The sequence below is a fragment of the Bombus pascuorum genome, chromosome 7 (assembly GCF_905332965.1).
Source record: "Bombus pascuorum chromosome 7, iyBomPasc1.1, whole genome shotgun sequence".
In the NCBI taxonomy this organism is placed as follows: domain Eukaryota; kingdom Metazoa; phylum Arthropoda; class Insecta; order Hymenoptera; family Apidae; genus Bombus; species Bombus pascuorum.
This window is the reverse complement of record NC_083494.1, coordinates 4806159-4878247: the sequence shown is the minus strand read 5'-3', so window position 1 is coordinate 4878247 and position 72089 is coordinate 4806159. Positions and strand designations below refer to the sequence as shown.

Below are 72089 nucleotides of genomic sequence, written 5' to 3'. Positions count from 1 at the left end.
ATCTTATTCAAAACAACACACGTGAGGCGGTAGGAAATAAGGCTTCGAAAATTGTATTTCAGTACATATAGATTTAGCAGATTTGTCGGTTGTTGTCGTTGGTTGACGTGAGTTGCGAGTTGTGAGTCGTCATTGAAAAGTTGACTAATTGTACCGATTTAGTTGTTTTAGTTGTATTATATTAATATATTAAGAAATAGTTCTAGTTAAATAATCATGATTTTCTGTTCCATCGTTGTAAATAAATATATAAAATAAATAAGTCACTATATGTATATTACAAACAAAAGACAAGAGTTTGGTTTGAGTCAGGTCATGGTATCCGGCCACTGTGCCGTAAGATAACCTGCAATCAATACTAGTGCATACACTGCTACGGATGCACAATAATAGACAAATTTCACTGTAGTGGTACCAACAGTTTTTTGTGAATATCTCAGAAATGAGGTCAATCAACAGATACATGTACAATAGGAAGAGTTGTTTAGAATCATGCCTCCGACATCGTGAGAAACAACTAGTCAAAGATTATCAAAATCGGTGAAGGCTTGGTCTTTCAACAATTTCACTGGAAAAAATTGTTCAGAATAATGCACCCGACGACATACAATATTGCTGTTTTAAATATGTACATGTTTGCTTCTGTAAGTATAACAAATGCAAAAGCATATTTCAAATGAAAGTTATTTCATTTCATGCAGGAAACTTCATAAGATATTTCGATTTTTTGTACATTTTTATTTAACGAGATTTCAATGCCAATGTAATATTTTAAAATGGACCTATACATTCTTTTATATACCACAGAATGCACTCTTTAATTCTGTACAAAAAATATTAAAATACGTGGGTTGAAAAATCATTAAATTTAATAGATATTTTAGCTTTAATACTGCAAAACATATCACATAAAAGACAAAGAAAAACAACGCAATGCTTTTATGTTCATGTTTTTTTTCTTTGTCTTTCAAGTATGTAAGACAAGAAACATCTTTTTCAAATTAAATCATAAATCAAATCATTCAGAAAATCGAATCAAAATATTTTATATTTATTTTTTAATCGAAATTTTTTCTGTAAAATTATTATGTTCCTCTCTACATGCGAAAGTCCCGTTTCTTACGCATTTATGCTTTTCTTTAATAATGACATCCAACTTTTTGGCGAATATCAAACACGTCTCGAGATATTTTGTGCAAGAAAATTACCACTTACTATTTTGCCTGATTGTGGGTGTTTTAAGACTAATTCAATTGGATTTATGTTTTCGGTATCCGGGACATACGAAAGATCAAAAAGTCAAGCACTCTGGTCAGAAGAAACACAGACAGACAGAGAGAGAGAGAGAGAGAGAGAGAAACGGTCCAAAACTATCAAGGTATCCGAAAAGCGTCGGAGTACCCGTAAGGGGTGTAGAGGGGCCATATGAGGGTGTAGAAATACATTGTCATACGTGAGAGATCGCACATAAGCGGTGTTCTCCACAGTCAACGCTTCGTTGCAACCTGAGTTACTTTTATACCGATATATTTATGCTAGACAGTCATAGGCAAAACTGCTATTTCTCGTAGGAAATTAATGGCCGGTATAGACGTGCGAACTTCATTGCGATTATTCTGCGAGTATATGTCTATTTTCATATTTTTTAACTGGAAAAGCAAATTACATATGATATGATCGCAACGAAATCGTAACGAAAGAAGTCGCACGACATAAATAGCAACTTTAACGACGAGTGTTAAATTAATTTCTATTTTTTTTAACTGCCTTGTATCTCAATTCCTTTCTTTGTTCCTTATTTTTACATTCGACGTATTCACAGCAGAGCGATCCAAAATCGGAGGTAATAGCGGTAATATTAGTGGTAATAGTGGAGGTAATAGTTGCAGAAAGTTATGGTTAATAAATTTTAAAGTACGACATAGAAGAAAATGTTTAATGCGTTAAAAATGGAAATCACCTAACGATATAGAAAAAGGTCTTAATGTTTGTAAGAACGTGAGCAATTTCATTGTAATTCGCTAATAACTCACACGAAGAATGTACATTAGAAGAATATTGGTCTACTGATGAATGGTTACAAACGGGAAGTTTCCGAAAAATACTGGAAAGAGACAGATATTTATTGTTCTTACAAATTTTTTTTTAGTTTATTTTGGTTTTTACAATTTGTCCTGAAGGACATTTGATAAAGTGTTATATCTCATTGGTAATAAAAAAAAATAAAATAAAAATAAATATAGCATGTGGGTGGCTACCCCCAGCGGGGTGCCAACTTCGTGTTTGCTAAGTTATATCTTTTATGATGTCTATTGGGTGTTTCCTTTTTAGTCGTCTTGCGATGTTTGTTGTGTTGTTCGTTTTCGCTGCCAGCTGGTTCGGGTGTGTTTCTATTCTTGTTCTGTATCTTGTTGCGAATCTGGTAATCTCCTCCTTGACCGTTGGTATTCCGAGGTCTTTCCTTATGTCCTCGTTTCTAACGTACCACGGGGCGTTTACTATTGTTCTAAGGATTTTGGCTTGAATTGTTTCTATTTTGTTTATATGGCTCATTGCTGCTGTTCCCCATAGTGGAATTCCGTATGTCCAGATTGGTTTTATGATTATTTTGTATATTTTTAGTTTGTTTTCTCTGCTTAGTTTGGATTTTCGGCTTGTTAACCAGTGCATTTGTCTCCTTGCTGTCTGTATTTTGTCTATTATTGATTTGATATGCTGTTTCCATGTGAAGTGTGTATCTATGTGAAGTCCAAGGTATTTGACTTGCCTTGTTTGTGTTATTTGCGTGCCGTTCAGGAAGATGTTTGATGTTATCTGTTTTCTCAGTGTCAATGTGATGTGGTTGCATTTGTTAGGGTTAGCTTTAATTTGTTTGTCTTGTAACCACTTTTCTATTTTTGTGATGTGTTTTTGTAGCATTGTGGCTGCTGTTACAGGGTTAGTGTGCTTGACTAGTACGGCTGTGTCGTCCGCGAATGTCAATATTTTGCTATTGGTAGTTGTTGGTGTGTTGGACGTGTATAGTGTGTATAATATGGGTCCTAGGACGTTTCCTTGCGGAACCCCTGCTTTGATGCCTTTGACTTTGGAGTGTGCGTCCTTGATTTTTATTGTGAAGGTTCTGTTGCTTAGATATTATTTGAGTAAGTGATGGATTTGTTCCAAGAAATCTTCCATGGTTCACTTTGTCAAATGCTTTCTCGATGTCCATGAAGAGGGCTGTACAGTATTGTTTCGTTTCTATTGCTAGTAAAATTTCGTTGACGAGCCTGTGCATTTGCTCTATCGTGGAGTGTTTGTTTCTGAATCCAAATTGGTGATCTGGTATTAATTTTTCTTTCTCTATTGTTGGTTTTAGCCGATCGTATATTATTTTCTCTAGTATTTTGAAAAACACAGGAAGTAGTGATATTGGCCTGTAAGATGCAGTTTGGTATGGGTCTTTGCCTAGCTTACGTAACATTATAATCTGTGTTAGTTTGCACTGACGTAACCGCGCGTGCCGCTCGAGTGTCCGATTAATGGTTCGCAGGTAATATAAAAATAAAGTATGTTAAGTTTAAGAAAAACAAAGAAAAGTATGCTAATTTCGCTTCGTTGAGTTGTCCTTGGTGACAAACAGTTGACGTTTCTATAAACTATTTCTAAAAACTCGATGGCTTTATGCTCGTATTGATGCGCTGCCACATATGAGTAGGCAACATACTGTATTACCATTACTGTTACGACCGATCGCGGAGAGATGCGGTCGCGAGAAAAACGCGTCAGCGAGAGGCGTAAATTCTCGCTACGATTCGTGTAATCGACGCCGCGAAGTAGTCGTTCCCCGTGTTTCGATTAGGATAACAGGGGTGGTTCAATGAATTTAACACTGTGTTAACAGGTTAAGATAACATGTATTTTTAACAACAAGGTAAATGATTGTAAAGACGTCACAACTTGTTTCGTGATAAATACAGTTAGTGATTCGACTCGACTTCTGACAATTCTCGATATGTGCAGTATGAATGTTCGTTTGAGACTGATTTAGATGCGACCGTACAAATAGAGTTTTCGAATGTGACTGACTAGTTAGAATGTTCGATTGAGAATGACTATCTTAGACCGATTCTTTGTCTTTCGGGGAGACAGCCCCCACTACCCTAGGATCACGCCGCCGCACGTGCCGATAATCACGTAGGCCGACTTCTTTGTGGAATTAAACAGACCTCAATCGAAGTTTCTGAAACTTGCGGCCAGGCGGCAACCATACACTCGTCGGTACATTGTATATTTCGTCGGGAAGATGAGACTATTGGTATACGACGCCGGCGGACCGCTGGCGACGGTTAGAAACACGATCCATACTAAACCTCGCGGCGCAACAGCACCATACGTGACAGAACGAATATTTCCGTGGTAAACAATAAGGATGGGTCCTTGAGATTATTAAAGGCGCGCCTCGATAATGTGCGGACATCTGGTTGCCAGCCTGCCCGCGGTAGGTGGTCCGGTCGAGGAGAGTGTCACTCGATGTAACAATTACCATGACAACTAGAATCACTAGACATATAAATTCTATATTATATTTATGTAGACATATAAAATCTATCACATAAACTCCACTATGATCAATGACATAACAAGACGACGTAAAGTTCAAATAGATTAGACGTTGATACAACAAAAAGCACTAATATCTCCTCCAAATAGGTATGGATAATGCAGAACAATATATCACATGACGATATACCCAAAAGCGTAAAAGTAAAAGAAATAAAAAGACAATACAAAAAGACACCAATCCTCTAAAAATAAGTCCTTATCTCAAATGATCATGTACAAAATTCCAGCAGATTCTTGGCGTTAAACTAATACGTACCGATTGACTTCAATCGATACAATTACTTAATCGGAACAATTGAAAAAGAGAGAGGAATTCATGGGAACGACATAAGTATAATAATAGTTGTAATAACTCCAATATACAACTGGGCAATGAGGATCCAACTGTTTCCTATCTAGAAAATTGGACATCGCCAAAATTATCTTCATTCAACAACCAAACAAATTTCCTACTAATTGACTTTTCCATTGACGATCTTGTCAAAATTATTCGAGAAGCTATCCTTAAGATGCCTAAAACTATTAATAAGGAAAACTGCCTGATGCTACAAGTCCGTTCGGATTCCGGAAACATCATTTTACGATTAAGTACATCGAATAATCGATGAAATCGAATAAAGTTTCAAGGGACAAAAAGCATGCTCTGCAGCTTTCACAGATATAAGTCAAGCATTTAACAGAGTCTGCCTCAAAAGTTTGTTGTTCAAAATCAGCAAAACCTCCCACACAATTACTACTCTCTACTTAGGTTCTACCTGAGTCAAAAATATTTCCACGTCAACCAAAATAGCAGCTTCTACAAAATATACTCTATACTAACTATTGTCTCACAAGCAAGCGTTCTAGGTCTCGCTTTATATCAAATCTATACAGCGAACTTCCTATATGCTTAAGATGTGCTCAGAGCGGCGTACGCAGATGATGATCATTATCTTAGCATCGCATGAACCGTCTCGCTCCGGAAGTATCGAGATTCTTATACGAAACCCTGGATAAAACAGCTGAGGTGGTTTTAGGTGTAAGGTGCCCAAGAAATACTCGGCGGTGCTCAACAATATAATTTATTTAACAATCAACAATAAACAATCCTCGCCTTCAACTCGTTTCGTACAATCCTCAATTACCACTGACTTTCTCGCCAACACGCAGGGAGGGCGTGAGCCTATGGGGGCTGGCAAACCCACGTTCCCGCAGCCAGGGGGACCGTCGGAACAAGCGTTCCGCTTACGTGAGTCCCTATGTACTCCGCAAGGATGATCGCCGGGAGCATGCGTGCGCTTAAGTGCGGCCATGCACTCTCTACGCGGTCATGGGTAGTAGCGCACCCACGATCCTGATGCGAATGAGGGGACCGCCGGGATAAATCCCTGGGCACAAAAGTGTCGCAGGTCCCCGCTTGCGAGCGTCCCTTCTAGGTCTGTTGAGAGCCCTGTTAGCAGGTCGCAGGTGCCAGCAGTGACGTGGCCGTACATCCACACGGTGGTCCCACCAGTGACATAGACTGGTACCACGGGCAGGATGAGTATTAGCCCGGAGGGAGTAGCGACCCCTCTGCTCGTCCGAAACTGGGTATGGACTCGTGGTGGTGGTGGTTTAAAGCCGAGTTGCTGGCTAGGCGGCCCGGATGCGAGGTATCCCCACTCGTACTCTGGAAACGGTTACGCCGGCGGGTGAGCAGCGTACCAGCTGCTCCGGAACCGTCCTGGGAGACAGGAGGGCCTAAGGAAAGGTGGCCCCGTTTTACCTTAGACGAGCGAAGGTCCCTGCCAGGCCTAGCTACTAAAGGAAGCAAGTGCACTGGGTGCCTTGTGCGTCGGTCGAGCGTGAACCCGACCCCGATTGGTCCTAGGGGACCCGGGCCCTGTATGAGGTCTGCTCGAGGAAAGGGTACGCGTAAAAGAAAAAAGAGACTAGCTGACTTTCTCGCCCCTCCGCAGGGAGGGCTCACTTATGTGAGTCTATGGGGCTGGCAAACCCACATTCCCGCAGGCAGGCAGGACCGTCCGGACAAGCGTCCCGCTTACGTGAGTCCTCTATGTACACCGCAGAAAAGGTCGCCGGGAGTGTAATGCGCTTAACCGCGGTTATGCTCTCTCTACGTGGCCTTGGGTAGTAGCGCACCCACGACCCTGATGACAAGGATGGGACCGTCGGGATAAGTCCCTGGTACAAAAGTACTTTCAGACCCCCTCTTACGTGAATTCCATCCGGAACTGTCGAGCACTGTTAACAGGTCGCCGACCGGCAGTGACGTGGCCACACGATAGCCCCACCAATGACTAAGAATGGTAACACGGGGATCGAGTAAAAGCCCGGAGGGAGTAGCGCCTCTCTGCTCGACCAATTCGGATTTGTACTCGTGGTGGCAGTGGTTGATTCCAAGATGCTGGTAAGACGATCGATTAAAGGATGTTGGCTCCCCCGAATGGCCGTCAGCGGGTGAGCAGCGTTTCAACTGCTCCGGATCCGTCTTGGTGAGACTTTGTCGATAACCAGAAATGTTAGTTCTGCCGTATAGTCACTGATTCGTGATTGAACCTTCGCTCAAGTCATATGACTGATTTGAAATTTCACTTGATTTGCGCCACATAATCGTATGTTTACAATTTGTGAAATTAGCCCTAGAGGCTCATACGTTTTCTCGATCAAAAGATGTGCCTGAGAGCATGCTAGAACTCCTTTCGTGCATGCTTGCGTTTCATGCATGCATCCTCTGTGCAATCATAAACATATCCGAGTACGTTAGAAATGACGATAGTCGCAAAGCACTGCACATCCTCTATATCCTAGAAGAAATCAAATGATTTTCTAACAAATACAAAAGCAGAATAAAAAATCTCATGTAACTCCGGTAGTAATAAATTGTTACACCTGTACAATTACAAAAATGAGAGTACTTGTCGCTTAAGGTACCTGAAACACACGACACTCTATAACTATTTGTACTATATAACTATTTATAAATACTATATAAATAATAAATACATATAAATATGAAATTAGTAAAAAAATTAAATAGCATATTGGATATATCGCAACCTTTTTGAAGGCAAAGCAAAATTTAAAATTCGACACTGACATGAAAAATAACGTCGCTTATGATTTGATATTGTTAAGATTATTCAGTGGATGGAATTAAAGAAATGCGTGAGCAAACTGCAAGGTATTGAAAGTGTATATATTGTGAATAGTAAATTACAAAATATGTGGTACTATGTAAGCCGATCCAGATCCTCTCGCTAGCAACGTTACCCTGAGACTAAAGACAACCTCAACCAACGTCGGACGTGTACCGCTTATGGCCTTTCCTAAACGCATTCTTTTGTCTATGCGCCTTCGAAGACCTTAGGCGGTTGAGAAACCGAAGACCAGATGTTGAGTTTTCTCAGAAGTGACGATCACTTCAACACCCTCCCTAAAACTCTACATCGGTCTATACAATTATCTCTTTGTAAATATTCGAAGCTTAATTTCGTCAATACCTTTCTCTTTATTATTCACATTAATTTATTACTAAAAAATACTACAAGAAGACTTAACAGATCATGTAGAGTTTTTCCTTTTTTTTTTTTTTTTTTTACATGTAATAACCACTTCGATACCCTCCCTAAAAACTCTACATCTTTACAAAAATTACCTCTTAATATCTCTTTTATTTTTCAAACCTAATTTCTGTCTCAAATAGTCAAATCTTGGTTTTGGCAACGCCTTTGTACATATATCTGCCAGTTGTTCTTGGCTTATTACATACGTTACATCAATTTCGCCTCTATTGTATAAATCTCGCAAGAAATGATATCTTACATCAATATGCTTACTTCTTTGATGGAATTCCGGATTCTTAATTAATTTCGCGGCACTAGTATTGTCTACATATAGCGTATACTTGAGGATATCTATTTTATATTCAAGAAATATTTTCTTCAGCCACATAATTTCTTTCGCTCCTGAGGCTGCACTGACATACTCAGCTTCTGTCGTAGATAAAGCTATACATTGTTGTCGCTTACATTGCCATGTAATGGCCGCATTCGCATACTTACATACAACGCCTGATGTCGACTTTCTTGTGTCTTTGTCGCCTGCATAGTCAGCATCGCTGAAGGTTTCGAGACTACCTGCTTTTGTATATAAGAGTCCCATGTCCGCGGTCCCTTTTATGTAGCGTAAAATTCGTTTGACTAATTTCCACTGATGCTTATTTGGATTTTCTAAATGTCTCGACGCTATATTTATTGCAAAGCTAATGTCTGGCCTACTTACGGTTTGTAGAAACATTAAGGTTCCTACAGCTTCTCTGTATGGTGCGTTACAATCATTATTGCCTATGTTACTTTCATTCCAATTAGTCTCAATAGGTGTAGAAACACTGTTTGCCTCATTCATATTAAATTTCTCTAATATGCTTTCGATATACCTACTCTGATGAATAAATATTGAACCATCTTCTAGTCTATTAATTTCAAGTCCAAGAAAACTCTTTACTTCTTTCGAACTCGTAATTTTGAATTCTTTATTTAAATTGTTAAAAAATTTATCGATTAGAGATTCGTCTGAGGCTACTACCAGTCCATCGTCTACGTATATGGTCATCAACATTAATTTGTCATCTTCTCTATAAATATAAAAGCAAGGATCTGCGTTACTCTGATAAAATTTTAAATCTGAAATAAATTTTGTGAAACGTTCCGTCCAACATCTTGGAGACTGCTTTAAGCCATATAGGCTTTTTAGCAATTTACAAACGCGATTTGTACCATCATCAAAACCTTTAGGTTGTTTCATATAAATGTCTTCTTTCAGACTTCCATATAAAAATGCGGTTTTAATGTCAAACTGTCCAAGGTGTAAATTATTTTTGGCAGCCATACTAAGCATTAATCTAATTGTGTCAAACCGAGCAACAGGACTATAGGTTTCCCTATAGTCTATGCCTTCTTTCTGTGAACACCCTTTAATCACAAGTCGCGCTTTATATCGTTCCGAATTGTCCGGATTTTGCTTTATCGTTAAAACCCACCTATTGCTAAGTATCTTTTGATCTTTTGGTTTTTCTACAAGTATCCACGTCTTATTTTCATGGTGCGATTTCATTTCATCATTCATAGCCGCTTTCCATAATTCTTTCTTTTCGGATCTCATCGCTTCGTTAAAATCCACCGGTAATTTTTCCGCTACGTACGTTACTGGACTACCATAAAAATCGGTTCGTTTTATTTTGTCTCTATCTCTCAATTGTCTCACATTCTCGTTGGTTACATGAGGTTGTTTTTCATGTTCACTCACTGCGCTTTCATACGTACATGCTCTATCGTTCTGCGTACACACATCTTCGCGCTCGACAATTTTCGGTAAATTTATACTAACGAATTTTGCTGTTTCTAGTTCGGGCTTAAATATTACGTCACGGCTTAATATTACATTTCTTACGGTCGGCACGTATATTCGATACCCTCGTCCGTCATCTAAATAGCCTACCAAATATCCTTTGTTAGCCTTTTTGTCAAGTTTACTTCTCTTTTCCGCAGGTATGTGTGCAAAGCATTCAGTACCGAAAACTCTAAACTTTTCTACGTCTGGGGATTTCCCGTACCATAGTTCATATGGTGTTTTATTGTCTTGTCCTGTTGGCCCTGTCTTATTTATGACATGCACTGCTGTGTTCATGGCTTCGGCCCATAAAAACAACGGTAGAATTGGTTTCGAATGTAGCATTGACCGGCCTGCCTCTACTATTGTTCTATTTTCTCTTTCTGCAACGCCATTCTGTTCAGGAGTGTATGGGACGTTAACCGTGTGCCTAATTCCCTGACTTCTTAAAAATTCTTTAACCTCTTTATTTTTTAATTCTTTCCCTCCATCACTATGAATTTCTTTGATCTTACTATTGAATTGGTTTTCGACTTCTAAACAAAAAGTTTTTATCTTTTCGATTACTTCTGACTTATGTTGTAAGAAGTAAATCTTCGTGAATTTCGAAAAATCGTCCTTAAATATCAAAAAATACAGTTTCTTTCCTAATGACTCGACTTCCATAGGTCCACATACATCCGTATAGATAATTTCGCGAGGTTTAGTCGCACGCTTGATTTTCTCGTGAAAACTCGATCTATGATGTTTCCCGTATGCGCAACCTTCACAGAAAAAGCTACTATCCTCTACAACTTTTATATTTAAATTCTTTAAGAAATCCTTAACGTGTCTGATGTTTTGATGACATAGCCGTTCGTGCCATAATTGCAACGTATCCGCGTTTGATTCCGCTCTATTGCTAAGATTGCAAACTGACGGTACTATAACTCGCATATCGACCTTATATAAATTTCCGATAACCGAACCTCTTGCTATTACCTTCTTGTTTTGTAGAAATATACATTTTTCCCCATCCTTTAAAATACAGAAGTCTATACCCCTCCTTGCGACAGATCTAATGGAAAACAGATTTCTTTTCATACCTGGTACATATAATACATCGTTCATTGTACATGCTACCCCTTTGCCATCCACAAAAGTCTCTACTTTGATTTTTCCTCTGCCGCATGCTTCCATGAATATACCATCGCCGATCTCTATCTTCACCGTGTTATCGAATTTTTCGAAAACGCTGAACCATTCTTTTCGTCCTGTCATGTGATCCGTAGCTCCTGAGTCGATTATCCAAACATCGTGGTTTGCCGCATGTATCGTTGAGGTGCTTCCTAATAGGCTAATTCCGTTGTCATCACGATTTTGATTTCTGGGTTCCTGGTTGTCTCTACTGTTGTTTCCTTTATTATTCTTGAAGCAATTTTTGCTGATGTGGCCTTTCCTTTTACATATATAGCATCTAAAACAATCTCTTTTTAGATGTCCAACTTTTCCACAGTTGAAACAGCTTCGTCCTTGTTTCTCGTATTCAATTTTATTTGATCGCTTCTGCTGTTCCCTTTTACAATTATTACTTTTTGTTACCAGCGCCACCGATGTTTCCTGGTCGTCTTTCTTCCATCTGCTTTCTTCTGTCATCAGTCTGGTACTAAGCCTGTCTAGGGTCATCTTTTCTTCTTCCATTGAATCCCATGCACTGTGAAAGTGATCAAATTTACTCGGTAACGCCGATAAAATGCGTGTTATCAGCATTTTCTCGGCAATTTCACTTCCAAGGGCTTTCATCTTCGCTGCTATTAGTTCCAACTTCGACAAGTTGTGGGACACATTTTCAGATTCCTCCCATTTAAAATTGAAGAACTGCTTCTGGACCATATTTAGATTCTCATTCGACTTCATATCATATACTGCGTTTAATTTTTTCCACATTTCATGTGCTGTTGTGCAGCATAAAAGAAGATCCAACGGTTTTCTTCCTACCGAGGTCACAATTAATTTCCTCGCTAACCGATCTGCCTTCAAAAATCTTTCACGGGCGATTTCCTTTTCTGTACTGTTACCTGGATGACACAGATTCCCTTCACACACGTTGATCAGGTCGTCATCTTCCTCCAAAAGTGTACGCATAATAAAACGCCACTGGAGCCAATTTTCTTCGCCACGTAACATCTCGATCTTCGCACTTGCTGATTCCATTTTAGCACTATCACTTACTTTACTAAGCACAACTCTTTAACACTTTATTCACTTCGCGTTGCTACCTTACAATTTACAGCCCTGGGCCCATAACCTGTTAAGATTATTCAGTGGATGGAATTAAAGAAATGCGTGACAAACTGCAAGGTATTGAAAGTGTATATATTGTGAATAGTAAATTATAAAATATGTGGTACTATGTAAGCCGATCCAGATCCTCTCGCTAGCAACGTTACCCTGAGACTAAAGACAACTGCCTCAACCAACGTCGGACGTGTACCGCTTATGGCCTTTCCTAAACGCATTCTTTTGTCTATGCGTCTTCGAAGACCTTAGGCGGTTGAGAAACCGAAGACCAGATGTTGAGTTTTCTCAGAAGTGACGATCACTTCAACAGATATCAGTAAAGTAAACCTTTAAACTAGGAAAGATATGAAACTTTAAAGATATTACACTCTATTTTTACTTACAATTACATTACACCCGTAATTGTAACGACTGTATCAGGAGTTAGCCACAAAACTGACGTGTCACATACGTAACTGCAGGAATCTGTACATTATTAGTACGTAAGCACTAATAGAAGAATTAAAATAATTAGACCTTTTAACAGAAGAAAATTTTTATTTTTTCGTAGCCTCCGAAAAGATTGCAACATGTTTAATATGCTATTTAATAAACAAATATGTTTCCTTAGGCATTGATACGTATTTGTATAAATAAAATGCACAGTCTTTTACACACTGGGAATGTGGTAACTAAGAGCAATTTCAAAGTAATGCCGAATAGGATTTATGCCTACTCGTGAATTCTGCAAGGTTAACAGTTTGATCGAAAGAGAACTTAAATCTATCTTACTATACGAGTTTTTAACGAATGCGACCCGAGGTTACAAAGTTACACATTCGGTGTTCGGTTAAAATAAAATTCCCAAATTCTACGATAGGGATAGATTAAGAATTTATTTTATGCATATGGAAAAAGTCATTCTTGAAGATTTCCGAGGAGGAGATGTCTATCACGAACAATCGCAGACATGCCACTTTATTGCTTAGATAAATATTTAGAACAAAGATGTTTCTGTTTCTTATATGCATCTTATATGAAGGGTGCGGGTGAAGACCGGAGGTTCTCAGTTCACTTCCAAAATTTTTATATGCTTCACCGATACAATCTTCGTTTTCATCAATATTAATGCGTCTGACCCATCTTCTGATCTATTATCAGAAATTCTTCCTTTAAGTGCATCCTTATCCTGTGGAAAGTCCACAGTATAAAAGGGTTCTCATATGCCACCTAAAACACAATTAGTTCCTCATTTTTTGCGTATACACGAACTATTATGTAAAATCGACTTTGTAAACTCTCTAACACTGTTGAAATCCAGTATAATTTTAACTGACTATTTTAGTAAAATATTATAAAAGAAAAGTCAGTGTTATCTCAATGACAAGATAAATAAAACATGGCGCTTATTTTAAAGAACGAACCTTGATTTGCGATCTGCTTATCTAATTAATTCTTTTCAACAACGTGGAATCATTACCGTACAGCGACCTCCATAAAACTATTTAACTTTCATGGATCGTTTTTCTTTTTTAATTTTAGGTATGCAAAGATGTTGAAGTTAAATAAAACGATAATAAATAATTTAATCTCATTTGTGGTGATTATGGTGTAGCAACGTTTTAGGACTTGTTCGACTAATTCTTCAACATATGCTGTAAATAAAAATTTCCAAATATAATAGATTAACATTTTAGTCTTTTGGATAGATTTTTTCTCATTATAAATGTATTTCCAACACGATTTGCACATGATGATTTCAATGATCTGTATGAATACGATTGCAGTACCCTGAATCGTAATCTTTTTGGAAAATTCAATCATTTGTGGGTTCAATATACTAATATTTAAATGATGACACTAATTTATTTCAGTACAATGTATGTAGTTCATAATGTGTAAAGCAAATGCTCATTATTGCACATAAAATATTATATCGTGCACTTTTGAAAAGACTTTAAATACGTAATTGTACTAGGTGTTTTATATTTCATTTAATTTATAGTAAACCGACCAAACATATTTAGAAGAAAACAGAAAAAGTGATTCGTCATTACATAATATGTGACCCTATCATATTAACCATGACTCGAAAAATCAACAAATTTTATTTGTTGTATCGCTGTACTTACTTCTGATCGAGTACATATATCTCAATTTCGTCTGCAACAAGCTTTCTTTATGACAATATAAGAAAAGGCCGCCTCATATCTCTTCACGTAGTTAAACAACATCAGTGAGACCTGCCATACAGGAAATTTTGCTGCATTTATAAAAATTTTACGCATGTAAACTGACATGTTTTTCTTATGTAACTGAATAGGTAACTTAATATACATACGCAACATTGCAACATTCCTTTTCGAAGTTATTACGTCTATAATCTAGTCCTATGGCGGGTTCTAGTGACTATTGTAGATTCAACAGGACTAGGTAGCAGATAACAAAACGTTCACGTGTGGCTACCAATCGATTGTCACTCGTCGATATTCAGGAACGAACTGGTACCTTTATTCCATGGTTCTTTCTAGTAGGTAATTAACTCATATAAAAATATTTGCGAATAATTCTAATTCTGAACGGGAAAATATTATAAAATCATCAAGTAAAGCACATATGAAAAAAACATAAATAGCTTTAACAAAAGTACCTTCTTATTTTCTAATACACAAGGATCTGGAATCTGTGAACCGATACTATTCTACTCATGCGTCGACCACGTGCACTTATTTATATTTATTGCATCGTTTCGTTAGATCGACTATAGTCCTATTGCGTGATAACTTCCCTTTGCATCCGTCCAATACTATATGTCAGGCCAATATATAATGCAACCAATAATTACCATCTGCAAGTCAGTTAGCAACGCAATAATTACATCGAGCGAAGTTATTAACCGACACATTGGCACGAAGTACTACGCTGGCTAAGTATAATTTATTAAACTTCTCATGAATACAAAACAATTGTATGCAGCTAACGTCCGTGATTATATAGATGCTTTTAAAGCAGTGTAATTGACTTCCAAGAATCTACTCTATATCGTTCTATTCTATCAGTTAGATTCTATGTATTTCATTCAATTCATAAGGCAAAGGAATGACACCAGAGAAAGTCATCTACATTACTTGGCTTAGCGTAGCTTTGTGTTTCTCTTGGCCACTTCCTGTCGGTAGCAGCAGGAATAAAATCTTTGGTTTCAAAATTCTACAGATAGCTACCGTTATTAGTGTCATTATGATGCTTCTACCTTTGATGTATTCGATTTATTTACATTTGGACGATATGGTCATTGTATCTAAATCTTTCTCCGCGGTAACGAGTGTGAGTCAAATTGCTGTTCACACTTTCATATGTTTCATCAAGCACGATTCTTTTCAAGTAAGTTCTTATTCATTTTCTCTTAATATTCAATGTAAAACAATACAACGACGCAGATACAGTTGCTCACAAGCGTATTCGTACATTTGTACAATCTTTTCATGAATATATTATGTCTGTTATACAAAACATTTTGTGTATTGTGATTATATTGGTATAATTCGAAACAAACTTAAAACAATGATATTGCAATTATAAGATATGTAGCGCGTTTATTTCACAAAGATCTTAAAAGCATTTAACCGTTATATTAATAAAGTTCACTATTAACTATACTGTTATAATGACTATTCATGCTGTATATTAATTTATTGCTAAATGTACATTTATAATAAATACGTTATAATATCTATATCTATTTCCAGATTGGTTTCAAATTTTATCTATATAACCATGATAATAGAGTGCTAATGAAATTTCAAAATGTTTTATATAACATAGATAGCATAAAAATATTATACATAATACATAAAAAATTTTTATTGCAAGTGTCCAAATACTTTCATAAGGCATTGTACATACAATGGATAAAAAGGAACTGAACATAAAAAGTGAAATAACTTTCTACCTACCTTACACAATTTATATCTTTATTACATTTTATTCTACATCATTATAATCTGATTTATCACAGTTTTTATATTTCAAAAGTATTATTCATATAACTTTTACTCCTATATTAAAGATACTGATGCGCCCTGAAAACCTTCGAAACGCTCCGAACGCAAAGCAAAAAATTTGAATCACTTCGAATATGATTCGACATCAGTTTAAAACTCTTTGACATCTGATAAGTGTAAATCTTGAAATTTCATAAGCCTTGAGTTTCCAAAATTTCATAAATTTTGGAAATTTTGAAGCTCTTCATAAAATGTAAAACTATAAACACTAACCGGGTATTTAATACTTTTATATACTACAATGTATACAAGGTTATTCACTTAAATCGGAATCTGCGCTCGAGCAACCATTAAGAACGACAACAGTATAATATATACTCTTGGTATTACAACCAAATGTCGCTCTCCATCTATAAACTATTGTTCGAAATATAATTAGGTGAGATCACACAACGGCTTGATTGAAGCCGAAAAACTTTAAATTTGATATCACAATAAGGAAAAGACGATCATTGACAAAGCGAGGTCCGCGTGTTTATCTGACAAATTTTGCGCGCTCCCGAGCATCGAAGTAAGGAAGCGCACCTGATTCTATTCTCACATATAGGTCGACGTTCTTTTTAATTCCAATCATTTTTAAAATTTTTTTATTAAAAATTACATTCAACTACCGGAGTTATTAACAAAGTATAATGAAATTATTCGCACTCCTACAAACATTAAGGCCCTTTTCCTATCTCGTTCGGTAATTTCCATTTTCAGCGTATTAACATCTTCACGCCGGCACTGCTATTTGTGTTTCTCGCCGTGGGGCGGCGCTACTATTGTTTATTCAAACATTGTACTTATTTTGTTAAGATAAGACTCGCAAAATAAAACCACGTTTTTTTCTTCGATTAATATGCGTTAAATTTCCATTATTTAAATTTTCAACCATATAGAAATTTGTTCTAGTTACTGAATGAACTACATTTTTCGTGGTTCATGTGTGAGCCACCGATGGTACGCGCTGGCGTGATTTTTTTGTAGAAATTGACTGTTACCTGATTTATTTACCAAATGTCCAGCTGGACAAATTGTAAAGTACAAATTAAATAACAAAAAAAAAGAACTACCTGATTTTGGATCGTTCTGCTGTGAATACATCGAATGAAAGAATAAGGAACAAGAAAACTAATTAAGGTACGATAAGGCACTTCACAAAATTCATATTTTGACAAATCAATTTTAAAAAGTAAAAATACACTTAACCCTCGCACTACAGTGCTTATGTTATTTATGTTAGAAGTAAAACTGATCGCTCGAAGCAGTTGCCGACGTAACTTGCCTGGCGGTGACCCAATTATCCATAAATCGCCGAAATAAAAAGAATAAAATTTTCACATTTTTTATTTTATTGTCATAAGATTGTTTTGGTTGAATTGTTGAAATTCTTACAATCTAGATAATATTGAACATGACACACCCTCGAAAGACGGACGGTTCGATCAACTGCACGGGAGACGATATTTATATTCGTTCGGACACAATATTTTGAAATTACATTGAATACTGATGTTAGTTCTATCATTTAAAGATACGTTCAGCTTCGTATTGTTCTAAGATAGACAACTTCCGTCGTTTGCCGACAAGTCCGAACAGACCCTGAGCTCTGCCGTGCGAAGGTTAAACTAATTTCTATTTTTTTAACTGGTATTCCTAAATATGAATTCTGCGAAGTGTCTGGTATCTTAATTACTTTCTTTATTTCCCATCCTTACACTCGATTTATTTACGGCAAAGCGATTTAAAATTAGGTAACAGCGATCAATTTGTAGAAAATGAATGTTAACAAATTTTTATGTACGATGTAGAAGAAAATGTATGATACGTTAAAAATGAAATCTACCGAACGATTTCATTGTAATTCGCAAAGAATTCTGGCAGTTTAATGCGATTTTAAATAAAACAAATTACATTGTAATTACATTTTAGGTAATCATAATCCAAAATATCAGTTACTTAAAAAATAAAATTGAGCTACATGTGGTAATAGAATCGAGTGTGCTTACTGGCTTCGAAGCTTCGGGAGCGTGCAGTAACATGAAATTGTCGAGCGAAACCGCGAGGATCGCTTTCTTAGCGTTTGTCTTCTCCTTATTGTGGTGTAAAATTTGAAGGTTTTCGGTGAAAACCAAACTGCTCTGTGTTCTCGCCTAATTATACTTTTAGCAATAGCTCATAGCTCGCGACATTTGATTCTAATACTAAACGTACATATAACATGTTCTGACTTAAATGAATAATTCTACATATGTAATTTTGCTAGGTTTAGGTCTTTAAAGTTTCAATAAATTCTGAAAGCCCTGATAGATTTCAAAGTTTTGAAAGTTAGATGAGTATCTAATATTGTATATTAATGTATATACAGGCAGTTCGACTACAGCTACAAAAATATTTGAGGGACGAAAAGTTAAAATAAAACAAAAATCAAGAATGAAAGAGTTGCATTTCCGGTATTTCTTTTCAATTATTAACAATTCAAAATCGGCTGAAATATCTCTGTGCGCGGGCAAACCTCCGCACACGAACGAAAATAGGTCAGCTCGAACAGCAAGGTGCACAGCAATCCCCAAATCGAATGGTACATGGTCAGCAACTCAGTACAAATCGTAGAGAAGAAGACTATCATGCAGAGATGTAAACCAGCCTACGTGACGTTTCGTAAAGACAATCGAAGATTAAACATTAAACCTGTATGCATAGAAATCCATAATGACATAACGGAAACCGCTCTATCGAATTTCCAAATAGAGGATATTAATGTTTCCTCTAATCCTTTATCTTCATAAATAATAAAAAATTAATAAATGAAGCACATATTAATAATGTTTATACTATGTTCATACATGCAGCACAGAAGAATTACACAAGCACCGCGAGTGTCCAGACAATTCACAGAGAAATCGTAACGAAAATATCAATCATTTTATATTACATAAATGCTCAATATAACTTCTGTTTTTTTGTAAACGTAGTACACAATAAATACGATATATACAACGCACACTGCACACACTGTACACACTGCACTCCTAAATCACTCGCATTGGAACTAAGTAAAAGACATTAAAAAAATAACAAAGAATAGAAAAATAACGGAAATAAAAAAGGTTAAAATACTAAAAATAAGAAGGCCTCAAGAAATCTACAACAGAATAACTTAAACCTATATTAAAACTATAATTAACTCCAATTTTATATTTATACAGTTCTCCTAACGTTTCTCTTTGGTTGTCGAAATGATTCTGTCCTTCCAGAATTGTTTTACCTCCTTACCAAATTTCTAAAATCGATGAAACATAACAAGGTAGTGGAACATCGTAATGAATCGTAAAAACATAATAAGTGGTGGAGAATGCATTCAGAAAGAAAAAATTACGATACTTTTCATTTTCTTTGTATGACTTTCTCGAAATTAGCCAAGGAAAGACAATCACGATATCTGAGGTATTTCCTTTAAAACCATGGTTGGGTATACCTATTGAGAAAACGAACGGGCCACTATCATATGTCTTTACAGATGGTTACCACTTGCAAGGATAGTATCATTTAGACAACAAAAACGAAAACAGCAGTTCTAGTTCGTATTTATGTTGAGCTAGACCGTTAGTATTCCGAAGAGCTATGTGTATTGGTTTTATTTTACGTCGGAACATGATAATTTGTCCCGAATGATTGTAAGTAATGATAACAAGCTATTAATTTGCTCTGTTTGTTCCACGATTAATTTTTCAATCCTATTGAAGTTATCCGTGTCTTGTGAACTGGGAACACTAATTTGTGATTGATCACTATAGATTTTCGGTCTTCTTTGATTTCGTTGAACTATCTATGCATAAGAGGTTGGAGGAGTACTGAATTTCTGTGGATTAAGTGCTTGGTTGGTTAGGTCCTTAACTCTGGGTTTAGGGTACTTATTATTAAGGTCTTGTAGGCTGTGCAACCTTATAGTTCGCAGGATGCTCTCCTTGAGAGAAAATGCACTTCGTAGGAGTTTCTGAAGATTTAGTGCACTGATCTATAGGGTGAATACCTGCACATTTAACGCAACGGTGATTGTGGTTGCGATATTTCTACGTGTGGCCGTACCTTTGGCATCTTTTACATTGAACTATCTCTTTCTTTATAAAAGGTGGTTCAATTTTTACTACAGAATTCATTAAACGATTGATATTATAGGCTTCTTTGTTATTTGGTTTTTGTCTTAAGTCGATAAAGAATAAGGATAGCGGGTTTTTTGTGATACTATACCTTATATTGCTAATGTTGGTTACTTCATGGCCATGATTTAAGAGATCAAGTTTCAGTTAATCTAAATTAGCTCAGTGGTGGATGTTGCGTAGTACCACACGAAAAGGTATTTCTTGTTTTAGTTGATATGTGTAGAAGTTTGCGTTCAGAGTTTTTAGTAACTTTGTTAGTTTTCTATACGAGTCTGGATTGGCCGGCAGGATTTTAACCTGATTGTTTTTAATTTTTAGTATGTAATCCTCTTTGTTAATATCTTTTTCGATGGTCTTTATCATTGTTTGAATACCGATGACATCATCAATGACGATTAGTGGGGGAGGAGGATTTTTTTGTGTGTGTTGAATTGTTGACGTTTCAACTACGTCCATAGATTCTAATATATACGTCTGTAGATTCTAATATTGCGAATTTGTCGTGAGTGGTAATGTGTCTTGTTGTCGGTTCGTTCTGACTAGAGTTTACATTTTTTTTGACTGAATCAAGCTTACGTTTTTTGATGCTGTTGGTGTGGTCTGGAAGGTGGAATATATTATCCTTTTGCCACGAAGGAGGTGGAACGGTGCGGTTGTAGTTTTGTTCGTGAGGGTCTGATCTGGTTACTTAGGCCATCTTCAAGCTGGTTAATTCAAATTGAAATAACTTAACTAGTCGAGAGGCTACGATTTGGATTAGAGTTTAGAAGTGTCGAATTTTCCACGAGTAAGTTTAGAAAGCACCTGGTTTATTTCCGTTTTAACTCACTTTCGGCAGAGGGTCGTCACTGGTTGTATTGTGACGTTGAGCACTAGACACACGTCTACATGCTTTGGTAGTCGACGGCAGATTCCCCGACAAACCATGCGATCTATCACGACACGAAACAAACTCACCATTCTCAATAACTGCATTCTAGGTGATACCTGTGCGATCCAAAAACGGCGTACTTATTGCTTGGATTGTTTGAAATTTGATCTTTTTTGCATCACACGCATACCCCGTATACTACCACGCAAAATATTGAGCAGATCCTCGGCTATTTGAGAAGAAGAAAATATCCGTTTTCTCCATTGCACTGTACTTTTATTCTTCCATTGCTATTAGCAAAATATAAAGAACATGTAAAATATGTTCTCTAAATACTTCACGGCATTATTAAATAATATATAATTTTCTAATTTTTTGTTTAACTTTTGACAAACCTATAGAAACTTCATGCCCTCGCCTCCGATTTTGATGATTTTTGAATGTGTTATGAAGCTCAATACTTTGAACAATTTTTTTCTATATACATAACCAGCGGTTGGTCTTCGTTCCGATATAATATTCGCAAAAAGACTGTCAGAACCATTACAGTGTATTTTTGTCTTCTTCATCAGTATTTTTTAACGACCGCAGACTGCTTATCTTCTGTTTGGAAACGAACTGTATACGAGGCTGCAAGAAAGGTCTATTACTTACACAGAGGATATATACAGTTATATACATAGGGAAGAGTCATGCAATACCGCCAAAAGTAATTCTGACTGTTTTCAGTAGATATTAGCATTTTGCTTGAATAAATAAATAAATATAACAATTTTGTGTGACATATTTCGTCGTCACGTAAAATTCGTGATAAAAAAGGAGTAGCTGAGCAATAGCTTAACTTGACTGTGCTTTTATATTTTTGTAGAGTTTTATTCACAAAAATGATTAAGTATAATATTACAATGAAGTTAAAATAGTTGTTCAAATCACGGCCAAGACTGTACCCAAGACTACTGTCGCCGTCGAATGCTCGCAGTTTTTATATGTTGAGTTTATTGGAGTTGAGGGGATCCTGAGTGTTCTACGTAATGGGGAATATGTAATGTTGGGTCATGTGCAAAGGTCAGGTCGAAGCCTAACTGTTCACTGTCAGGTAGAGTGGAATGACGTGGATTTTGGTATGGTCGTTGTCACACTGTCACAGAGGAAAACTCTCGCTGGGTGTCGGTCGCACCACCACCGGTCGCTTGCGGGTGAAAATCCCGAAAAAAATGGGAAAACCCACGTTTCCCCATTTTTTACCTGTTGGAGCAATAACTATAAGGAACGTTTTGACTCGAAGGTGTTTTATACCACTAAACGGCCTTAACAGTCAAATCGAAATGCTTAGTTTTACGACAATTCCTTGTCATCATTACGATCCAACTAATTATATTGACGTAGCCAGTGGCCGCCTCGACCGATATATGGATTCCGGGCTACGCAAAGAGTCACCGGACGAAACAGGTAGGGATAGAATTTTTGCAAATATTTCGGAAATTAAGATAGACCACCGATTATATGTATAGGAAGAAGTTGTTCAAAATATTGATTTCTATACCATATTTTAGAATTATCGAAATCGGAAAGGACGTACCGTTTCTCCAAATTCATCTTATTACATTTTGTAACTATCTCACATTTTTTCAAATGTGGTGTAATTTCTTACTAAATACCTAAATCTCATCGAATTACATTGTTAATTTTTGTTATAAACTCCATTTTCATGTACATCCATAGACTTCAAACAATTGTACAAACTACAGATAAACTGAAATTTTAATTTTCGACATTATAACACAATTTTTGTTATTATCGTTGATTTTATATAAATGAAGTCGTTAAACATATTTTGCCATAAAAATTATAAAAACGGTTTGTGATCTTCTAGGATCTTACATATGTAAATATGAAACCGGAATTTTTATATAGAAAATACACGATTATTGTATGAAAATGATTAAAAATATTTTATTCGAAGTATTGCCCACCGCTAGCTATACATTTTTCCCACCTGTCTGGCAATTGGTGGATGCCACGCCAAGAAAACTGTCTCTCTTTTGAGGCAAACCAGTCATCGAGCCATTTTCGTACATTTTCGTAAGAAGTGAAGTGCTGGCCAGAAAGTACGTGTCCCATCAATGCAAATAAATAGTAATCGGGCGGAGCCAAGTCTGGTGAGTAAGCCGCGTGCGAAAGTATTTCCCAACTGAACGCTTCAATCGTTTCCTTGACCGGTTTTGCTGTATGCGATGGTGCATTATCATGGAGCAAAATTACTTTGTGTTGCCTTTTTTGATATTCTGGTAGTTTTTCACGCAAAGCTTGATTCAAATCGATCATTTGTTGTCGGTAGCGCTCAGTATTAACGGTTTCGCCAGGTTTTAACAGCTCATAATAGATCCCACCCTTCTGATCCCACCAAACACAGCGATTTGGTCTTGTAGTCGATGTCGGTGGTTCGCTTGGAACTACCCATGATCTTTTACGCTTGGGATTCTCAAAATATATCCACTTTTCATCGCCAGTCACAATTCGGTGGAGAAATGACTTTCTTCTGTATCTGGCGAGCAGCATTTCGCAAGTGGTTTTTCGGTTTTCCTGCTGTCTTTCATTCGGTTCATGTGGAACCCATTTTCCCACCTTCTGGATCTTTCCCATGGCTTTCAAACGTACGGAGACGGCTTCTCGTGTCACGTTTAATTGATCAGCGAGTTGTTGTTGCGTTTGAGCGTCATCCTCATCCAACAATGCTTGCAATTCGCTGTCTTGAAACTTTTTCGGTGGTCTTCCACGTCCTTCGTTCCTCACGTCAAAATTGCCACTTCTGAATTTTTTAAACCACTCAAAGCACTGTGATTTACCAAGAGCATGCTCACCGTAAGCTTCGACAAGCATTCGATGCGATTCTGCAGCAGTTTTCTTCAAATGGTAACAGAAAATCAATGCTGTCCGCAAATCGTAGTTTCCAGGCACAAAATTCGACATGTTCAACGCTATTACAAACTATGCTGTTGTATGAAACTTGTATTGTTGTAAGTCGAAAATGTTTGTGAGATGTCAACAAAGACTTTTGGCATTAATGACGCAGTTTAGTGATAACTACATTATCAGCTAGGGCCATCTACAGGCAAATTCCAGTTTCATACTTACAGCCCAATACTCTGTCTCTGTAATTTTTCTGTAACTGAACAAAATTAATCAGTAAATACGGCTTATCACCGTTATTTACAAGTTCTGTTCACGAGTATTTGGAAGAACTGATTTCCTTTTAAAAAGTTCTCTTCACTAATATAAACATTCGGAAAAGTTTTTTTGTGGAATTAAATGTTATTGACAATATCGTCTTCTTCACATATAGGAAATTTTTAGGATAGAAGAAACGAAATTTCCATAATAATAAAAGATATTATCATTTAACGGATCATTTTCCGACGAATACTTCAATAATTATAAAAGAGAATATTGTTTCCAATTCGAACATTATGGTGTGCTGCAACAATAAAGGCTTAATGATAATATCGCCATCTGTAAGAGATGAACGTATCATTGGACCCATAGATTACCGACAGAGTGATTAACCCTTTCGTTGCGAACAGCGCCTATAGGCGCTTAGGCATAGTCGCTCTCTTGGAACGAACATTGCCTGTAGGCGCTCAGCCACAGTATCTTTTTCCGGGCATCGTGCCACCCGCGCGACCGATCTTCCACTGTTACGCCGGCTGCTCAAAGAGCAATTCATTTCTGAACGCTCCGCAATGGAAGGGTTTACAGATAAATCGAATTTACGCGATTTTGTTCTCTCTCAGTCTTGTGTAGCTATGTCTTCAAATCAGTCGAACGTTAAAGCGTCAAGCGAAATGTACCTAATTGAAATTCAATAGTTAATTATCGTAATACATGTTTCTTTTACCCATTAACCAGTGAATTCCAATAGGTTATGAAATCAAGCCTGTAAAGAACGTTTGTAGCAGGTGTTAGAATAACAGTTGTTGCGACCGTTCGCGGAGAGACGCGGTCGCGAGGAAACGCGTCAGCGAGAGTCGTAAATTCTCGCTACGATTCGGCTAATCGACGCCGCGAAATGGTCGCTCCCCGCGTTTCGTTTAGGATAACCGGGGTGATTCACTGAATGCAACTTATTCTACGGTTGTAGAATAAATATATATATTGTATCAGAATAACACTTACAGTTTATATAAGGTGTCGGTTTAAATAGTATCGGAAGTTACCACTAGAATGTTCGAGTTAGATCTAATACAATGTGACTGATTTGGACGCGACCGTACAGAGAGTTTCCGACTGCGACTGATCGGTTAGAATGTTAGATTGCGACTTTACGATGCTTCTCAGTGAGTTCGTTGGACTGAGCGATCGTTGTAGATGTGTTGACTGATTTGACGACGAAGACGAACTAACTTGATAGTGACGATGCTGTATCGGAGGTGAGCTAAGGAAGGGTGTGTCTAACGCACGGAATCATCTGATTTGTTGATGACAGTTTTTGGTTGAAGAAGTGAGGGTAATAGAAATTGTTTCTATTGGTTAGTAAGACTATCGATGGACTAGGAAGGGTATTAGCCGCCCTCGATAGAAAGTTGGGAGTAGGAGGCATCGCACGTGTGAACACTTAGCGTTCACGTGTTTTCCAGACGCTAACCAGAAACCTTAGAAAACGCTTTCGTGAAAAAGCCCTTGTTTGCGATGAAAGACTTTCGCCAGAGTTTTCTGAGATTTATAGTCAGTCTGCGAGTGTTTTCAAGAGTACGCGATAAGGATGTGCGGGCATCTGGCTGCCATACGTCCGCGAGGTGAGGTCCGGCTCAGGTAGAGAGTCGGCCGACGTAACACAGTAAAATGAGATAAATCGCTCAAAAGAATCGTTAGATGACATATTAAAAGATAAGAAGGTAATTGCAATGGCAGATGGTGCAAAAAATCTTTATAAACTTATGATCGACGAAAGGGCAATGCTAGTGTAAACAAGCATAACGACAAGTGCATACACTTTTTTCAGAAAAAATTAAGATACAGAGATCCGGATGCTATCAGCAGGTTCGCCAATAAAAATATGACGCTTAACATAGTAATACAGAAGAATGGGATTCAAAAAATGTACGAGACCATGCATCAAGGAAAAATTAAGTAGAAAACCATTTCCCAAGATATCGAACAAACAAGCAAAGCTTCTGCGGACCTATAAAAACGATTACATTAGGAGGAAGACGATATATGCTGACGATGATCGACGATTACATTGGATATACCGAAATATACCTAATAGCGTACAAATCCGGAGCAGGCAAAAATATTAAAAATTATATAAAAACGATGAAAAGGAATTTGGTAAACCACCGACGACATTGAAGTCAGATCGCGAAAATGAGTACGTTAATAATGAATTGATGAATTTATATTTGAAGAAATAGGGTATTGCAGGCGAATTCGCAATACCGCATTCCCTCCAGAAAAACTATAAATCAGAGACATAGAAATACTAGATGGAAATAACGTGATGTGCTAATTGACGTTGGAAGGGCAAAATATTTTGAGGAGAAGCTAAGTAGATTGTCATACAAAACAAATGAATCCCCGCCATACAAAATATAAAATAATAGAAAATCACAAATATAAAATGTGCATATTTTCGGATGTAAAGCGTATGCCGAGATCATTGATGAACAAGGGCGAAACAAATAAAGTTACCATAAGTAGAGACATCACGTTTCTAGAAGAAATAGCAGGGAAGTCAATACCAAATAAATTCGTGGGTTTAAAAAAAAATAAGGTTGACAATAGAACTAAGATAAAAATAGATAGATAAGATAGAAATAGAAAAAACTAACTTGGAAAAAGGGCTATCAGAATCATATAATATAGAAAAATTAGGAAAAATATTCAACAGTACAAAAAGAAATTGACAAAAGTGGGGTGTATTGTATACACCCGACTCATTGACGATGCCATTAACACGTATAGACTGCAGGACGCCAAAGAATCGGATATCCCAGTAGATATAGGATCTGAGGAACTAGAAGACCACACACTATCACAAACTACCAAGAATTTTCAAGATATAATTGGAAATTTATTATACATAGCAACGTCGACAAAAACAGATATGATGATATATGCTGCAATATTAAGCGGGAAAATAAAAAGGCGGAATCTCGGACAGGTAGACCATGATATTTGGGGACGTACAAGACTCTATGCGACCTTTTGTAAGGAAAATCGTAAGTAAAACATCAAACCTGCATATTCATGGAAATCCATAACAGCATATTAAAAACCGATCTATGCAATTTCCGTGTAGAAAGAATTAGTGTTTCCTCTAACCCTTTGACTCCATAAATAATTAACAAAAGCACTTATTAACGATGCTCATATAAAGTTCACACATGCACTGCGATTGACCTGCCCGTGGATGTCGACAGAAAAATCATTCACGCACCGTGATTGTCCGCAGAAAAATTATAACAAAAATAGCAATCATTTTATATAACAGTAAATGTTCAATAGAGCATTCGTTTTCTTGCAAACAAAATTCGATTTTTCTTTTGAACTCTTGTCTTCATCATTCCCGATGGAAAGGGAATGTAATTTTGCAATTGTGTTGCCGTAGGCACCGATGTTGGATACAATAACTTTATCATGTGTCCTCAGAAATAAAAATTCAAGGGATTTAAATATTGAGGATCGAGCATGTTAAAAGACGGATCTTCCTGAACCGACCCAAACATTATGTTAAGTATTCTTGAGTATTGAGTGTGGTCATGCGTTGTCTTGCATGAACTACACGATTTCCACACATATAATTGTGCATATACGCACATACATACATATAAAATAAAAAATGAAGAAACAAATAGCAACTGCAAAAGATTATTTAAACTTATATTCAAAGGGTTAATTAAGATGTTTTTTATAGACTAATGTATAATAATGTAAATTAATTTATAAGCAAGTGATAAATTATATTTATTACGTTGAATAGCTTTTTTACGTTTTCGTTTTCGTTGCCAAAATGATATTATCCTTCCAATGGAGGGTTGGCCGAATTTAAAACGTGCATGACTGCGTATGCCAGACTATAAGAAATCTCTGTTATAACTTAATTACATATGAATATCATCAATTTATTGATTTTGAGTTTGGGTTAGTTTTCTCTTAAACTAACCGTCGTGAGACGGTCGATTATGCTTGCGTAAATAATAACAAATTAATTATGAAAATAATAAGCAAATGAATAACTGCTATTATTTTACGAAATAGAAGAATGTTATTGTTTCACGCAAGTGTTGCCGTGAGTCAGACGGATTGAAAGCACTAATCCAAACTAAGAACTGAATTTATTGACGATATCCATCTTTAATTAAATTATAACAGATATTTCATACAGTCTCTCATAAGCAGTTATGCACACAAAACATTCTTGTTTGTATACACAAACAGAAAACAGGTATTAGGTTTTGACTAAGATATTTTATTCGACCTCAGCAACTAATATTGACGCATACGCTGCCACGGATACAAAATTATAAGCAAAATTTACTATTTTGATATCGATAACTTCTGCAAATATCTCGTTAACTATGACTAACAGACAGTTACATGCACAGAAAATATTTGTTCAAAATATTGAGTTTTACAACATATAAAAAAATCATCGAAATCGGAGAGGACGTAGCATTCTTATAGTTTCGTTGGTTATGTTATTTCTGTAAATTTCTTCTATACTCTTTTATTTTTTTAGTTTTTTGAACTTTTATATTTTTGATTGTTTTATTTGCTTTATTTTTATATTCTCATTTATTTTTTCTATTTAATACCTACGCGAGTGATTTGGATGTATTGTGTGTGTATATTGTGTATATTGTGTACATAATATCTAGTTTGCAAGAAAACAGAAGTCATATTCAACATTTTAGGTAACATAAAACTATTACCTTTTTTGTTACGATTTTTCTGTGGGCATTCATCAACGGGATAATCATAGTACGTGTGTGAACTTTGTATGAATATTGTTAATATGTGCTTTTATTTATTACGTATTTATGAAGTCAAAGGTTACAGGAAGCATTAATCTTTTCGATATGCGATTTTCGATATGCTGTTATAGATTTCCGTAGGTTTAATGTTTTATCTACGATTTTTCTTACAGAACGTCGTCTGGAATCAGTTACCTCTTCAATTTTAATAATCTTCTTCTGTGCGACTTGTACGAGATAAGCTGCTGCCCATATGTCGTTCGGTTTGAAGATCGCTGTCATTGCTGCTTTTACGAGACGGCCTGCAATCATCCGTTTGCTCATGTACAGAAATATTTCAACCGATATATAATTGTTAATAGCTAAAGAACAATACCGAAAACGCAATTCTTTTATTCTCGATTATCATCTTATTTTGGCTTTGAGAATCGTTCCTTAAATATTTTTGCATCTGTAGCCGAACTACCTGTATGTAAAAATTAATTTGACTTAAACTCGATCAAAATTCAAAATTTCAGATTTTCCAATACTTTCTTGAGTTTTAATACATTCGAGACCGGAATATTTTGACAAGTTTGTACTCAGCAAAACGCAATTTCAATTATAATTTATTTTTGGATAAATTGATGTCCATGGATGTGGAATGTTTATTTATTATTTGGTTTTATAATCAACGACTATTTCGTGCTTTAGACACATTTGTATGCAATTTATTAATCTAACAGAGTGAATTTCTTGATTGCAATCTGAGACACCGAATCGTCGGTAACTATATAGGAAAGGCTATAATTCAACATCTGCGTCACCGGTCTCAAATGAGTTAAGTATTGAATAATGTTCGAAGTGATGACCGATAATCGCAGTATTAAAAATCTTCGAATCGCTTCGAAGGTATCCTGTTTCAATGTTACGCAATTTTCCAGGACACATACTTACGAATGCTACTAATAGATACCGTTTTTCTATAATTGTTCCACTGTATAATTTCTTCCTGATTTGTATCTTCAGATCAACATCTGGTATTGTTCAGATTCAGTCTTGCTAATTATAAGTAGAAGAATAAATATAATGTATCCCATTGTTCTGATTTGTCAGTAAAAAAGCTTCGTATGAACTCTTTTACAATAGTATGTGTTTTGTCGGGAGCACCGTGAATTTGGGAATGGAAAGCAATAGTCTGTATTGCAATGCAATGTATGTGTTTATATTAAAAGCATCTTTAAATGCATGAATTAATTATGAAACTAGGCTTGCGCTTTGTTTAGTAAGTTATAGAGATTAATAAGTAGTAATGTTTTGGGGATTCAAAAGTATAAATGTTATGCTCGAGTAATCAATAATCGAATCCGTTTTGGATGAAAGTAGAGTTAAAGAAAAAATTAGAGAAAAAGACTTAAATATATTAGAAGCCAGTCCTGAATATAGAGAAAATATTTATTTCCATTATTGTTTTGTTAGGGGCTTAGTCGTTTGATTCACTCGGTATATCGGTAACAATAGCTTGTTCCTTTGCACGTATTTTGATCAGTTTGTACCGTTGATATCAATCTCATTTCCTTAAGTAATTAATAACATCCTTTTCTAAGTTTTTTCATCAAGCCAATATCTTTACTTTCTCAATTGTTTTATTCTCAGATGTCGCGTTATGACAGTCCTGTATTTCTTTTTTCTCATCTATGCTAAAGTCTGTTGTCTGTAGGTTTTGTGTGTATATCTTGAGCGTGGATTCGTATGCAGACATACATATTGACGACATGTCACAGTTTTTCGAATCGTACGAATGAATCAGAAGCTAGTGAAATCAGATATAATATATATTATTGTACATAAAAATCGGATATTTTTATGTCGTTCGTACCTTTTTGCATCGATCACTTCTTAAGATTCTTTAAGAATATGCCATTTTTCTCTGTCAAATATACTTAATACTAAAAATAGCTGCCTAGAACTCTAACGGCCTACAACAAAGTGCCTTTGAAACCAAAGCATTCCTGTATCCCAACAACATAGACATACTACTCGTATCAGAAACGCACTTCACAACAAAAAGCTACATAAAAATACCGCACTATACCATATACGATACCAAGCACCCCTCAGGAAAAGCACACGGAGGGACCACAGTGATAATAAGAAACGACAATAAACACCACCTACACAGCCAAGTTAGTAAAGAACACATGCAAGCAACTACCGTTACCGTACAAACTAGCAGCAACCGTCTACAGCTGTCAGCAGTATATGCACCACCACGACACAAAATTACAGCACAAATGTGGGAAGAATACTTCCAACAACTAGGCGACAAGTATATCGCAGCAGGAGACTACAACTCAAAGCACACAACATGGGGATCAAGAATCACTACACCTCGAGGCAGAACCATGGAAAAACACATCAGGAAAAACAACCTCAATATATTATCCACAGGAAGACCGACATACTGGCCGACAGACCTGAGCAAAATCCCTGACCTACTCGACTTTGCAGTCACAAAGGGACTAAATGGAAATAAAATAAATATAGCACTCAGCCTCGAGCTTAGCTCCGACCATACACCCATAATAATAACATACAGAAACAAGCCAATACTCTATAATAACTCAGAGACACTATGCAACAAGTCCATCAATTGGCAAACCTTCAAAGAAATTATCGAAAGCAAAATCAACTGCAACATCCCACTGAAAACGCCCGAACACATCGAACAAGCTGTAACAACACTTACAGAAACTATACAAGAAGCAGCACGGGCAACCACAAAACCAGAAACTACCACTAGACAAACAAAACAAATCCCATCAGACATCGTCGAAAAAATTAGAGAAAAAAGAAAAGCGAAAGCAAAATGGCAAAAACATAGAACAAAAGAAAACATAAAACACCTAAACAAACTCGCAAAGGAAATAAAAAACAAAATAAAAGAGCACAACAACAACGAATTCACAAAGTTCATAGAGTCACTATCTGCACACGAGAACTACAACTACTCACTATGGAAAGCCACAAAAAAAATAAAGAAGGCGATAAAACCAGCCCCAGCAATCAGAAAAGCAGACAACACATGGGCAAGAAGCAACGAAGAGCAAGCTGAAGAATTTTCCAACCACCTATGCAACACATTTACACCACACAACATCAATAACAGCAACCACAATAGCCATACGGACAACGATGCGTTAGCCACTAGCACTGCAATCGACAAGCAATACACCGTACCCAAAACAACAGCACAAGAAATTAGAAACATAATCGAAAAAACAACAAAGCACCAGGAATCGATCTAATCAATGGCAAAATATTGGAAAACCTCCCTCCAAAAGCGATACGACTAATCACTATAATATTCAATGCAATACTAAGAATACAATATTATCCTAAATTATGGAAACAGGCACACATCATAATGTTACCCAAACCACGCAAAGACCCACATGAAACAACATCTTACAAACCAATATCACTACTCCCCGTGCTCTCCAAAATACTAGAAAATGCTCACCAATTTGGATTCAGAAACAAACACTCCACGATAGAGCAAATGCACAGACTCGTCAACGAAATTTTACTAGCAATAGAAACGAAACAATACTGTACAGCCCTCTTCATGGACATAGAGAAAGCATTTGACAAAGTGAACCATGGAAGATTTCTCGGAACAAATCCACCACTTAATATTAATGGAAGTAAGTACATAACGCGAATCGTTAATTAATTTTCACGTGTAAGGGAAATTAATGTATAAAAATAGATTGATATAAACCAGAAAATGAAAGTAAAAAAGTTACAGCGTGTTTTGTAACGGATGACATGAAATTTAAAGATTACTTTTATACACGCTATAATCTATAATCTATAAATATGTATAAAATACAAAAGTTTCTGATTCACTCATGAAAGTCCAGTCCAAATCGTTGTACCTAAAAAAGCGAAATTTAAAGAGCATACTTATTCTATGACGTAGACATAAAATGAGACAGGACTTTTGGAAATACCTGTCCTACAAAGGTAAAACGGAGTAGCTTTTTTTTAAAGGATATTCATATCCCATAAATTTCTAAAGTTAGGACGTGAAATTCGACATATGAATTCCTCATCAGAGATAAATAAATATGTATTCTGAAATTCAATTCCTAAATGATATTCAAACAGAAGATAATAAATATATATTGCCATAAAAATAAATACTGTGCGGGCGATGCCGCAGACAAGCAGCTAGTGTAACATAAAATGAATAATCCAAAAATTACATTTGAGGATTCGTTTATTGGTTATTGCCATTTAAAAATTTACCAGAATATCCTTGATTTAGGGATTATTGTGTTCTTCATCGCTTACATTGTATTATATTTTTCCATATAGACTTGTTTTTCCTGGCCTTAAGACCATTTTAGAAGATTTTCAAAAGTAAATAAAAGTAAATAATAAATATTCGTAAGTTTGTGTCCCTAAAAAATGGCATTAAAGTTATTTACTGTCGTATTTTTAATATTTAAGTTAATTGAAAGATACTGGTTGAAAATTCAAAATCTATAATTTCGTTAATATACAGGATCCGACGGAATGACATGTAGAAGCTTATGAAATGTCAGAAAAAACATAGAATAAATTTGTTTTATTCTCAACTTAGTTTTCAAGAAAATCGAGTTCGGAAGTGCGCGGCGTTTTCACGTTGTTATGGCAAAATTACGATCCGTCGAGCGACATATAACACGTAACCTATGCCGAACAATCAGTTTTTGTTCAAATACATGATGATGAGTTACAAGACTAAATACATTGCGTCAACGTGATCTGTTTTTTGAGAATTTGTAATGGTAACTTATCAGCTACTGTTCGCTACTGCAGAGAGCGATATCCTAATCAACGTGTTCCTGATATAGGAACTATTCAAAGTCGTTTAGAACTTGAATCTTTCGCATCTTGGCGTCGAGATTACGGTCGTGTCTGTCGACGAACACTTATCGAAGACAATGTTTTGGAAAATATTGACAACAATTCTGCAATTAATGTAACTTCATTGTCTTGTAATTATGACGTCAGTAAAAATACCATATTACATGATAATAGAATGCATCCGTATCATGCTACACGAGTGTATGCATTGTGCATGCATGAGTGATGACGTACCACGAATGGAATTTTTGCATTGGTTTATTTGAACAACATAATAGTAATCCACAATTTATGTCGTACATTTTATGGACAAGTGACATATGCATATGTCCACAATTCTGCAGACAGTGCCTTTAATGTCCATAATACAAATCTATGGTCCTCCACAATTCCTTATGAAACACGAGAAACTTATTTCCAGCAAAGTTGAGTGTTAACATTTGGGTTGGAATAGTCGGTAATCACATAATCGGACCGTATTTTTTGCTATATTCTCTAACGGAATAGATTTACTGAAATTTTCTTCGTGAGAACTTGTCAACATTGTTGGACGATGTGCCTTATCGTATTCGACAACAACTGATCTTCCAGCATGATAGTGCTTTAATGCACGCTTTATCGATGTACTAAAAAGATTTCTAAACAATAATTATCGTTGTTGAATAGGCAACGAAGGAACAATCGCCTGGCCTTCAAAATTTTCACACGCCTAGACTTTTATTTGCGAAGACACATTACAGAAAAAGTGCAGATATCGAAAGTCGGGATCAGTTAGCATAAGCAATTAATCAGACATTTGAAGAATTGTGGACGAAATACGTTGTTAAAGGTTCATGCTGCGACAATTAGACAGGCACAGCTATGTATCCGACAACAAGGATAATATTTTCAACGATTTTGTACTTTATAAAATAGACTCTTTTTCATTTATAAATTTTATTTATTTCATTTATAAAAACACGACACGCGTTATACGCCAGTCGAAGGAACGTTACGTTACAAAAAATTTTATTCTATATCTTTTTCTTATATTTTCATAAGGAATTACGTCGTATCCGCTTTTACATGTTATTCCTTTTATCGGACCGATTCTTGTTATATCCTGTTCTGTACGGACCTTGTATGTTTGTCACTTCACGAGTATATATTTTCACTATGGGTTACAGCGTGTAATCGGAGAAATGGTGACCTATGTCAAAGAGGCGCAACAATACGAAAGAGAAATTTTCTGCAAGTATATTGCAAAATGTAGCATCCTTTACGGAAGTTGCATGTTATTCGCATACGTGACTGTGACTATCTTTTTGCTAGGACCAGTAATCTTGTCAACTTCTTTTCCATTAGATGCAGAATATCCATTTAACGTTAATTATACACCTGTAAATGCTATAGTATATTTGCATCAATCTTTTGTTTGCTGTCAATGCGCTGCAAATATATGTCTATGCATATCTGGTGCGCTTTTACTTTGGTTTACTGCTGCAAGATTCGAATGTTTGGCCGTGGAATTCAAAAAAAGTTCAAATATTGATATGGTGATCACTTGCGTAAAGAAACAATTACTTTTAAGGAGGTCAGTGTAATATTTTCCACGACATATAGGCTAAATAGTACATTTTCATTCATCGTAATTGGATTTTTATTATAGATATGCAAACGAAGTGATCAATTCTTTTCGTTTCGTACTACTTTATACTATAATAGTAACAACATTTACTATAACTTTGTCTTGTATTATAGTATTCATGGTAAGTCATATTTACGATATTAAACATACAATGTAGCTAATTTATAATGCAATTTACAAGCAGAACCCACCATTAATTGTGAAAATGCAGTTCATGGCCGCATGTCTCACTGTACTCACGGAAGTTTATATGTACGCGTGGCCAGCCGATCACATGAAGGATATGGTAAATCATGTTCTATATCATTTATACAGTCAATGATAAAAGTTTACATACACACCTTAAATATAAAATATTATACTAAAAACGTTCTTTATGAATTTTTTAACAGATTAAAACATATTGTAAAAATGTAACACACTTTATTCGATTTCATGTTTAATAAGAAAAAAGAAATAAAAATCCTATAAAATACAACAGAATTACATACATCTGTTATATTTACATGTAATAATAAAAATAGGCTTAATATTATACTAATATCTTGTAGGTCTAATAGATCATAACCTGACATAAACATCCATAATATACCGCTGTCTCCTTTGACATTGAAAAAGTTAAAAGTTTTATCATTTCTGATGTAGATTTACCCCAAGATTTCTATGAGTTAAATGTTTTGCCTTTTAAAATTCTTTTTAAGAATACGTTAATAATAGATTGTATTAATAGCTAAATACAAATAATTTTGTGACAAAGTACATTTTCAGTTTTTTTAGTACGTTAGATACATCTAATTTTGTACACAAAATTCGAGGTATATGTAGACTTCCGTGACTGACTGTATGTATTCTATGGGTTATATTTTCCTAAACTCAGTCAATCTTCCATGGTATTTAGAGCGCAAACGTATCACAGAGTGTGTACGACATAACTTGGTATGAACAGACTTTAGAAATGCAAAAGGATCTATTAAACGTATTGGTATATCAAAAACCAGTGATTATTTCCATCACTTATCTAGTGCCAGAACTTTCTTTGCGTTATTATTGTTCGGTAAGGCAAATTAAAATTCGGATGTCAATAAATATACTGAATGAATTATTCAATGATAACGAACACTAAATTCGTATTATTTCAGTACCTGTCCAATGCTTTCTCCATCTTCACCTCTTTGCGCATCTTATTATCCGCAAATAATTCAGCACAATAAATATCATCTAATAATATGGAGAAGCCTTTATTGTAATAATCATGGTTGAAAAAGAGGAGCAAACTCCGCTACCAATAACATATCAACAAAGATGAACATATATCAAGATTATAATTCCTTTTTATTTAAGAGAAATCGATGTTAGAACAAAAAGTTTTGCAATATTTTCTTCGACCCGTTTCATTATTTCTAATATTATGAACTTACTACATATTTTGAGATGCATTTAGCGATGTATGAAGTGTATGTATATAAAGTGGGATAATAATATCTTTATGAAAAAAGGCGTTTAGCAACTGCCGAGGTTTGCTAATCATCTTTTAATTAAGAATCTGAAGAACAATGAAATTAAGTCACATCGATATTCTACTGTTTATTAGCAATGTTATATTTCAAATTTCGGATGAAAAGGGCTCATTTTTAACAATTTGATTGTAGGATACTTAGTGTGGGGTGCTCTTCGCATTGTCCACTCTGCCTATATCTAAGTATACGTTATTCCTATGCCTCTGTTATGTTGGTCGGAGCCGGTCAAGCATAAGGTATGTTACGTCCCGTTACCCTCTACATAAACCAAAATGCATCCCTCGGTCAAGACGGCCACCAGTTGGTACACTTGTACAAATATAATTAGTCGGACCACAATAATCCTAAAGAACGGCCATAAAATTAAACATTTTTTACTTTACCGTCAAGAGCCTTGATTGCAACAAAACATCTTCCAAGTCGAGAAGTTCCTTAGAGTTATTATTCAATCCGGTAAAAAATGGGAAAAGCGGATTTCTCCCATGTTCAACGATCATCTCCACCAGCAAACTGCCGTTGGTAGGGCGACCAGCACCCATCGCTTGTTCCGTATAAATACCACCTTCGCGAACAAAACATAACTTCATACATTTCAAGTTGTTGGTCATCTCTTCACCTTTTATTCTTCGAGGAAAGGTTGCTGGAATAAAGTGTATATTTAACCAGTTAACTCAGTGTTATAATCATTTCAATCACTCCTATTATCTTAATCGAAATAAAAGATCGGCGGATTCGTGGCATCGTCATCGTATCGTAACGAGAATTTACGACTCTCATTGGCGCGCTCTACCACGTCCGTGTCTGTCTGCGAGAGGTCGAACACAGTGCGCCACGCGACGTGATTCTTTGACGAGATTTCATCGCTTAATAGTTAATAATACTGTCATAACTTCTTTAATTTTACTTGTTTTTGTGTGAATGTTTTCTAAACATACTGGTGAGATTTTTCCGATTAATAAAACATGATATAATGTGGACCGCACTCACTTTTTTAATGCTTATTATAAAACTTATTTTACTACATTATCGTATTGATTACATTAGAAAAATGGATTGTTAATTACATTTGAAATAATAATAATATTATAGTATTTCTAATATAATACTATAAATTAGGGAAGTACAGTAGTAGTACACAATATTCTACATTAAATTATCTTTACAATGAAATGATATGTATATAAATATGTAATAGACTTGACACACAAAAAGTTTTGAATCATTTAACGTGATCGAAAAATGTTTCAGGACTTGTATTCATTAAAAACAAATAATATGCAACAATTATTTTATGAGAATTCCATATTTAGAAGATTACAAATTTTTATTAGCGTAAGAATATGTACTTACCAACCTTTTATTCAAAATTTATTGCTCAAGAAAAATATTATAAAAACTTGATCATACACCAAATACAGGTTGGCGCCCTTGCACTATAAAATACTAATCTTTCGAACGTTCCTTTCATGTAGAAAAAGTTAAATAGAAAGAAATTTAAACATGGTATTTATTATAGCAATTGATACATTGATTTTTCGATGTATCTACAATAAGCGGAAGCTAGTTAATGACAACGCTTTCCCACAGCCGATAAACAATCACGATTTAGAAGACTTTTCGGGTTTAGTGAGTTACTTCCGTCGATTAAAGCAGCCATTCACCGATTTGTTGCATAAGGATGCGAAAATCTCTTGGCGACAGGAACAGTCCGATTTGGCATTTAACGAAATCAAAACCCTTCTTCGTAATATACGATCATTGCACGGAAGTAGGAATCCATACAGAACGTACATGTCGGGTTTAGGCGCTACATTATTTCAAAGGCAAAGGAAGCGCGATATCATTTGTATGTGTTGGTCGCTCTTGCTATAGTTAACGCAGTCGAAAAACTTAGAATTTATTTAATCAGAATTCCCTTCGTAATCTGTACTGACTGTAGTGGTTTGGAAATGTTCGAAAGAACAAGGAAGATTTTAATCTGCATATTGAGAGATGATTTATCAGGTTCACGGAATTCAATTATGCAATCGGGTACAACAAGTACGTTGAAAGAAACGAAGTAGCGGACGAGCTGAGTAGAAGTTCGGTCGAAGCAAAAGAGGCAGTAGATGTTATGGCATTACCAGTTTCGGATAGCACCTATTGAATGACAACACTATAACGACCACGATTTTAACGTGGCGAAACCGACTCGAAATTCATCATGTATAACGCACATGGTCTTTAGGATAGCTAATGGACGTTGCCGATTATACGTGTCTGAGGATCTATGTTATCAAGTCGTATTATATCAAAGGCTTATCAAGCATTGAAATAGACAAAATTCTTGATAAAGCGAAAAAAGAATATTATTTTTCGGAAATACGAACCTGTATCACGAATTATATCAATCGATGCATAAATTATTTGCATGTGGAGTGTTGGGAAATAAGCATTCTTGTTGTTTGTATTTTGGCTATCTGAATCCACTCAAGAAGAGTAACACACCATTCCACACGGTACATATGGACCACTCGGAATCATTGCAGAGTTAGGAAATCGACATGTAACAGATATTATTTGTGGTTATAGCAAACACGTAGTCTTGAAAGCAGTCACGGACACAGGAGTACAGTCCATTTTGCGAATCGTCCACGAGTTCATGTCTCACTATGGCAAATCTGGTCGTATAATTACGGACAGAAGTGCAGCATTTACGGCGCATATTTTTGAAGAATTCCGTAAATACGCGAAGACTCAATATATTAAAATAACGACAAGCGCATTACGAGCGAATGGTCAAGTATAGCGTATTTTTTAATTTTCTATCATGGATAACTGATTCAATTACCGGGGAAGATTGGAACAAGAAATTATGTCAAGTGCAATGAACGATAAATAATCCTCAGCATAGAATAAAGAGACGAACTCCGTACAACATCGTTCTTAATCATAAGGTCATAGGGTTATTTGGATGCCCCGTAACACGAGAAATTCGTTTTCAAGCTGAATGAAACAGTAAGTAGACAAGAAGCGGATGCGCACGTTGTAACGTTACTCGAAAAAAATAGACAGTTCCAAAGACAACAGTTCGATAAGGGGCGGCTTGCCTCGCGAAGATACAAGGTAGGCGATTTAGTGTTAATGAAGGCCGAGTCAACGGCAACCAAAAAAAATCAAAAGAAAATTCGTGGAATAATATAAGATATTAATTTGACAATTTGTGATGAAAAATGAATATTTATCAAAAAACTTATAGTCGGTTTTTCAACAGTTCCTACAAAATATCAAATTAATATTTTGTATTATTCCACGAATATAGTCAAAATATTTGCTTCAAAATAAATAATAAATGCGATGGTTGTGCTTCTTTTCTATGTTGTGAGTGTGCGATTTTGCTGTGAACACACGCGGAAGCAAAGGATTAGAGGAAACATTAATCCTCCCTACTCAGAAATATCATAGGTCGGTTTTCGATATGCTCTTATGGATTTCCATGAGTAAACAAGTTTAATTTTCAGTCTACCATTTCTTTTGCAAACCGTCGCGCGGAATTATTTATGTCTCTGAATAGTCTTCTTCTGTACGACTTGTAAGAGGTAGGCTATCGCTCATGTGTCGTTCGGATTGAGAATCATTGTGCACACCGCCGCTTAGGCTGACTTCCTTTCGTTCGTGTAAGGAGATTTGCTCGTATACACGGATATTTTGGCCAATTTTAAAATTCTAATAACTAAAAAACAAAGCCGACAACGCAATTATTTTTTTCTTAATTTTCGTCTTATTTTCGTGTCAAGAATCGCCCCTTAAAATATAAATAAATTAAAATGTAAAATCAGTAGCCGAAACACATCAAAATGTTAGATGAGAATACCATATTCCACCAAAAATACCATATGGTACCAAACACCCCCCAGGAAAAGTACACGGAGGGGCCGCAGTGATAATAAGTGTTCAAGTAATTACTTCAAGAAAAACTCTACATCTGTACTTTTGTATATCCGTATATTTGTATATCCGACCTGGACCCGCTGTTACGCAGGGAATACAATTTAGTGAAACAAAAAATATTCTATGATAAATAAGGAAAGGTCCATATTATTGTGCACTTGAATATAAATTATGGTTTGATAATTTCCTTTGCTATAAATATATGAACATGCTCTCTGTCGCTTCTATCGTATCGAAACACTATAAGAGTGGATCAGCATACGCTATGCACTATACTTATATTTATACTTACACCTTTCTTTATTTCAATATATTTTTCTATTACAAATTCATCCACTTGTTCTTCTATCAGTCAACCTCAACTATAAGAAACGATATCAAACACCACTTACATAGGCAAATTAGTCAGGAATACGTTCAAGCAACCACTGTTACAATACAAACTAACAGCAATTACCTCAACCAGATGTCTACAGTATATGCACCACCGCGACACAAAATGGCATTACAAAAATGGGAACAGTATTTTCAATTCTTAGGTGACAAATAAATCGCAGCGGGATACTTCAATGGAAAGTACATGCTATGGGGTTCAAGAATTAACACACCTCGAGGTAGAACAGTAGAAAAATATATTAGAACTAGTAATCTTAACATATTATCTAACATACTGCTAACATACTGCGCGACAGATCGAAACAAAATTCCTAACTTGCTTGATTTTGCAGTTATAAAAGGACTCTAAACGCAAACAAATTAAAAATGACACCCAGTCTTGAACTTAGCTCCGATCATACACCGATAATAATAGAATACACGAGCAAACCAATACTTTATAGTAATCCAGATTCGCTTTGTAATAAAATCACCAAATGGCAAACATTTAAAGAACTAATTGAGAGCAAAATCAACTGCAATATTCCATTAAAGCACTCGAACACATTGAACAGGCAGTAACAACATTGACAGAAATTATACAAGAAGTAGCATGGGCAACTACTAATTATGAACCAAACAACAGGCAAACAAAAATAATTCCAACAGACATCCTTGACAAAATCAGAGAAAAAAGGAAATCGAGAGCAAAATGGCAAAAACATAGAACACGTGAAAACAAAAAACATCTAAAGAAACTTGCAAAGGAAATAAAAAGTAAAATAAAAGATCATAATAATAATGAATTCTTAAAATTCGTAGAGACACTCTCTGCGCACAAGAATGCCAACTACTCTCTATGGAATACCAGGAACAAAATAAAGAAGCCAATAAAACTAACCCCAGCAATCAGAAAAACAGACAACACATGGACCAGAAGCAACGAAGTGCAAGCTGAGGAATTTTCCAATCACCTTTGTAACACATTTAGTACATATAATATTAATAACAGTTAATCCAAATGTCATTCAAACGAAGATGCGCAAATTACTAGTACCACTAAGTAACAAACACCACACCATACCTAATACAATAGTACAAGAAATTAGAATTATAATCAAGAAAACAAAAAACAATCAAGCACCAGGAATCGACCTAATTAATGGTAAAATCTTGAAAAACTTTCCCCCAAAAACAATACGATTAATGACAATAATATTTAATGCAAGTTTAAGAATCCAATACTTTCCTAATCTATAGAAACTGGCACAGATCATAATGTTGCCTAAGCCAGGCAAGGCTTAGGCAACATCACACCAAACTGCATCATACAGGCCAATATCATTACTTCCTGTGTTTTCCAAAATACTAGAAAAAATAATATACGATCCCTTAAAACCAACAATAGAGAAAGAAAAATTAATACCAGATTACCAATTTGGATTCAGAAACAAACACTCTACGATAGAGCAAATGCACAGGCTCATCAATGGAATTCTACTAGTAATAGAAAAGGAAATATAGTGTAGAACCTCTTCATGGACATCGTGAAAGCATTAGACAAAGTTACCATGAAAGATTTCCCGGAACAAATCCACCACTTTGATCACAAGAATCTTAACAATCCAACGTAAAAGAAGCAGTTTTTCAAGTTGTAGCATTCTGAATCAACGAAATTTTAGACTTACAGAAAGCAACATACAATGGTTGAAATATTTAATCATGGAAGATTCACCACAAACATATGGGGAAAAATTATTGAAAATCATATTATTAACCCCATCTTTTTGCCTACGTCTGTGGTATTATATATTGTAAAAAGTTTAACATATTTGCGATTTATTTACCGAATGTTCAGCTGGACAAATTGTGAAGTACAAATTAAATAATAAAAAAATATATATATGTCGGGTTGTAGGTAGGGGCGTATAATGAATCTTCACCAGGGTTGTTCATGGTTGTCGCACAGATATTTATTACACAAGTATGGCTGATACAAGATTGACGAGCGGACGCGGTAACTGGACGCTAATGACAATGGCCCTAGGTTCGATATAGCGAATCCACGGTCAACGGGATAACGAATATACTTTGCTTCAAAGTCTAAGTCGGACTCAACTTACTACTCGCGATACTAGGAACGCTTGGTTGACTCTTAGCTAATCAGATTGCCAGAAAAGAATGACTTTCCGTCGCGACGACGCTGCAGAGGAAAACTATGATGGGGTGTGCCTAAGGGCACGAGATCATCGGATTCGTCAAAGAAAGCCTCCACTCGGAGGGTGAGGGAAATAGGCGCTGCTGTTAATTGGTCAATTTCTATGTTGGCGGTTAGAAAAGGATGCTAGCCGCCCTAGAGAGAGAGTTCCTAGCAGGCAACGTCGTACGTGACCAAATCAAGCTTTCCCGTAACTTCCCGCAATAGGTGACAGATTTACAGGCTGATGGAACAAAGACTGTTTGTCAATCTGAAGGACTTTAGTTAACTAAGTCCTAAGATTTGTAACGGTTCCTCAGGTTATCTGAACATAAACTGTAAACGATGCATCGGCATCTGGCGATCATCTGGCCCAAAGAATGGGGTCTGTGTGTGGCGAGCTGCGGGGCTGTTGGAATGTCTTATTGTCAAGTGTCTGTACTGCCAATTCTTTAAAGGAAAGCTATGTTACTTTATATCTCTGTTAGGTGAAACGTTCATCCCGTGACCGTGGCTACGCTCGGCGACCGGTTGTCGCCTCGAGCCTAAACTCATTGTCTCAAGTTTCGAATGACTGTGTCTGGGTTATTTCGTAAATGCTACAGTATTGAGGCTTTTTCCAAATAATTCCAACGGGGGGGCCCGGTGTCCTTTCATCTCCGACATATATATTTACGATTTTTATGCTTATGTTTCCTAAGCGAATTGTATGAAATTATATCATGCCAAGTCATCACTTTGTCTATTTTATGTATGATAGTGCTCCACATGACCGTAATCGACAGGTTCACCAATTTTTAAACGAAAAATTTCAAGCACCGCGGATATTGTGCAGATGTACCCTTCACATGCGACTTTCTGGTTCATAAAATTTGACGGCAATGTACTTTTTCCTTTCAGGGAAGAAACTATTTACACTTCAAATGGACAAATTACATCCGTTAAATAGGTACAACATACAGTTGAAAGTGGTGTACCATACAAAATCACTGTGTAATCTCGGAGAAAAACTTGGCGGAAATGTAGAAATACAAGTTCGGCGCTTTTCAAATAGACAAAAAGAAAAAAGGAAGAAACAGAAAAAGAATGAAAGATATGGAATATATAATGGTATATCTGGGGTATCCATGTGCAACAGTAGGTGCTATTTTCCCTATATTTGACTGCAAAATGTAAATACATTGTGAATAAAGCTAGTTTAAGAATTATTAAAGTTTTAATATTTTTTTCCAGAAGAAGGAGTTGTTTACGATTCATGGTTTCTTTGAAACTTTCGTTCCGTATGATAAGTAGAATACATTGCAATAAAAATATTTCGACCTTGAAAATCATGTTCGGAGTCAATTTTGCATGAATTTCTTTTTACAAATCTTCGACGATCCGGAAGTGTAGAACTACAGTGGCTTCTACACTTACTTTTTATATCCGCTGTACACTTAGACCTCCTGCATTTAGAACATCGCGAATACGCAAAATTTCTGGATCTTTCCTGAACCAGTAAATCCTCTAACGGAGTATCTTCACTCGATTCTATCCGATTCCGGTCCAGCCCGTCCGCTACTTTATTTTGTTTGCCGTTATGATGTTCGATTTGATGACGACACTCCGATAACTTTATAAACCAGTTACCTACTCCGAAAATTAAATCACGCTTATTCGCAAATGATTTTAGACTGTTACAGTTTGTACGAATCGTGACATCGATTCCCATACTATTTGCATTTGTGTGCACTTCTATCGGCGATTCCATATTATAAAGCACTAATATAGATCTACTTAGTCGACGTTCTAATTCATTGAATACATTATTTTAAACCGCGTTCCAGGGAAAGTTCGCCCCTTTGGCTAATAAGTCTGTCAACGGCCTAATTAAAGACGCAGCACTTCATGAATCGTATAAAATAGCTGACAACACTGATAAAATTTCTAATAATGCGAGTATCTTTCGGTACAGAGAATTGTTCAATAATTAATAACTTTGCCTTCCCGGATCCTATACTCTGCTTGGATATTTCGGCTCACACTCTACACTAAACACACACACTAAACACTCAATCTTTTGCTTAAAAATGGCTTTTTCTTAAATTTATAATAAGCGCTCTTTTCCTAAAGTTCCTAAAACTATCTAAAATCATACCTATCATTTAAGTAGGTCATTGCTGTGTTATATTGCAGATTTCTCAGAGCTCCAAGAAACTTCACTGATCAACCGAACGTCAACGGCGCGTTACAACGCCCAAAGGACATACGTTTGAACTGATACTGCCCATCAGGTGTAGCGGACGCGATATATCCCGTTATATCCCGTGATTTTGATTCTATGAGCATCTCATAGTGTTCAGTATTTAAATCTAAACTTTTAAAATATTTGTATCCCGATAACCAACCTAACTGATCACCTATTAGCGGTAATGGGATCTATTTTTCTATTCTTTTCCTATTAATGATACGCTAATCATCTAGATAAGTATTCTATCTATTCTCGACTACATCTAATAAATAGATGCAGCTAGTTTAGTTAACGAGTCTATACCTTCGGGAAGCTACAACCAGATTCATCGGAGTTGAGATACGCCCAACCAGCACGCTTGGTTCCTGATTTTGTTATCTGTAGCAGTTCTGGCCTACAGAGACCTTCCCTCAGGTAACTAATGGGTTTTGGTAGTTATTAACTCTTATATTATATCTGTTACTGTATCTTGATATTTCTTCTTTAACTGTGGGTATCTTAAGGTCGCGATGTATTGTTTCGTTGGTAACATACCAAGGTGCATCTATTAAGGATCTTAGAGTTTTTGATTGGAATCGTTGGAGAATTTCTATGTTGGAATTACTCGCTGTTCCGCGCATAATTGTCGCCAAGCAGCGAGTTCCAGAAACGTCGATTTCGGTCCGTTATTTTATTCTAACAAAGAAGGTGGCCTACGTGATCATAGGCGCGAACGGTGGCGTGATCCGAGCGTAGTGGGGGTCGTCTCCGCGAGAAGACAAAGAATTGATTTAAGGGCAATCAGTCTCATTTGAAAATTCAAACGACATACATCGAGAGGTCTGACGATTGAAAATAAAGTCGCTTAGTCTAGAATCTAGAGATATCGTAAAGTCGGGTCGAATTTCTGTAACGCATTAACTGTATTCGTCGCTAAATAATTTATGATGCTTTTATTATTATACAATTTATTGTTGAATATACAAGCTATATTAACCTGTTAACACAGTGTTAAATTCATTGAACCACCTCTGTTATCTTAACCGAAAAAGGGGAACGACTAATTCGCGGCGTCGATTATACGAATCGTAGTGAGAACTTACGCCTCTCGCTGACGCGTTTTCCTCGCAACCGCGTCTCTCCGCGAACGGTCGTAATAATATGTAATGGGGGTATTTATGGGGGTGTTTATTGACAAAACATATAGTAGGGGTGGAAGAACAGATCGCGTTTATTATGCTGGTGTTTAAATATTCCGTGGCTGCTTCTATATCTTCCTTTGTTTTTAGGGATATTGAGGCTGATGTTGAATGATTGATACTTCCCTAAAGAGCCCCAGTTAGTGAGTTGGTTATGAATAAAATCATTAGGTTGATTTTCGATAATTGTTGAGTTAATTGTTGCTATGGCGGATGAATGATCTGAAGAAAGTTCTACAGAAGAGTTGATTTGGATGTATCTCGGCGAGATGTTTTTAGTTATGAAGTCTAATAAGTCAGATAGTTTGTTAGTGTCAGTAGGCCAGTAAGTGGATAGGTTTGTACTGAGGTAGTTAACTCTGTTGATGTTTATAGATTTCAAAAGATTTTTGCCTCTTACTGCGATAAGTCTGCTACTCCATTGCGTATGTTTAGCGTTATAGTCTCCTCCAGGTATAAATCTATCGACCAGGTCTTCGAGAAATTTATCGAAGTTTTCTGTGGAAATAGAATATATCTAGGAGGACAATATACTGCTGATGTGGTGATTAGATCATGCCAATTTTCTATCGCTACGTTTGTGGCTTGGAGGTAGTCCCTCTGGGTATCAAAGCTCATAGTGTTTTATGTTGGTCTTTATGATAATTCCGGTGCCGCTGTGGGCCTTTCAACTGGGATGTTGGGTATGGTAAAAGTTATAATCATTTATTTTCAGATAATTTTTATCGGTGAAGTGAATTTCAGATATGAGCATTATGTCAATTTCTTGTTGTTTTAGGAACAGTTCTAGTTCGTATTTATGTTGAGCTAGACCGTTAGCATTCCGAAGAGCTATGTGTATTGGTTTTATTTTACGTCGGAACGTGATAATTTGTCCCGAATGATTGTAAGTAATGATAACAAGCTATTAATTTGCTCTGTTTGTTCCACGATTAATTTTTCAATCCTATTGAAGTTATCCGTGTCTTGTGAACTGGGAACACTAATTTGTGGTTGAGCACTATGGATTTTCGTTCTACTTTGATTTCCTTGAACTACCTGTGCGTAAAAGATTGAAGGGGTAGTGAATTTTTGTGGATTAAGTGCTTGGTTGGTGAGGTCCTTAACTCTGGGTTTGGGGTACTTATTTTTATACAAGGACTTGTAGGCTGTGCAATCTTTATAGTTCGCAGGATACTCTCCTTGACAAAGGATGCACTTCGCAGGAGTTTCTGAAGATTTAGTGCACTGGTCTGTAGGGTGAATACTTGCACATTTAATGCAGCAGTGATTCTGGTTGCAATATTTTTGCGTGTGGCCGTACCTTTGGCACCTTTTGCATTGAACTATCTCTTTTCTATAAAGGATGGTTCAATTTTTACTACAGAATTCATTAAACGATTGATACTATAGGCTTCCTTGTTATTTGGTTTTTGTTTTAGGTTGATAAAGAATAAGGATAGCGGGTTTTTTGTGATTCTATGTCTTATATTGCTAATATTGGTTACTTCATGGCTATGATTTAAGAGTTCAAGTTTCAGTTCATCTAAGTTAGCTGAGTGGTGGATGTTGCGTAGTACCACACGAAAAGGTATTTCTTGTTTTAGTTGATATGTGTAGAAGTTTGCTTTCAGAGTTTTTAGTAACTTTGTTAGTTTTCTATACGAGTCTGGATTGGCCGGCAGGATTTTAACCTGATTGTTTTTAATTTTTAGTATGTAATCCTCTTTGTTAATATCTTTTTCGATGGTCTTTATCATTGTTTGAATGCCGATAACATCATCAATGACGATTAGTGGGGGAGGAGGATTTTTTTGTGTGTGTTGAATTGTTGACGTTTCAACTACGTCCATAGAATTGTCTGTAGAATCTAATATTGCGAATCTGTTGTGAGTGGTAATGTGTCTTGTTGTCGGTTCGTTCTGACTAGTGTTTACATTTTTTTTTACTGAATCAAGCTTACGCTTTTTGATGCTGTTGGTGTGGTTTGAAAGGTGGGATATATTATCCTTTTGCCACGAAGAAGATAGAACAGTGCGGTTGTAGTTTTGTTCGTGAGGGCCTGATCTGGTTACTTGGGCCATCTTCGAGCTGGTTAATTCAAATTGAAATAAATAGTCGGGATGCTATGATTTGAATTAGAGATTAGAAGTGTTGGCTTTTCCACGAGTAAGTTTAGAAAACATTTGGTTTGTTTCTGTTTCAACTCACTTTCGACGGAGGGTCGTCACTAATTGTGAACTTCTCTGGGCACTAGACACACGTGTGCACGCTTTGGCAATCGAAAGAAAACTCGACGGCGATAGTTGATCGCATTTTTTGTCTGGAACATGAAACTGTCTTGTGATAGAAATTTTTCTTGGAGTGTCTTCTTCCAATCTTTCTATGACTGCTCCTCTCGTAGCAATCTGTGCCTCCACTTTCTGACCCCTAAGCCTCCACAACGCACAATGTTTCATAGCAATTTCGTCCTATAAGTACAGTCCTCCGTATTTCGCCATTTTGTCCAGCCATTGTTCGATCGTTAAATCGTTTTCGATCGGGTTAAGGTTCGGCAACATCTGCGACTCATCACGAAAAAGACGCTCCACCGATTCCTTGACCATCGCCTCCTCCACATCAGAATGCGGTAATGGACTCTTTAAAATTTGATAAGTTTTCTCGCATGCCGATTTTCGAATCACCACTAGCAATATGTACCTTTTTACAGAAAAGGCTACCTTTCAAATCGTCATTTATGTCAAATCCGCCAAAACTTCGTCCACTGTCACCTCGAGAGTATGTTACAGCTCGACTCTCGTGTATCGACATCGTTCCTTATTAACGGCCACATGTGTGCAAATCGTAAATTCTTAGTCTCGGTTATTATTCGGTACACACTGTAATCATTCTGCGATTGTATCCCACTTCTAAGAAAATGTAGTGTCTGTTTAACGCTAAATCTATTATTAATTAAAGTATATAACGGAAATAATGTAAATTGTAAAAAAGTAACGATTGCTCTTTATACACGTCCTATCCACATGGGCTCAATTTCTCTACTCTCTACGAATATTATATCATCAGCAAGCCTCGCGGATAGATGTCACTAACTATACCATGCACGTAACTACATAGAACATGATTATAAGAACATTCCAAGAAAATTGCATACTGGAGACATTATTTTTATTTTATGTTATTATATTTTGTTAGAGCAACTTAGTGTAAGAAATATACGTATAATAATAAAATATAAAATATAATGAAATAAAGAAAAACATTAAACTGAATGTTGAAATAAGAATAATTGTAAATCTTTATGTTTAATTTTTAATATTGTTGAAGTGATCGTCACTTCTGAGAAAACTCAACATCTGGTCTTCGGTTTCTCAACCGCCTAAGGTCTTCGAAGGCGCATAGACAAAAGAATGCGTTTAGGAAAGGCCATAAGCGGTACACGTCCGATGTTGGTTGAGGCAGTTGTCTTTAGTCTAAGGGTAACGCTGCTAGAGAGAGGATCTGGATAGGCTCACATTGTACCACATATTTTGTAATTTACTAGTCACAATATATACACTTTCAATACCTTGCAGTTTGCTCACGCATTTATTTAATTCCACCCACTGAATAATCTTAACAGGTTATGGGCCCAGGGCTGTAAATTGTAAGGTAGCAACGCGAAGTGAATAAAGTGTTAAAGAGTTGTGCTTAGTAAAGTAAGTGATAGTGCTAAAATGGAATCAGCAAGTGCGAAGATCGAGATGTTACGTGGCGAAGAAAATTGGCTCCAGTGGCGTTTTATTATGCGTACACTTTTGGAGGAAGATGACGACCTGATCAACGTGTGTGAAGGGAATCTGTGTCATCCAGGTAACAGTACAGAAAAGGAAATCGCCCGTGAAAGATTTTTGAAGGCAGATCGGTTAGCGAGGAAATTAATTGTGACCTCGGTAGGAAGAAAACCGTTGGATCTTCTTTTATGCTGCACAACAGCACATGAAATGTGGAAAAAATTAAACGCAGTATATGATATGAAGTCGAATGAGAATCTAAATATGGTCCAGAAGCAGTTCTTCAATTTTAAATGGGAGGAATCTGAAAATGTGTCCCACAACTTGTCGAAGTTGGAACTAATAGCAGCGAAGATGAAAGCCCTTGGAAGTGAAATTGCCGAGAAAATGCTGATAACACGCATTTTATCGGCGTTACCGAGTAAATTTGATCACTTTCACAGTGCATGGGATTCAATGGAAGAAGAAAAGATGACCCTAGACAGGCTTAGTACCAGACTGATGACAGAAGAAAGCAGATGGAAGAAAGACGACCAGGAAACATCGGTGGCGCTGGTAACAAAAAGTAATAATTGTAAAAGGGAACAGCAGAAGCGATCAAATAAAATTGAATACGAGAAACAAGGACGAAGCTGTTTCAACTGTGGAAAAGTTGGACATCTAAAAAGAGATTGTTTTAGATGCTATATATGTAAAAGGAAAGGCCACATCAGCAAAAATTGCTTCAAGAATAAAGGAAACAACAGTAGAGACAACCAGGAACCCAGAAATCAAAATCGTGATGACAACGGAATTAGCCTATTAGGAAGCACCTCAACGATACATGCGGCAAATCACGATGTTTGGATAATCGACTCAGGAGCTACGGATCACATGACAGGACGAAAAGAATGGTTCAGCGTTTTCGAAAAATTCGATAACACGGTGAAGATAGAGATCGGCGATGGTACATTCATGGAAGCATGCGGCAGAGGAAAAATCAAAGTAGAGACTTTTGTAGATGGCAAAGGGGTAGCATGTACAATGAACGATGTATTATATGTACCAGGTATGAAAAGAAATCTGTTTTCCACTAGATCTGTCGCAAGGAGGGGTATAGACTTCTGTATTTTAAAGGATGGGGAAAATTGTATATTTCTACAAAACAAGAAGGTAATAGCAAGAGGTTCGGTTATCGGAAATTTATATAAGGTCGATATGCGAGTTATAGTACCGTCAGTTTGCAATCTTAGCAATAGAGCGGAATCAAACGCGGATACGTTGCAATTATGGCACGAACGGCTATGTCATCAAAACATCAGACACGTTAAGGATTTCTTAAAGAATTTAAAGATAAAAGTTGTTGAGGATAGTAGCTTTTTCTGTGAAGGTTGCGCATACGGGAAACATCATAGATCGAGTTTTCACGAGAAAATCAAGCGTGCGACTAAACCTCGCGAAATTATCTATACGGATGTATGTGGACCTATGGAAGTCGAGTCATTAGGAAAGAAACTGTATTTTTTGATATTTAAGGACGATTTTTCGAAATTCACGAAGATTTACTTCTTACGACATAAGTCAGAAGTAATCGAAAAGATAAAAACTTTTTGTTTAGAAGTCGAAAACCAATTCAATAGTAAGATCAAAGAAATTCATAGTGATGGAGGGAAAGAATTCAAAAATAAAGAAGTTAAAGAATTCTTAAGAAGTCAGGGAATTAGGCACACGGTTAACGTCCCATACACTCCTGAACAGAATGGCGTTGCAGAAAGAGAAAATAGAACAATAGTAGAGGCAGGCCGGTCAATGCTACATTCGAAACCAATTCTACCGTTGTTTTTATGGGCCGAAGCCATGAACACAGCAGTGCATGTCATAAATAAGACAGAGCCAACAGGACAAGATAATAAAACACCATATGAACTATGGTACGGGAAATCCCCAGATGTAGAAAAGTTTAGAGTTTTCGGTACTGAATGCTTTGCACACATACCTGCGGAAAAGAGAAGTAAACTTGACAAAAAGGCTAACAAAGGATATTTGGTAGGCTATTTAGATGACGGACGAGGGTATCGAATATACGTGCCGACCGTAAGAAATGTAATATTAAGCCGTGACGTAATATTTAAGCCCGAACTAGAAACAGCAAAATACGTTAGTATAAATTTACCGAAAATTGTCGAGCGCGAAGATGTGTGTACGCAGAACGATAGAGCATGTACGTATGAAAGCGCAGTGAGTGAACATGAAAAACAACCTCATGTAACCAACGAGAATGTGAGACAATTGAGAGATAGAGACAAAATAAAACGAACCGATTTTTATGGTAGTCCAGTAACGTACATAGCGGAAAAATTACCGGTGGATTTTAACGAAGCGATGAGATCCGAAAAGGAATTCCATCAAAGAAGTAAGCATATTGATGTAAGATATCATTTCTTGCGAGATTTATACAATAGAGGCGAAATTGATGTAACGTACGTAACAAGCGAAGAACAACTGGCAGATATATGTACAAAGGCGTTGCCAAAACCAAGATTTGACTATTTGAGACAGAAATTAGGTTTGAACAATAAAAGAGATATTAAGAGGTAATTTTTGTAAAGATGTAGAGTTTTTAGGGAGGGTATCGAAGTGGTTATTATATTAAAAAAAAAAAAAAAAGGGAAAAACTCTACATGATCTGTTAAGTCTTCTTGTAGTATTTTTTTAGTAATAAATTAATGTGAATAATAAAGAGAAAGGTATTGACGAAATTAAGCTTCGAATATTTACAAAGAGATAATTGTATAGACCGATGTAGAGTTTTAGGGAGGGTGTTGAAGTGATCGTCACTTCTGAGAAAACTCAACATCTGGTCTTCGGTTTCTCAACCGCCTAAGGTCTTCGAAGGCGCATAGACAAAAGAATGCGTTTAGGAAAGGCCATAAGCGGTACACGTCCGATGTTGGTTGAGGCAGTTGTCTTTAGTCTAAGGGTAACGCTGCTAGAGAGAGGATCTGGATAGGCTCACATTGTACCACATATTTTGTAATTTACTAGTCACAATATATACACTTTCAATACCTTGCAGTTTGCTCACGCATTTATTTAATTCCACCCACTGAATAATCTTAACAAATATGTTACTGACAAACATTTATGTTAAAAATTAAAATTAATTTAAGCTCCAGCGAAACATAAGTGATGGCAATATGTATACTTATTAACTCAAATTCGTTTATAAATATGAAATTTACTAAAAAGATAAGAATGTAGCAAAAACTCAATATTATTATAGATTCACAATAAGAAATATGATTCCGACTTTTTATTTCTTCAGTTTATATCTGTTTTCATTGGAAGATGAAGGGCAAGTGCTTGCATTTTTAATATAAATAGTGCATAATGATGTTTGTGGCAAATCGATGTACAGAAGATTGTTCCCTCTGTATTTCTTTTCTTCTTATTCAGCCGGTAATCGCTGATATTACTACATATTACGCAGGCATTAGTTTCTTTATGCTGTAGGTAATTACGTTCGATCGATAAACATTTCTGAAGATTGTTTTAGTACTTATAAGTTTTGCTTTTACTTCCAACAAAATGTTTCTCAGTATGCAGTGATCGCTTGACTGTGATTTGTTGCAATATCTAGGAAGATATTTTCATATATATAGATACATAAGAGGTACCGTCTTTCGAATGCTAAAAGCTTTCAAAGGTAGTTATAGCATTTTCCACGCACACAGACACACACGCACGCACACACGCTCGCACACACGCACGCACTCATGTACTACAAGTTATCTATTATGTAATTTTTCAAATATTATTCAAATTGAATTTGTTATTTTAATACATAAGATATTGTGCAAAACGTAGCAATTAAGTGCTGCATTTTTGGAACATTTTCTAAATCGCTTTTTTTAAATACGAAATCTTATATAAAGAAAATTTTATGTCTTATTTTTTATGGAGAACCATATTCTGCTAGAGCAGAACTGTCACCTCTGCTAGAGCATACACTACCAATTATAGGAACATATAAGATTTTTCCTTTTTATTTAATTTCTATTTTACAATTTGTCAGCTGGACATTTGGTAAATTTTTCTAACTTTATTGCCAAATAACATGTGGATGGCTACTTCCAACAGGATACCATCTTCGAGTTTGTCTATTTCATTTCTTTAGTGATGTCAGTAGGATGTTTTCTTTTTAGTCTTCCTTTTATATTGGTTTTACTCGTTTCAGTAGCCAGCTGGTTAGGATGTGTTGCCATTCTTTCCTTATAGTTTTTTGCGTCTTTGCCGATTTCTTCCTTGACCGTTGGTATCTTTAGGTCTTTGCGTATATCCTCGTGTTTGACATACCATGGAGCGTTGATTATTATTCTGAGTATTTTCGATTGTATCGAGCCTAGTTTATTTATATGGCTCATTGCTGCTATCTCCTATAGTGGTATTCCGTACGTCCAAATTGGTTTTATTATCGTTTTGTAAATTTTTAGTTTATTTTCTATGCTGAGTTTAGAATTTCGACTAATTAGCCAGTACATCTGTCTTCTTTTTGTCTATAATTGATTTAATATGTTGCCTCCATGTAAGTTGTGAGTCTAAGAGGAGTTCTAGATATTTAATTTGTTTTGTTTGTGTTATGTGTTTCGATACAATAAAAGCGACAGAGAGCACGTTCATATATTTATAGCAAAGGAAATTATCAAAATATAATTTATATTCAAGTGCACAATAATATGGACCTCTCCTTATTTAGAATATTTTTTATTTCACTAAATTCTATTCCCTGCGTATCAGCGGGTCCAGGTCACGGATATACAAAAGTACAGATGTAGAGTTTTTCTTGAAGTAATTACTTGAACACTTATTATCACTGCGGCCCCTCCGTGTGCTTTTCCTGGGGGGTGTTTGGTACCATATGGTATTTTTGGTGTAATATGGTATTTTCGTGTAGCTTTTTGGTGTGAAACGTGTTTCTTAAACAAGTAATATGTCAGTATTATTGTTATACAGAAATGTTTTAGTTTCGAGGGCCCGTTGTTGTAGATCATTGGAGTTCTAAGCTATTATTTCCAGCGTGTCCATTTCTATTTTTTACTTAACATGTTTATAAGTAGTTGTAGCATGACTGTAATTTGTTGTGTTTGTTGTCTGAATACTGCATTTTGTTCGCCTATCATTTTTGTTAGCATTTCAGTGTTTCCGATGGATTGCTTGAGCAGTTCCTTAATTTCTGTAGCGTCGTTATTATTGTCGTTTTGGTTTTAGTTGTTTAAGGGTGGTGTGGGTTAGTTTCTTGTGCATAACTTCGGCTACCAAAAGTGTTGATGTTTCTATGGTTAGTGTTCGATACGTTTTGTGCATTTGGTGTTGTCTCTGGTTCTGCAATTTCTTCTTGTGAGGGATAGATGCAGTATGTTCTGCTTCGCAGCGATGGAAACAGTTTTCGTTGTAGTTGTTTTCTGACTTCGCAGCCTTTATAGCTCTCTCGCTTCTCAATTTTTAACTACACTCATTCTGTAATCGTTAATTTCTGTATCGACTATACCCAACACACAATATCGCTCGACTTTTCTGCGACGGTTTTATTTCATTTTTCCAAACTTTGTTCCGCCAGTCTTAAATAGTAATATTCAAGTGAATCATAAGTAATACAAAAATATAGGAATATCGAACATAGACTACTTGGACAACAATCGAGGATCCACGTTTCGAAATTTGCTTTAATTTCAGTTTTCATACCTAGATAAATGAAAAATCGCGCACTATTTCATGTACAACTAATAGTAGACAAGCACAATTGGAAGCGACAATTAACATGTTTTTAATTACGCCAATTGGTTCGGGATTATCCTACATTCAGACGTTACAATATTAATTCTTGATCACTGCATTATTAACAGAGCCGCTGAAAATCGCATTGTCACAAAATGTCTCCTGCACGTAGAAATCTCCCATTATTCCTGTATTCTGATATATTTCACGAGCTAATCTATAATTTTCTGTTGTTCTATAAAAAGCACGGTACTTCCTCATTAAAAACCAATATAATTGTAAATACATCGCAGCAGTCCACCATGCAATCCATCATCATGCCAGAAAGTCAATTTAAGAATTATTAAAACTTTAAGATTTTTGTCCGCGAGAAGGAGTCATTTGCAACCCATAATTCCTTTGAGACTTTTGTTCTCCGTGATCAGTGGAATAAGTTACGATAAAAAATGTTGATCTTAAAAATTATGCTCAAGGTCAATTTTGCGCGAACTTTTTTTTCATAGATCTCCACCGATCCAGAAGTGTAGGATTACCCTACAATGGTTTTTACACTTAGTTTTTATACACCCTTTTTTCACGTGTTTATTCATTTTCTTAATATTATGTAAAGATTATTTTGGTGTGTGTATGTGGGAAAATATATATTTTACAAAATATTTTGATCGTGCCAATTAGACCGCGGATTTTTATTATTTAGACTTTTTCGTTTAAATAAGTTTACAAAAATACGAATTTGCATTAAAATGCACACTCTAATGATAATAAATATTTCTTAGTTTAATACGAGTCTCAAGAGTGTAAAATCATAATTTATTTGATACTTTTCAAATAGATAACTTTTTAAATAGGAATAATCTCACGTACTTTTAAATTGAATAGATTCTTTTAAGCGTTTTTTATATGTTTGTCAATAATTAGCACCAAACGATTATATCTGGCACTGGTAGAACTTGCGGAGTTATACAAATTTGTAAGTAATAAGAAGTAATATTCATATTTACAGGGAATATTATCGTCAATGGCTATAAAGGGCATTATTAGCTTTCCAGTTGAAATCACCCTTCGTTTGATTGGAGCATGGCCAAATTCTTCATGTCGAATTTTCAAATATATCATATGGACTACAGTGATGTCAACGTTTTTAATATTTCAATATTCATACTGTCTTACTCATGTTAAAGCGGCCGATTTAACAGACTTATTAGACGGGTTAAGCGTTACTTTTTCAAATACTCTTCTTCTTCTGAAGTTTATTATCGTTTGGTTCCACAAACAGTAAGATGCTTTCTGATTATTTTTATTTGATCTATTCCTTTTAAGTTTATATTTTCTTCTATTCATCAAACTTATTTTACTTATTATTAATACTTATTACTAATAAACTTATTAACACTTTACCTATAATTTTTCAATATCATACATTATCCAAAATTTATTGTACTGTTTTACTTAACGCAATTTTAACGTTACATACGCAAATAATCACTTCAATTCATTAATAAATGTTCAAATGATAATGTGAAATATTCTATAACAGATAAAATGATTTACACGTTAAAATTTGTTTTCATAGCTCAAGTGACTAAAGACACCTGTTATAATAAAGAATATTTTTCAAATAGCATGTTTAAAACTTATTATCATAAAATAGTAGTATTATTTTAAAATGTATTATTCAATGAAATGCTTAAAATGCAACCTACAATATGCAATAGAAAAGTAAACAGTATGAAAAGAATATATATATATTTTTTTTTACAATATTGATACTAATTGATATACAAAAAAAAGTGTTGAACTAGGATAGTGATTCGAGTGTAAAATCCACTTCACAGATCAATCGATGTACCTATATGATTGCATGATTGATATGTATGCATCTATAAAAGCTATATGACTGCGGATATTATTTTATACAGAACTTTTTCCAAAATTTTGATCATAATGGCCGAAGACTGGGATAATTGTAAATCTGATTGGAATATGGAAGTAATGATGCAGAAAGCTATTTTATCCTATCGCATTGCGAAGGTTATGCTTATAGTGTTTACATGCAGTATCTCTCTATATGCAGTGACCACCTTTTTCGTTCCTGACAACATTGAAGCATCACATTCTACGGAAAAGAAATTTCTATTGAGAATGGAATTTCCTTTCGAAGCAACATTTTCACCAATATACGAAATCATTGTGACGATACAACTTGTCATACAACCGATATTTACTCTAATGGCAGGAATGTTTATGGCTCTTATTGCAACGTTCGTAAGTTATTACTTTTTACTTCAATCTCATATATTACTCATATATTTACTTCTCTTTTAATCATTTCAGTTAGCATGATACGAAAGTTGTTAACGAACTTACAAAATTAATAATTTAAAGAATATCTGATTTAAGACGTATTTCTTTCGAAAATAATAGAATATAATTTATGAGAATCTTTTTAAGTTATGTATCAAAAGCTGTGTGACATAAATGCCCGCAATTTTCAGCCTTACATAGCTGAACTCTTTTAAGAATATTTTCCATAACCTTTGTTCGAGTATCTATTATTAACCTCGTATTTCGCCTCGAAATCTTCAGCTGCTCAATGATCTTTGGTTTGTTTACGTATACCTTCTTCTTATGGGACCTGTAAAAGAGAAAATCAGGGATTGACAAGCTTGACAATCGGGAGGACGAATTGAATTTTAAACTTCTTTAATCGAAGTTTTTCTATTGAAAAAACATTTTTTTGGAAATTTCTTATAGTGCAATTTGTAGCCGATCGAAAGCTAATTAACATTTATTCAAAACATTTTTTGTGTCAGATTATCGAGAGTGCCTGAAAAATCGTGGCAACTGTTACGCTGCACATACACTTTATACAATATGCAAGGTATACCACGCACTTGAACTCACCCATAACGTCAAAAAAGTTAACGAAAGAATAATATTATTATAGGAAAATTCGGAATAATTACATGGTTTTAAATGATGATCTCCGAAAGTAGAAGTGTTTCAAAGACTTCAAGGTTACTTCCATTTTACAAAATGAAACTATACATTTCTCATACACCATTTAATGCATTTTTTTAATTCTCTTCGTGAAAGCATTAAGATACTTGAGTCGAAAAATTATTGATTTAAAAGATATTTTAATTTTAGTTTCTCAGCAATGTATCATATTTGGATGCAGGCTTGAACATTTCTTCTCTATTAGTGTTGCTCTGTTTGCTTGTGTTTACTACCAATTGTTTCATATAAAGATCGGTGGGCTATCTGACGTCTTCTGGTTAACACTTTTATTCATTCACTCAAGCGAAATTATATTTAACATTTTCACCTCATTTCCTTTACAATGAGTAAGGACATTCCTTAACAGTACCTTCGCAAACTAATGGATAGGCCACGTGGCCATTATTTCTTGAATATAACGATCTAAATCCATTAGGTTTTTTCTTCTGGCAGCATTTAAGATCTATCGTGCATCAAACCCAACGTATGCACAACAATGCACAACCTGCGCGGAAGAATACAAACTGAATTTAAAATTAGTCGAAAAACATCTAATATTTTCATACGGGAAACTCGATCCTAAGCTATGCAATAGTGTGTATCGTAGTAAAAAATAGACACTTGGAGTGTTTGCTGTAATTATAACTTGAAAACCAACATCAACGTTCATACATTTTATTTATTCTAATGTGTAGATTCGCTTTCTGGAATATTGATATGCATTTATGAATCATCCTCTATATAAATATATTATATTACGTATTATTGATTAATTAGTTACATTATCAATTAGTTACTGCTAATAATTATATTATTCATTATTATTTATCAATAAGAAATATCATAGAAATTACGATAATAATTTGGAGCAATTCTAATTTCTGAAAGCGTGTTTCATTATTTTTAGGTGCTTCATGTAGCCAGTCAGATCGATATACTCTGCGATAGATTAACGGAGATTTTAAATAATCATAATGAAGAGCAGTTACGTATAACAATCATAAAAAATCTTATAGCCAAACACCAAAGAATTATAAGTTTATTTGAAAATGTCGAAAATGTATTCACTTTGATATCTTTGCTACAATTCTTTTTTAACACTGTAGTGATCTGCTTTGTGGGCTTTCTTCTTGTAACCGTAAGTAAATTCAGTCATCAGATTAAAAAATACAATGTGAAAATTTATATTCATTTACAGTGAATCCCGAAAGTATTTGAACAGTCTTGTTAAGGATTACTTTTCAGCTCCGCGAAAAACATCCACGCTCCATCAGCGACGAACTGCTCATTGATTGCTCGATTATTAATCATTGCCCTAAACATATCAAGTTCACTAACTCTCATTCTTGTTATGAAATTGGTCATAGACTTGACTCCGATTTACTCTCACTTATCTCCCGCATCCTGGGCACTGTCCATCGTGCCATTGCGATTTCGTGTCAATCTCGTGGAGTGCGTTCAAACGCTTCGAGTTAGTCCTCAATCTCATTAATTTTTTGTGGGTCGTTCTGTGAGTACAGCTTCGTTGGATTTCGGATTCTTACCGCAGCTCCACGCATGCGAACTGACCCATTCTTATTTCGGCGATTGTAAATGGATTATAAATTTTGAAGCTGTCCAAACTCTTTCGTGACATTTAACCGTTATCGGGCAAGAAACGGTCGTATGCATGTGCATGTGTGGTTCTAAAACGACGCGCTGTGTTTACCATGATTATACTGGTAAACATTGAAACGGATCTGAAAATGTATTAAATGTATATAAATGCTACAAGATATTATACACTTCGCAAATATCATAAAAGTATTTGAATAGTCAATAAAATTATTCGCTATATTAATAAGCGACAATATCTAATGGGATCATGCTTAGCATTAATTATATGTTTAAGACTGCTATTTATAGTCTATACTAACTTTTCACTAAGTGTATATTTGCAATAATTATCAGATTGTTTTCAAATTTTACTACTATAATCACGATAACCATGTCTCATTACAGTACTAACATTAAGTATTTTAAACAGTTTCGTGATATGCAAGCAATATATTTATACAAATTTTCTATGGTAAGCGTCGAATATTTTCGAGAGCCACTGTATTTTTCATATTACTTGGCGATTATATCATTAAATATTTCTCCTTCACATTTTAGTCTTTAAGCAATGGACAAGCACCTGCAGTAATAGCAAAATGCTTTCCTTATTACATAGCTGTTAATTTTGAAGCACTTATACTTTGTTATACAGGCGAATATCTTAGTTCAAAAGTAAGATATTTATGTTAAAGATTATAATAAGGTTATTATGATTATGTAAAAAGATTTCCTTTTTATTATTGTATAAAATCATTCTTTTTTTACAGAGCGAGGATATCGGTTGGACTGTGTACAATTCCAATTGGTATCGATTAAGTATTTATGAAACTCGCGCACTTTTATTATTAATATTGCGTTCTCAGAAGCCTCTGAATCTCACAATTGGGAAATTTATGAATCTTTCTTTAGAGACATTTGCTAATGTAAGAATTCTTTTACGCTTCCATAAAAAATTGAACCACATGTTCTAGAAAATAAATTTTTATCTTTTAATACATCACAAATGGCTAAGTTTACAAAATACATTTTAATATTAGTTATCCAATTATGAAAATAATTCTACTTATTTTGTTCGATATACAGTAAACTTCAATATATTTTTTGCATTTAACTTGTTAAAATTATTAATCAAGACAGTGATATTATTAAAATGATTTATTGTCATGTTTCTTATATTCTGTTTTATAGATGTTGAAAGCCTCTGCTTCGTATGTTTCGGTGTTACATGCAATGGAATAAAACACGATGAAAATTTGCAATAGTAAAAAATTGATGTGCGCCGGAATAATATACTCTTGTTATAATACTTAATTTACTACAATGAAACAATCAGCTCGAAATTTGGAGATTAAAGCAACCATATACTACTAATGAAGTGCAGTAAATAGGAAAGTTTGTTTGCTTCAAAGTTTATTTACATTACATAGTTTTCTTAAAATGTAGTATTGCAATTGTTATCTAAATTTAAAGATATTCTAAGTGTTTATTTTTTATATATCGTTCCCTTACCGTTACTGCATTATTTTGTTCTAATATTACATACTATTAATAAATATCTGAAATGTATTCTTCGGGACTATTATGATAATTCAATTGATTATCCATATACAATGTACACGAAAGTGTTCGAACGTCCCTTAAAACAGAATAAGTTTTTCAAAATTGGAACAAATTATTTAAAACTTTTTTAGATATTAGAAGATTTACTATATGACGCGTGAACCATATTTTGATGAATGGCAATTGATCAGTGACAATAAAAATAGTGGGAGGAATTTTCACAAATATTAGAAGTTTCTTGGTGTGATAGTTGAGTCGCAATAACAAGTAGAGGGGTCGGCACAAAGTTGAAATTTTTTAGTGTTTTAGAGTTTTAGTATTTGGAGTAATCTCGAACATTCCTGGAAGTTCGGAAACCGATAAGTATAAATAGAGCAGTCCATGATAAACAGCGCATTCTGTCTATTACAATCCGTAAAGAGTGTGCAAATCAAAGCCAATCAAAAAAGAGGTGGTAATATTACATATTGATGTGAATATTTTCCCGCTCGCATTTTTACAATAGTAAAGGTCGCTTTATCTGTAATTTAAATGGTATATTTTGCAAATTTAAGTATGCCAGTTACACATGCTGAAAATTTCATCGAAATCGGTTAATTGCAAACGGTTAAAAATGATAAAGATCATTTAAGCTATATATTGCCCGTAGCTATATATTGTAAAACGGATGTATGTACAAAGGGTCTGTGTCAAGAACCATAACGACTTAACGCAGGACAGCTTGGACTGGTTGAGTTTAAATTGGCAATGCGATTGTTTAGAAGAAAAGACGAGAAAATTTAAGGATGGCAAAAAATTCGTCTAGTTCTTTAAAATTTTTTCTTTAAACTTTAAGAAATGTATCAACTTAGAACCCTTGAATTTTGTGTGTGTATGTATATATTTATAATGTAAATATTCATTAACTTTACTGTTATTACTAACTACAGTTTTCGTGTACGTATTTAAAATAAAATGTTTTAATTAAATTGTTACGACAAGTTGTAAAGACAAAGAATGAAAAAGCCTGTATATGAAGAAGTGGAATAGCACTTACTTTAGTGGTTTAGAAAGAAAAGGGCCACTGAAGATTTTATACCTGATGCTTTGCTATTGACGAGAGCTACTGAATTGAGAGATGCGCTGGGGTTGTGCTCAAATGTTGAAGTGAGGAAGTGAATTTCGGTTATTGAAAAATACCACGACAGACATCTAATGCGAGCGCACGGAGGAAGTGCTACTGCTGATGAACACCCAGTGAACAAATTCATTGAAAAGTTCCAAGAATTAACGGAGGAAAAAGACGATTATGGAAAAAAATATCTATATGGACGAGGCCGGTCTTTTATGGGGAGTTCTTCCATCAAAGATGTTGATGCACATAACAGAAAAATCTGTAAAACGATATAAAAATAGTAAAGAGCGCATTACGATTGTATTATGTACAAATGCATCTGGGACGCACAAATTGATGCCTTTAGACATTTATAAATGTCAAGATCCTCATGACCGAAAACATCATAAGAACAGACTTCATTTTTAAATCACAACATAACGCGTGACTCAATCACTATTCGTTAATTGATACGAGAACTATATTAAGTCTAGTTTACGAGACCATCAAGTGCTGAATTCAATAATTGGAAAAGTAATGCTATTATTAGACAATTGCAGAAAACATAAGTATGCAGCAGAAACGATGGATTTAAAAGCTTTAATAATAGTATATCTACCGCCAAATAGGATCAACCTTATATAGCCCATGGATCAAAATATGATAGTATAGGATTTTATTTCTTCAGAAATATTAGAAATTAGGGTCTCCAATGACTTCTATCCTAACTGATAAGTTTATTGATAAATGGTTCTATTTACACTGGATTAAACAGGAAATGATGGTTATTTAACGTGAACTAAATACAGTAATGTGCTATAACTAATACGACTAAATGGTTAATTCACAACTCACAATTAACAGCTCACAACTCATAACAACTTGGCAACTCAACTCTCGACTTCAGTTTAATTCGTCTTTCTCTCTTAAGCATTCCTTTGTCTTTTCTCATACCCCCACCACGTACGTGTTGCGTAACCGTCCACGATTATGATCACGTAGGTCTTCTTCCGCGTAACTATTCGACTGAAGGACCGACGACACATTTGTCACGTAAAATAAAAAAGAGAAATCGAAGATGAAAAATAAAAGATAAAAATAAAGAAATAAAAAGCATTTATTTCTTAATACTTGGTTTACACTAACTACAATTTACTTCTGAACTCCAGCCGCAACTTTTGAAGACTGAAACTCTTACAACTTGACTCTCGGCGGAATCCGATTCTTTTTCTTTGTCATCCCTTAATATCCCCACTATCTTGTCACGTACGAAATACCGCAGACAAAATCCGACTAAACAAAGCGATAAGATAACGAAATTCCAAGCGCCTTAGCATAAGTAAGCACCGGATAACATCCGGTCACTCTATACGTTCTCAGAAATATATGACCGAAGCCTTTTCCCACTCCCACGAACAAAAGAATTTAAATACTCACCCCAAAATCATCCAAGTCAGTCTTGAACAATCACGCCTAGAGCTCGGAAGTGTATCGCAAATAAAAGTTCCTTTTTTTATTTCTTTTTTCTTTATTATTTTACGTGACATTTTGGCGATCCTGCCAGGATCCATTCGCTTCAGTGAAAACGAAATTACGATTTCGGCGTACGCGCATCATTGAAGATTGAAGGATCAGCGGACCACTGCGAATCTTTGCTACTACGACGCCCTGCAGCAACTTTCAACGTTCCACTACGGTGAAACTAGACGAGAGGACTACGGTCAGCGCAGAGCAAGCCTACGAATAAGATTCGGAATCTGGAACCAACCAGAGAGGAAACATCCCAGAGACTCCTCAACGGCCATAGCTACTACGGTAAGCCGAAAATCTGGATTCATTTGTACACTACCGTACGAGAAAATCAAGTTTCTCAAGTGTTTCGAGCGTTTCGAGCTCAAATAGCAACAATAGTTCGGACTCAGTGAACTTAAATAGAATCATGTCCGCGCCGAGAAAAGATAAAATCGAAACCGTTAATACTGCATCTGCAACCGAAGTTATGGATAATTCAACCCGTGCCATACTCGAGCGATTCGAACTTCTTGCGCGACGAATAGAAGAGACGCAACGAATAGCCGATACCGAAAACAAAAAACGTGCAGCGGAGATAGAACTATTAGGAAAACATATCACTAAATTAAGTTTAGGACGTGACGGTACTACCGAGTTAGGCTCCCTTGTTACGATGGATGAGTCTAATACCAGCAATATTCAGAGAAAGCAACCACCTGTAAAACCTAACGAAGCGGACGATACGGACAGTGAAGAAGAAGCAGTAAGTTGTAACAACCCCATGTACGATGCAAAAACCTGCTTAGACTTTATCCCCATACTCAACGGACAAGATGATATAGGAGTAGAAGGGTTCATTAAACGGGTAAGGGAAGCTCGAGCCGAATGTAGAGAAAAACGCACATTACTACGACTAATTTTGACGCAAAGAATCATCGGAGAAGCGGAACGTAGTATCCGTCACTCTGAAATCGAGAACTACGAGGACCTATTTGAAAGCCTCAGAAAATTTGTATCTGTAAGCATTACTTCCAATGGAGCTCGTGATAAGTTGCAACGTACGCGACAAACCGAATCGGTACACAATTATGTGAAGAGGTTTCGACACAACCTCAACGAACTGATATACGCGCTCCAACATGAAATTCGCGATCCAGTACGCCGAGCAGTCACCATAGATCTTGAAACCGAACGAGCGACCAAAATTTTCGTGCTGAATTTAAAACCCGAAATAGAGATACGCACATCAGCTACAAGGCCAAAGAATCTTCAAGAAGCGCAAGATGCAGCTTTCGAGGCGGAGTTAGTCATAGGGGAGATCGAACGCAACAAAAGATTAGGAAGAACAATGTATCAACCAATTGAGAGAGCTAAAACCCGATTCCAAGGAACACCTAAACCAATGCCAAGAAACTTCCAGCAAGCTGAGCGAACGCCACTTACCCAAAGAACTCAACTGAAGTGCTTCAAATGCAGCCAAATCGGACATGTCTCCAATCAGTGTAAAAATTTTCAAACACCCAGCCAACACCCGAGACCACCAGCAGTCCACAATCTCGAGACACACAACACAGAAACGGAAACTTACGACAAAACGACGGAAGACCAAGGAAAATCCCAAGAGTTAACACCACGACAAGCAAACTTCTCACAATACGGTTTAACACAAGAACTGGACATGTGACACACCTCATCGACACAGGAGCAGGAATTAATCTATTGAAAAGGGGCAAAGTAGACTGTCAAATCTTCAAGGCCGATGAACCTCGAATGTTCTCCATGGGACAAGACAGATATACCACTAACGAGTTTATTAGATCTGAATTGTTTGGCAAGGAACATAAATTTTATATAGTACCGGATGACTTTCCCTTAATAGAAGATGGAATAATAGGTCTACCTTGTTTAGAGAAGTACCAATATGAAATCTCCAACGATAGATTAAAACTCGATAGCAATATTTTAGATTTTCAGAAACCAGAAGCGATACAACCAGGCGAAAAGAGAGTTCGAACCATCTACCTCGAAGGCAAACCAACGCGAGTATGCTTCTTCAATTCCGGTGAGTCAAACCATGAAATTTCTAACGACATTGATAACAGTAAAGAATTAGATCAAATTGTTAAATTTAAAACCGTAGTGAGAACAGATCATATTGAACGCGAACTCCGCGAACCCATAGAGAAAATATTGATACATTACATCGACGTATTCAATTTAGAAACCGTAATTACTTAAAAATTACGTGACAATATGGTCTTAATAGCCAAGATACCAGAAGAGCTGAAAGAGATGATAAAACAATTGAAGAGTATCGGAAGAAAAGAGAACTGATTATGAATGCAGAAAAATCTAAAATACTGGTCTTCGGAAAGGTAAGAGGAAGCGAGAGGAAGTTTTCCTAATAGATTCGAATAAATCGGAAAGGTGAAAGAATTTACCTGGAATTCAACTTCTAAAAAAATGAAAAATGTGAACCACAAATAAAAGAAACAGCTAGAAAAAAGCGAGGATAATCATCAAGCTAGTGTATAGAATATGCGAATGGAAACTCGGAAGCGATATTGTGAGAATCATATTGTTGTTTAGAAGCTTTATAGGAGTTATTTTGTTATATGAAGCGGAGATGTCGACTGAAATCGAGAAAATAGAAAAAACAAATGTACATAAGATGGATACTAGGATTAGATTACAATACATCTACATATATTATCCTAGAAATAAAGGTACAGAACATCTTCGGAAAAATATGAAGAACAAACTGGGAAAGAACACAAGAACAAAATAATAACATAATGTTGAAAACAAATAAAAGAAAAAGAATATAGCAGCAAATCAAGTTGAGAGAATGAAGGAGGAACTACGGAAAACCATAAAACAAAGGCAATAGTGATAAGCCAGTATACTACTAGTAGTTGAAAAAATAGTAAACAGAAATTCAAACAGAGATACAGAGCAATACATATTAAATACGTTTTTAATCATGAAATACAATGCAAGAGATTAAAATACGAAGGTTCAGATGCGGTAACATAAAGAGAGATAAATATTTAAAAAAGGACGAAGAAAACAAATACAGGTTATGCACTGAAGAGCAAGAGACGATGGAAAATTTAATAGGGGATTGTAGATGCGGAGGTATGACAAGAACTACAAAGAACAGTTGCTAAAATACTGAAAGGCTTGAGAAAAGGAGAGGAATGGATGAGAGGAATTATCAACAAAAGCAGGCAATATGAAAATAGTACAATAGTACAGCAAACTCCGTGCAAAACAAAATTTTAAGTGAGTAAAATCTTAAAGATAAGTGTTAAATCTATTAATAACAATAATTCGTTGGTTACAATATAATTTATAGGATACTTATTAATTTTAGTTTAGTTTAGTTTATACTAATTATTAAAAATAACATGTAAGCCCCGCCCCTCCTTTCAAAGGCCGAAAAGCATATGAGATTGTGTTAGTTATAGAAAATTGAAAGGAAGCCTGACTCATAAAAAAGAGCTTATATTTATACTATGTATAGGGTGTTAAGAAATGTTTTGTTGCGGCTATCCTAGGTGCATTCTACACCTTTGAATCGGGAATGAACCATTCTCATAAAAAATGATAAAAAAATGTCTTCATTGTTGAAAATGATTTTCATTACGTAAGTTTTACATTTCCAATGAAGCATGTGATCAGTCTTTTGATATGTCTGTTTTCTGAACCACATTGATCCTGCAATCATAACCAAATTAAATATTTCGACGTGTTTCATACCCTTGATGAGTGAAATATAATATGAGAAGGTAAAAACGTCCTATTCTGATGCAATTCCCTGAATATCCAGTGACAATAGTTTCCTCTACCAGTACGGTCATTGTTCTGAAATGCCTAACTTCTCTCTTTTTTCTTTTGTTTTGTTCCCTGCTTCTTTAATGTCCAACCTCCAATCTATGCCTAGCTCTTTCTCAGATTATTTATATTGAGTCTTGATAATGTTGCGGAAATTTATAAATGCTTCATGCAATATACGAGACAGTTGGAAATTATGCTGTAGCACATGATACCATATATGTACATACATCAACAGCACCATTTAGAAGCACTTCGCATACTTATTATTCTCAAAATACGATCCCCAGTTATCAAAGAGAATAATAGCAGCGTTGTATCTTAAGCGATTTCTTCAATTGATGTACATTTAGTGTACAATAAGATATTGTAGAGACAAGATATTTATCTTCATATTTATCTTTATATCCTTGTATTTCTATTATTTTTCATATCTTTCTATGTTTCTTTGTGCAGAATTAGACATGTGTTGTATATTTATTTGTATATACGTAGAATAAGATAGATTTCTATAGAAAATTCTAGTGTGTGCTTGTGTGCGCCTGCATGTGTGTGCGTATATATATTATATTGCATAATACATAAATGCATTTCTTAAAACCCAGATTCTACATATACATATGCATATAAATGAATTTTTTAAGATACTTATCCCAATGAATTCATCCAAAATTCCATAAATTATTTTGCGAACTTCAAAAACCATCAATGCTATGGTGCAAGTTACTACTCTATAAAAAGCACTTAAAGTAGGAAAACAAGTTCCTGTAGCGAGATACTGAAAAGTAACTAGCAATTTAAGTTCTGCAGGTAAGGTAGTCTACAAAAAGTATCGGCTTTCTCTATCAAAGAACTAAATTCTTGTAAAAAGAAATCTGATCGACCTTCATTCATTTTCGCTGCTGAATCCTGTTTTGCGCAATGCCGACGAGGTCAACGTTCTTTTCTTCTTTCTTCTAATATTTTAGAACATTCTTCTTCAAAAGCCAAAGCCACTAGCTCAATCCCGATGATCACTAATTTCACTTGTGGACATTTTTCAGATTAAAACTTATTAAACATTATTTAAGCTCAATTATAGCACAAGAGAAACTGGTAAATTAGGAAAATAAATATTAAAGAATTTATTCGAGATGTCGCTAATATGAAAGTGTATCAGTATTATTCTGCGAATTATAAGACTTAAATACGTTTAAATATTTCTGTAGTATAAAACATTATCTTTTGTTTATTGAATATTATAATTATTAAGTTATTGCTTGTTTACTTCATAATATATATTTGGATAGATTAATCTTTTATTTATTTGAATTTAGATAAAGCTATTTAGCTATTTAGCAGTGAATCCCTCTCAAAATATAGTTCAGACATTAAATGTAAATCAATAATAGCAATTATCATATTTATGAAAACAACAATAATGGCAATGAAAAAGTTGGCAGTATAAGTATTTTTTAGAGTTTCCATCAAGATGGTCGTTTTCCACAATTTCTATGTTTTATTTATTTAAATCATGCCTATTTCTAACTTTAGTTAAAATTAACCAATTAATCGTAAACTATTATTTAGTGTCCCTATTACAACTAAAATATGTAGTTGAACTAGGAGTAATATTTTTGCAAATATTTCGTTATCGATAACAATTAGACATAGAATATATACAGAGTGTTCGGCTAAAGGTGTAAAAACAATTTAAGGAGTGAATCTTGAAGCGAAATTAAGATAAAAATCAAGAATGAAAAGTTACGTTTTCGACTTTATCCTTTAGTTATTGACAATTAAAAATTAACTGAAATATCCCTGTGCGCGAGCAAACATTCTTACACGAACGAAAGGAGGGCTGCCTGTGCAGCAGGGCGCACAGTGATCCTCAATCCGAACGACATATGAGCGGCAGCTTACCTTATACAAGCCGTAGAGAAAATAACCATGGTATTCATAGAAGTAAATAACCCCGCACGATGTTTTGCACAATAAATGGTAGTTGAACATTAAACCTGCTTATTCGTGGAAATTTGACATTTTGTAGGAACTGTTGAAAAATCGCTCTGATCGCTAGAGTGCATGAGAATTGAAAAGATTTCCGAGACTCTCAAACGCAGAAGTGTATTCCAGAACTAGCGGTAAAGTCTTCTTCATGAAACTAACAAACCGAGAATAACGAATCCTCTTAATTTTCTTCCTAGAGATTTTAACGAACGAGGAATAATGAAATAATGAAATGAAAGATGAATAGACTATCTTTATTGAAATATTTATAGCATGTTACGCATGCACAGGACGAGAACCTTCTTGTCTCTCATATTGATTTTTCACAACTAATCACGACTTAATTTTCAGACGGCTTCCCCTAGGCTTCAGTACATGAGTGTCGAAATCTGTTTATATAAACATACCCATATCACGCCATAGCAGAGAGGAAATGAGAGTATTCACGCCGGTAATTCTAATTGTTTCACAGTATAAGCGCTGCACCATGCGACCAAGTACGGTTCTATAGATAAGTTAATATCTACTTTTGTATCCGAGATAGACAAGTATGAAAATGACAAAATCGCGCAATTATGAAATTAATTGTAAGTTGATTAAGAAAAAAATTAATTGTCTACTGTATTTTTTGTAGGGAAGAGAAGATAATTTTCCTTTTAAACGATAATGGGCCAATGAAATGATGTCATAATTTCAATATATTTTTTATACACGATAATGTTTTAGATTTAACATTAGACTTACTTTCGTCACGTTAATGTT

The 72089-nt window shown here is 35.4% G+C and overlaps 2 protein-coding genes across 2 annotated transcripts; both read left to right on the top strand.

Annotated features, from left to right (window-relative positions):
* Nucleotides 1–15205: 15205 nt before the first annotated feature.
* Nucleotides 15206–37018, top strand: LOC132909085 (odorant receptor 22c-like). The gene is made up of 6 exons (XM_060963674.1): nucleotides 15206–15615; nucleotides 35347–35753; nucleotides 35829–35928; nucleotides 35992–36093; nucleotides 36706–36861; nucleotides 36947–37018. The coding sequence occupies exons 1-6, from the start codon at nucleotides 15334–15336 to the stop codon at nucleotides 37016–37018; spliced, it is 1119 nt and encodes a 372-aa protein (XP_060819657.1). The 5' UTR covers nucleotides 15206–15333.
* A 20616-nt stretch (nucleotides 37019–57634) lies between these two features.
* Nucleotides 57635–62705, top strand: LOC132909084 (odorant receptor 67c-like). Its single transcript, XM_060963672.1, has 6 exons — nucleotides 57635–58015; nucleotides 58660–59032; nucleotides 60648–60878; nucleotides 61895–62008; nucleotides 62104–62259; nucleotides 62525–62705. Exons 1-6 carry the CDS (start codon nucleotides 57759–57761, stop codon nucleotides 62573–62575), a joined length of 1182 nt encoding a protein of 393 aa, XP_060819655.1. The 5' UTR covers nucleotides 57635–57758; the 3' UTR covers nucleotides 62576–62705.
* The last annotated feature ends 9384 nt before the right edge of the window (nucleotides 62706–72089 follow it).

What these genes read in the sequence shown, in the direction of transcription:
- LOC132909085 (XM_060963674.1), top strand. Translation starts at nt 15,334, where the DNA reads ATGACACCAGAGAAAGTCATCTACATTACTTGGCTTAGCGTAGCTTTG. An exon ending in CCGATCACATGAAGGATATG is followed by an intron (nt 36,094 to 36,705) that starts GTAAATCATGTT and finishes CATGGTATTTAG; the next exon opens with AGCGCAAACGTATCACAGAG. An exon ending in CTTTGCGTTATTATTGTTCG is followed by an intron (nt 36,862 to 36,946) that starts GTAAGGCAAATT and finishes GTATTATTTCAG; the next exon opens with TACCTGTCCAATGCTTTCTC.
- LOC132909084 (XM_060963672.1), top strand. Translation starts at nt 57,759, where the DNA reads ATGGCTATAAAGGGCATTATTAGCTTTCCAGTTGAAATCACCCTTCGT. An exon ending in ATTACTTTTTACTTCAATCT is followed by an intron (nt 59,033 to 60,647) that starts CATATATTACTC and finishes CATTATTTTTAG; the next exon opens with GTGCTTCATGTAGCCAGTCA. An exon ending in CTTTAGAGACATTTGCTAAT is followed by an intron (nt 62,260 to 62,524) that starts GTAAGAATTCTT and finishes TCTGTTTTATAG; the next exon opens with ATGTTGAAAGCCTCTGCTTC.